This window comes from Brassica napus, chromosome C5 (assembly GCF_020379485.1).
Source record: "Brassica napus cultivar Da-Ae chromosome C5, Da-Ae, whole genome shotgun sequence".
Classification (NCBI taxonomy): Eukaryota; Viridiplantae; Streptophyta; class Magnoliopsida; order Brassicales; family Brassicaceae; genus Brassica; species Brassica napus.
This window is the reverse complement of record NC_063448.1, coordinates 13836301-13908389: the sequence shown is the minus strand read 5'-3', so window position 1 is coordinate 13908389 and position 72089 is coordinate 13836301. Positions and strand designations below refer to the sequence as shown.

General features: G+C 35.9%; 7 protein-coding genes and 1 pseudogene across 10 annotated transcripts; 6 read left to right on the top strand and 2 right to left on the bottom strand.

Annotated features, from left to right (window-relative positions):
* Nucleotides 1-2587: 2587 nt before the first annotated feature.
* LOC106399377 (zinc finger CCCH domain-containing protein 15 homolog) lies at nucleotides 2588-3496 on the top strand. 2 transcript variants are annotated; one of them, XR_002658840.2, is made up of 3 exons: nucleotides 2588-2842; nucleotides 3067-3271; nucleotides 3367-3496. XR_002658840.2 is itself a non-coding variant. In XM_013839862.3 (3 exons), exons 1-2 carry the CDS (start codon nucleotides 2747-2749, stop codon nucleotides 3199-3201), a joined length of 231 nt encoding a protein of 76 aa, XP_013695316.1. In that variant the 5' UTR covers nucleotides 2588-2746; the 3' UTR covers nucleotides 3202-3224; nucleotides 3367-3496. The 2 variants fall into 2 exon arrangements, 1 of the variants encoding a protein (XP_013695316.1); XM_013839862.3 differs by having other exon boundaries at nucleotides 3067-3224.
* Nucleotides 3497-6003: 2507 nt separating this feature from the next.
* LOC106398502 lies at nucleotides 6004-9468 on the top strand (annotated as a pseudogene).
* Nucleotides 9469-15612: 6144 nt separating this feature from the next.
* LOC106398686 lies at nucleotides 15613-19486 on the top strand. 3 transcript variants are annotated; one of them, XM_022702869.2, is made up of 13 exons: nucleotides 15614-16134; nucleotides 16371-16462; nucleotides 16605-16853; nucleotides 16987-17187; nucleotides 17277-17368; nucleotides 17457-17579; nucleotides 17672-17782; nucleotides 17875-17982; nucleotides 18078-18143; nucleotides 18241-18352; nucleotides 18472-18540; nucleotides 18635-18747; nucleotides 18947-19486. In XM_022702869.2, exons 2-13 carry the CDS (start codon nucleotides 16382-16384, stop codon nucleotides 19023-19025), a joined length of 1404 nt encoding a protein of 467 aa, XP_022558590.1. In that variant the 5' UTR covers nucleotides 15614-16134; nucleotides 16371-16381; the 3' UTR covers nucleotides 19026-19486. The 3 variants fall into 3 exon arrangements, with proteins under 3 accessions (XP_048612779.1, XP_022558590.1, XP_022558591.1); XM_022702870.2 differs by having other exon boundaries at nucleotides 15615-16134; nucleotides 17672-17740; XM_048756822.1 differs by having other exon boundaries at nucleotides 15613-16462.
* Nucleotides 19487-19706: 220 nt separating this feature from the next.
* Nucleotides 19707-21600, top strand: LOC106392677. Its single transcript, XM_013833482.2, has one exon. It carries the CDS (start codon nucleotides 20019-20021, stop codon nucleotides 21540-21542), a length of 1524 nt encoding a protein of 507 aa, XP_013688936.2. The 5' UTR covers nucleotides 19707-20018; the 3' UTR covers nucleotides 21543-21600.
* A 14021-nt stretch (nucleotides 21601-35621) lies between these two features.
* On the top strand, nucleotides 35622-39906 carry LOC106400120. The gene is made up of 2 exons (XM_013840525.3): nucleotides 35622-36263; nucleotides 38227-39906. The coding sequence occupies exon 2, from the start codon at nucleotides 38448-38450 to the stop codon at nucleotides 39285-39287; it is 840 nt and encodes a 279-aa protein (XP_013695979.1). The 5' UTR covers nucleotides 35622-36263; nucleotides 38227-38447; the 3' UTR covers nucleotides 39288-39906.
* A 7884-nt stretch (nucleotides 39907-47790) lies between these two features.
* Nucleotides 47791-50510, bottom strand: LOC106401946 (transcription factor TGA3). Its single transcript, XM_013842568.2, has 9 exons — nucleotides 50253-50510; nucleotides 49765-49965; nucleotides 49596-49682; nucleotides 49455-49514; nucleotides 49304-49381; nucleotides 49173-49236; nucleotides 48625-48896; nucleotides 48315-48548; nucleotides 47791-48235 (listed from the first exon to the last, which is right to left on the bottom strand). Exons 1-9 carry the CDS (start codon nucleotides 50256-50258, stop codon nucleotides 48083-48085), a joined length of 1155 nt encoding a protein of 384 aa, XP_013698022.1. The 5' UTR covers nucleotides 50259-50510; the 3' UTR covers nucleotides 47791-48082.
* A 7365-nt stretch (nucleotides 50511-57875) lies between these two features.
* On the bottom strand, nucleotides 57876-58451 carry BNAC05G50500D. The gene is made up of 2 exons (XM_022703733.2): nucleotides 58024-58451; nucleotides 57876-57983 (listed from the first exon to the last, which is right to left on the bottom strand). Exon 1 carries the CDS (start codon nucleotides 58278-58280, stop codon nucleotides 58059-58061), a length of 222 nt encoding a protein of 73 aa, XP_022559454.1. The 5' UTR covers nucleotides 58281-58451; the 3' UTR covers nucleotides 57876-57983; nucleotides 58024-58058.
* Nucleotides 58452-60345: 1894 nt separating this feature from the next.
* LOC125586921 (uncharacterized protein PB18E9.04c-like) lies at nucleotides 60346-65791 on the top strand. Its single transcript, XM_048756821.1, has 2 exons — nucleotides 60346-61082; nucleotides 61207-65791. The coding sequence occupies exon 2, from the start codon at nucleotides 62628-62630 to the stop codon at nucleotides 64377-64379; it is 1752 nt and encodes a 583-aa protein (XP_048612778.1). The 5' UTR covers nucleotides 60346-61082; nucleotides 61207-62627; the 3' UTR covers nucleotides 64380-65791.
* The last annotated feature ends 6298 nt before the right edge of the window (nucleotides 65792-72089 follow it).

Genomic DNA, 72089 nt, shown 5'->3' with positions numbered 1-72089 from the left:
CACCGTCCCAACACATCAGAAGAGGGTTACAAAAGATTTCTATGACACAGCTGGGGGCATAGACAATCGCTTAAAGCAGAAGTATAGACACCCTACTCGACCGTCGATCGACGATGACGTCCCTCCATGGCAGATGAGCCTTTGACCTTTTTGGAACTAGGAAATTATACTGGGAAGAGAAGGATGAGTATGAAGTCTACAGAGATGATAAGGGATGTGCAAGAGATGTGGATGGACACATCATCAATGTGTCCAATGATGATATCAGAAAGCTAATGGAAAGTGCTTCGAGAGATGAGCACATCTACATATGTCTTCCAGAACATGCTAGCTCATTCACACAGACTAAGCTGGTACCAGAGATCTACACCAAGGACGAGATCAATGAGATGTTCTATGGAGTCTGTGGAGCCCAAGAAAAGAATGAAGGTGATTTACAGATGAAGCTTGATGGTGTTTACTATCCACTGAACGATAGCATAAGTTGGTTGACTACATGCATGGAGGAGATGAGGCAAGACATAGCAAAAATTCAGCATGCGGCCGACAAACATCGACCAGCATCGATCGACAGACACTACTCAACATCGATCGACGAGGATCCAAAAAACTCACACCGGATGAAGTCTCTACCATATTTTCACACCAGAGAAGAAATTGATCTGTTAGTAGAAGATATCTACAGAACTCTGGAAACTACAAAAGACAGGCTTGATAGGAGATGTGATGACATCTATTTCCCAATGGACCTTACCATGAGTGCTTTGACTTCCAAGATAGAAGCAATACAAAGGGAATTAGTGGAGATTCAGAGTTACATTGCCCGTCGACCAGAAGCATCAGCATCGATCGACAGACGCAACAACAAATCGACCGACATTCAGAGACATACATCGGTCGACGAAGCTCCAAACCGAGGAAGGCTAGTACCAAAGGTGACATCAGACGTGTCTGATACACACAACCATGGAGAGGAGATCTCAGCTGACACTTACGCCACACTCGGAAGACATCAGTTCAACCTTGAAAGTCTTGGAGATCGATCGCAGAAGATGGAAAACACAACTGCAACAATGAAGGAAAGATGGCGCATAGGAGATGAAGCGATGCGAGACTTCACTGGTACATGGTTCAACAAGCGCAAAGAAGAGATGGACACTTATTTTCCAGCAAGTTCCACCTTTCCACATTACTAGCCAAATCACATCCAAAGTCAAGCTAAATGACTATAACAAATTTTGTGATTCATGGTTTAAAATTTTTGTTATGACATGATACAAATGATTTAAAAATTATATAAGTCGAAAGTCTCATTTAGTAAGTATTAAGATTAAAAGATATATATATATATATATATATATATATATATATATATTATTTTAAATTAAATTATATGCCATATAAAAAATACATAAATATCTTAATTTTGAAATTTAATTTGAACAATTGTTTTTGATAATAAATTTGAAAAAATATTTATAACTTAATTTTTAAAAATATTGTAAATTACTTAAACTATTAATCCTACAGTAAAAAATTTGTTATCAGTAATTTAAATTTTTTGTTGTAACAGATACAAATGATAAAAAAATATATGAGTAGAAAGCATCATTTAATAAATATTAATATTAAAATATACTACATATATGTTACTATCATTTAAATTTAATTATATACTATATTAAATAGAAAAAAATATTTTTTGGATTAATAAAATTTATTTATATGTTTGCACCAATTTAATTATATAAGTAATAGTTATTGAATTTTTAATTATTCAATATATATTTATTATTTTATAATATATTAGAAAAATATAATACATAAAATAATTTATATATATATAATGTTCATCTCGCGCAAGGCGCGGATCTTAGCCTAGTTGTAAAAGAAAAGCATTGGTATGAATTTAACATGGGCAATTTTTTCAAATAGCCATTTTTAAACTTTTATCACAAAAATAGCCCTCAAAAAATAAAATGACCAAAATAGTCCTGTTTTGTTTTGAAAATTTTAATATTTATTTTTTATTTTTTGAAATTTGAAGTCATCCCAAAACCTATTCCTTTACTCTAAACCTCAAATCAACTCAAGATTAATTAACCCAAAAAATATAAATGCATATTTTATCTTTTAATAAAACTTCTTGGTCATTGTCGTTATTTTTGTGAAAATAAATTGAAAAAGATTATCCAAGTGAACTTCCCATTTAACATTTACACAAAAAAAAAAAAAAAAAACTGCCAAGAGTGCATGGTGTTGGTCGGAGTCGAACAAAGTTTTTTTCTCACCAAACTATTAAATTTGGGTCTCTCAGTAAATGAATTACTCTACTGATCCAGTTTCAAAAGAAAACAAGATATGGGTTGGGCCTTAAGATTTATTCTATAGTTTTTAACAAATATGTTTTCGGCCTAGTTATATGAAAACTACCAAACCAAATTGATTTAGACCAATTTATTGAGTTGAACAGAGTTTCAATAGAAAATTTGAAAACGTACATTAATTAACTGAGATAACCCGACTAAATCGAAGAATATTTTCTGGTTAATTGGGATAAGAATTTTCAAGAACTAAACTAATCGGAAAGAAAAACGATCGGTTGGATTGGTTTAACCGAAAATCCCAGCTCCCCAGGACAGTTAATACGTTGTCGTTTGAAAAACAATACTTTGGGAGAGTCCACGAAAGAAAAATAGATCAAGAGAGAGATTGTTTGTGTGTGTTGGGGAAAAGATAAGAAAGAATGGGAGCAGAAGATGGAGAGATTCGTCAAGGCAGCGATCAAACTACACAGGTCGCAATTTCGAGAGACCAATTCCTCGCGTGGAAGCGCCAAAAGGTATCTATCATCGTACTGAATAATTTATAAGTACGAAGAACCCTAGTTTTGTATTTTCAGCAGATGTCTACCTTTTTCTTTGGAATTGAGCATTCGGACATCGCGTTGAAACATGGGTTAATATGTAATTAGGCATCTGTTATTGGAGAATTGATTGTGATTCTCGTGGTGGGGTCATTGTATATTACAAAACATCTCTGACTTTGCGGCGTTTCTCTTGTAAGGACGCTGAATCATCAGCTAAACAAGCTGAAGCAGCTAGGAAACGCGAAGAGGACATAGCAGCAGGCCGTGTCCCTATGAATGGCCGAGAGCTTTTCTTGCACCAGCCTTGGGTTTTCGACGACACTCACCTCTAGATTCTTCTGGTGACTCCGGTTAGGTACACGATTTGTTCCATCATGCAGACACCATTTTTAATTCTCATTGGTACTACTATTGCATCTGATGGTTTCACTAATCTTTCTAAACTAAATATATATGCCTACTATATTGTCTCTGACATTATATATTTTGTGTTGCAGGTGATTCAAACAAGATCAGTGGAAGATCAGTGATCCAACTCTGTTTCTCTTGTGTTTTTGTACTTATTTTTCCATGTTGTTTCAGTTAGTTGGATATTGCGACTGTTTATTATTTTGGAGATTTTGATCATATTTGCATTTATGGTTGCTAACAAAGTCCTAACGATCCTTGACGAGGTTAGATGTATACATTAAATTTGACTCAAATATGAACAATGCTAAACTAAACTTGATATTATTTCATTGTGATAAGATGCCTCCAAAATAATAGATATCACTAATGTAAACCATGTCTTCGTCCAAGTATTTTTTTTTTTTTTTTTTTTGAGGAAACAAGAAGAAAGCTTCATGTGAGAGGCTTAAGAAGGAGTGGGAGAACTTAGTCAAACACTCTATTCTTAGTTCCTCCCAAATAGCCTTATTATACGTATCTTCTTCCACCTTCCGTATATTAACAATATAATCTGTCAGCCCGTTTCTTTTTTTTGGAAGTTTTGGAGATTACTGATCAGACAACTTCGATTTTGATGAAGAGAAACCCCTACTTGTTTCTTCAATATGGGTCGTGTGAAACTGGAGATCAAGAGAATCGAGAACACAACGAAACCGATAAGTTACCTTCTCAAAACGTAGAAATGGTTTCATCAAGAAAGCTTATGAACTGTCGATTCTTTGTGACATCGGCCTTGCTCTTATCATGTTCTCTCCTTCTGTTCGTCTTATACTCTTTTCTGTCAAAACTCGGTATATATTGTCATTTACGCCTTTTGGTCCATGAACATTATCATATTGTTATATTGCTTTCTTGGGTCTGGATACATACATTTTCATTCTATCATCAATTTAACAATATGGTCCATATACTTGGATTATCAAAATGTGATATATATTTTTATTTATGATAAAAGTTATTATGTTACTACTACTGACTACTGACTACTGGACTGGTTAAAGATTATCATAAGGATACAATCTCACCTAGATGTGCAATGAAGATTGACATATTCAAAGTGTTTGATTCTGTCCAATGGCCATTCCTCCTCGATACTTTCTCGGCTCTCAACCTGCCAAAGAAATTCATACACTGTATCCGCCTGTGTGTAACAACTCCATCTTTCTCTCTCCAAGTTAATGGATAAGTAGATATATTTTTTTGTAATCTGCATGAATGTACTTTCAAAGATGCTGGATGTGGCAGCAGAGAAGAGACAAACTGGACATCACCCAAAATGCAAGAATATTTGGCTCACACACTTGTGTTTTGCTGATGACTTAATGGTGTTTGCAGATGGTACAAAGAGGTCCATAAAAGGCATACTCACAGTATTTAAAGAGTTCGCAAAAGGATCTGGCTTGAATATAAGCTTCGAGAAATCAACATTATTCTTGGCAGGAGTAGAAGAAGAGTCTACTGCAGATATCTTAACCCACTTCTTTTTGACTCAGGTGAACCTGACAGTAAAATATCTTGGTCTGCCTCTGTTAACAAAGCGGATGACAATTACTGAGTATATGCCTCTACTGGAGAAGATAAAGGAACGAATAGCCTCGTAGACGAATAGATTCCTCAGCTATACAGGAAGACTGCAATTAATCAATTCAGTGATAATGAGTTGCCAATTTCTGGTTATCTGCCTTCCGTCTACCGAGCAAATGTTTAGAGGAGATTGAAAAGTTATGCTCGAATTTTCTATCGTCCGGACCTGAACTCAAAGAGAAGAAAGCTAAGGTTAGTTGGAAAGAACTCTGCACCTTAAAGTCAGAGGGAGGATTAGGGCTACGACCTTTCAAAGAAACTAACACTGTTGTATGTTGTGTGAAGCTCATCTGGTGAATTCTTTCAGAAAGGAAGTCTTTATGGGTGAACTGGATAAAAGTTTATCTGATAAGGAAATGATCTCTCTGGCCAGTTAAGAATACAGGTTGTGGTTCATGGATGTGGCGAAAAATACTGAAACATAGAGCTCTAGCCAAACGGTTTTATAAAGTAGAAGTAAAGAGTGGTGTCAATACATCTTTCTGGTGGATTTGCTGGGTACCAGAGAGGGTACATTGATCTTGTAATAAGTGAACATGCTACGGTGGAAAAAGTTATCAGAAACATCGTGTTGGAAAGGATAAGCACAAACTCTATAGAGAGATTGTGAAGATAAGCACAAACGAAAGTTCTCTTCCAAACGAACATGGATTCAAGTTCGTGAGACTCAACCCTCTTGCGTTTGGACCAGAGGTGTGTGGTTACACATTCAACACCAAAGTTCTCCTTTATAACATGGTTGGCCATAAAGGAGAGACTAGCGACAGGAGACATAATGCTCAAGTGGAACAGCACCATCAACCCTGAGTGTGTTATGCAAAAATCAGTTTGAAACAAAGGAGCACATATTTTTCACTCGTCCTCATTTCTCCAGGATATGGGAAGCGCTAGCAAAAGGACTTCTTGCTGAACTATATATGTGTGTGATTGGGATGAATTGATTCTCCGCATTGCAGATACCAAGCTTGACAGAATAAAGAGTTTTGTGCTAAGATACATTTTTCAAGTAACACTTTATGATTTGGCGAGAGAGGAATAATAGAAGACATGGTGAGCCATACTCCTGTCATATGAGGCTTATCAAGATCCTTGATAAAACAATGGGGAACAGACTATCTTCCTTTCGAAAGTATGATGAGGGTCTTAAGGTATGGTTCTCTACCAGACAATGAGTATCAAGAAAGCAAGAAAAAAATAAAGCGAGAAAAAAAGAAATTGCTTAGCTAAATGATTTTTTCAACAATTTCTTTCATTCTTTAAAAGCTCTATAGATGTAGCATTAGATGCAAAACAGTTTTTTTTTGTCTTGAATATAATTTAACATTCATTCAAAAAAAAGTTATTATGTGACAGATCTACTAAGGATTTTGCAGCACCTCAGAGCTGAAAATGACATCGCTCTTCAAGTCACCAAGTCCGAATTTTTCTTTCTGTTTTATCTTTGTAATTTATTTTAAAATTTTATATTGGTCACCAACATACAAACATCTCTTCGAACAAATCTAACTGTGCAGTCAACTTTTTTATTTTTCTATATAATTACTTGGAAAAAGCCATGCACACCTATCAACTCTGACGTCGAGGTGATTAATCTTTAAGTTCTTCAACGATAAATTAGAACATATATGGACATATTTCTCTCTACGTAGTTTAACCGCTTAATTTCTTTTCTAATCGGAAAATTACTTTTAGGAACTTGAGCAAGAAGTTTGTAGATTACAACAACAACTCCAAATGGCGGAGGAAGAACTAAGGTTTTTGTTTGAAAAAACATGTTGCGTGTTACTATGTAAGATGTTTATTGGAATAATGCTCACTTTGTGTAATCTAATATGAGCAGGAGATACGAACCGGATCCAGTAAGATTCACTAGCATGGAAGATTATGAAGTTTGTGAGAAGCAACTTCTCGACACTTTAACGCATGTTGTCCAACGAAGTTAGCATCTCTTAAGCAGCCATTTATCTCCATATGAAGCATCTACTATGCAACAAAGCATAGCATGTCATTTTGCGAACGGCGTCGTTGAAGGTTGGTTGCCTGAAAATGAGCACAATCAATCCCATTTGTTTGATGCATCCGCCAATTCTAATCAACTCAGGTATTCATCGCTTTCTAAGCTTCCTCAAGTATTTATTTTCTTTCAATTCAATATATTTACATTTAGTACATTTTCTTCATAAAAGAATGTATTCAATATTTTACAACTGGCAGAGAATTATCATTGCCCATGTATGAACCATTGTTGCAAGCTCAAGTTCTAACCAAAACAACATGAGTGAGTACCACGTGACGAACGACAACGGTGAAATGTTCCCTGAGTGGGAGCAGGCGTTTCAACATCGGCCTTGTTCGCTTCTATGAACCAGGTCTTCTATATATTTTGAATTTTTGTTTATTATTTACACTAAATAGTGGTAATATCGGTAACATTAACGTGTTGGTCAATGCCTGCATGGAGGTATGGGACCCAGCATAAAGGAGAGGATACTATAGAACCTTGAAGAACAAAGTAAAAGATACTGAAATAATACTTGTACTTAACCTTTCTCTATCGTTTTACATTTACATATATAGAGACTAAGAAAAAGATCTAGAGCTAGACACAGCTCACCAGCCATATCTACCCAGCTGGAAAGATTACATCAAAGCTCAGATAAATACAAAAGAGCTTCAAAGTTGTTGCGGAGGAGAGGATACGCATTTACCGTACTTGCCACGTTAGCAGTTCTGTAACTTGACCGTTTGGAGTTATGATCCGAGGATGATGTTGTGAGGTGGGCCTGATTTGATGTAGAGGTCTCTAGGCCCACTTGTGTATTTTATCTCTCATTCTCCCTCAAACTTGAGGTAGGGATTCTCCAACTCCAAGTTTGTGTCACAAGTCAAGGAAGGCTCGGCGAGGTAAGGACTTGGTAAAGATGCCTGCAACCGCAGAGCTGCCGGAATGTGTCTTGTCTCAACGATACCAAGTGCCACTTGTTCCCGTATGTAGTGGTAGTTTGTATCAAAGTGCTTTAAACGCTTGTGTAGCGCTGGATTTTCACTGAGGTAAACCGCTGATAGATTATCATATAGCATGAGAGTTGCTTCAGGTTGCGGAATTCCAATGTCTCGGAGAAGAAAGGAAAGCCATGTTATTTCCTGAGCCTATTCTGCCTCAGTAGAGGACCCGGACACGGTAGGATGGCGTTTTGCCGACCAAGAGATGAGATTCGGTCCAAGGAGAGTGCAGAAACCTGTTGTTGAGCGTCTTATTTCTTTACAGCCAGCCCAATCGCTATCATAGAAGGCAGAGAGTTGAACCGTCTTGTCTTCTCTGATATGAAAACTCCACTGCATTGTTCCCTTGATGTATATCATTATCCTCTTGAGTAGCTTGAAGTCAGCCACAGTTGGTGAATGCATACGCTGACAAACCACATTAACTGCATACTGTATGTATGATCGAGTTATTGTTAAGTATTGTAGCTTCTCTGCAAGACTTCTGTAGTATGTAGGTTCTAAGAATCTTGGAGAGTCTCCTTCATCTAGACGAACAAGCAGAGGGGTTGGCATTGGGTTACATTCTGACATGGAGGCTTGATGGAGAATGTCTTGTGCATAAGCATGTTGATGTAAGAATATTCCTCCTGAGTGTGATTCTATTTCAAGGCCAACGAAGTAGTGTGGTGTTCCAAGATTCTTCATAGCAAACCTCTCTTTCAACGCTGTTAGTAGACTTTTCAAAAGATCTTCATCACTCCCCGTTAGTAATATATCATCGACATAAAGTAAAAGTATCAATGTCTTGTTGTGGTTGTGATATGTGAAGAGAGATGGATCAGACTGACTGCATGAGAACCCAAATTCTATCAGGAAGCCGCTGAAAGTGTCAAACCAAGCCTTTAGAGCTTGTTTAAGACCGTATAAAGTCTTTGTGAGTTTAAAGACATGATCTGGTCTCTCTGGATCAACGAATCCAGCTGGTTGTAACATATATATTGGTTCTATCAGCTCACCATGCAGAAATGCGCTTGTAACATCAAGTTGCCATAGGGATCAATCTTTGGCTTTGATACCATATAGAACTTTGAAGAATAGAGTAAAAGATACAGAAATATTACTTTTGCTTGACCTTTCTCTATCGTTTTACATTTACATATATATAGACTAAAAGAAAGATCTAGAGCTAGACACAACTCACCAGCCTTATCTACCCAGCTAGAAAGGTTACATCACAGCTCAGATAAATACAAAAGAGCTTCAAAGTTGTTGCGGAGGAGAGGATACGCCTTTACCGTACTTGCCACGTTAGCAGTTTGATCTGTAACATGACCGTTTGGAGTTATGATCCGAGGATGATGTTGTGACGTGGGCCTGATTTGATGTAGAGGTCTCTAGGTCCACTTGTGGGTTTTGTCTCTCAGATTCCTGGTCAGCAAAGTGAAATCCCGGCAATGACGAAGATGGAGGCACAACAGGCTAAGCATGAAGTCGTCGAGGACTATGAAACAAGGGTTCCTCAAAGTGCCGTCCTAAAATTTGATGTTTCCTTCCTCAGCTCAGTAGACAATAGCCAATAATGTCAAAAGATGATTCCTGTTATAAAAGTAATGGAAAAATCTATCTTTATTCATAACATAGAGGTTCCTTATATAGGAGAATACACCGTCATAGATAAATGGAAAGATTACAAATCATAATCTCTTGGTTATGAGCCATCCAGAATCTGGTTCATAACACTCCCCCTTGGATGCCATAACCATTTAGAGCTTGTAATGTGCTTTAATGTTGCCTCATTAAAACTTTACCAGGAAAACCCAATTGGAACAAAACCATGATGAAGGAAAAAGAGTACAACACACATTACTCCCCCTTGATTTGGACATTACTGAAGGTTCCTTGGACCTCTCCAATTTTCTGCAATCCGTGGGTGATAAAGATCTTGGGCAGAATATGTTTCGTCCTCGAACATGATAGTTGGTTCTTCTTTACCATCGGCCATGCCACAATCTGATCGAACATATGGAGTCACCGACCTCAAATACACACACACGAAATCTTGGATGATGTTGTTGTGATATGTGTGTACCACCATGTGTAAAACATAACCTGTCTGAAAACAAATCAATAAAACCAAATAACCCCTCTTTGGGCTGGTTAGTATAAAATAAACCAAAATCAAAGGCTTCTTTATCGTCCTTCTTATGGATCAATCAGATAAGTGTCTAAAAAGACTTATGCATCGTCCATCTCAAGACTAAATGGACTTCTTTATCGTCCACCTTTGGGCTGAATGGATCAGTGTCCAAAACAAGTGATCTCACGCTCATGTACTAGATAATGGATGAGACTGGTCCATATTAAATGAGTACCCTTTTCTGTATATACTATTTGATGCACAAGGATTTCATTGTTAATGTACTCAAGCTGTAATCACAAACAAAACTTTGTTTTCCAAGATCTTTCATCTCAAACTCTTTCTTGAGATATTCAACTGTTTGGGAAATTGTATCCAGAGGTTCCTGGGATATTCAGATCATATACTTTGATGATTATCAATATTGTTCTCGAGAACTTACTGTACTTTCAGCTCAATACCCTCTAGTACTTTCATTATCCAGTGGACCATATAAATATACAGTCACTACATCAACTTGCTGCAAGTCTAATTTTCTCTCTTATATAGCCAAACTTATGAGAAATCTAAAAGTAGTTGCATCCACCACATAGGAGTATGTCTCCTCATAATCTATTACTGGTCTTTGTGAGAATCCTTGTGCAACATCAGCTTTATATCTCACGATACCTATTCCTCACAAGACTCATTTATATCCACTGGTTTTAACATTATAAGGCGTCTTAATCATATGGCCAAATACGTCTTTCTTCCTTAAACTATTTAACCCCACGTTTCCATTCAATCCAATCTGTTATACGAGTGCGCACTCTTATATTGACGTGGATTCATGATCCTCGCTTATATTCATAAATTCAAGTGCTACCTTGTATGCAAATAAATCATCTTATGTCGACATTCCTTATTGGTTCCATAATGTTCCAGACATGATATAATCGATTGAGATTCATTATTATCAGGACCTTTAATAATTTGCAGCTTGGCGTCCCAAGCTACATTGTTTGGTACCTGTACCTTAGAGCCGGCCGGCCTTATTTCCATGTCTGGGATGGTTTCCTTAGTAACCTCAGATTTGGATTTTGATTATCATTCTCTGCACCTTTCTTTTATTTACGATGATTATTATCTTTTGGAACCTATTTGGTCTACCACGTTTCATACGTTGTCTACACTCTGTATCAACTTGACTGTGTCTCTTCTTGGACATCAAATTCATTGGTGCTTTACAAGCTGATTTATATATGACTTAATCATTCTTTTACGGGTCAACAAATGTGTCTGGCATTTGATTAGCTAGCTTTGTAAATGTATAATCTTTGGACGTCTATTTCACATTCTTTAGTCTGAGGATCTTACCAAGACATTGATGGTTGATTACATTCTATTTCTTTTACCATTCTTTTACCAGTTTTATTATTTTTTTCTCCTCCTGGTCTTAAAATAATCTGTGTACCTGACCTCAAATATAATCACTCATAGTTGGCTCAAAGTACTTTATTATTGTGGGAGAATCATATCCAACATATATCCTCATCCTCCTTATGAGGTCACATCTTAGTTCTCTGTGGTGGAGCAATTAGTACATAGACAGCACATCCAAATGTCTTATGATGGGGTATGTCTGGCTCTTGACCCGTTAATAATTGTGATAGGGGATATCTATGCTCACTAAATGGCCTGATGCGTATTAACTTAGGTGCATGTAAATTTCGTGTGGCCCAAGCTGTGAATGAGAGTTTTGACCTCATAAGTTATGGTCTATCAATCAGCTATTTGCGTTTTAAAAGATTTCGGCCAAGCCGTTCTTGGTATGGACATGTATCATAGAATTGTCCACACTTACCCTCATGGATATACCATAATCATTTAAACGCTTGGGACATGTATTCACCAGTATTATCTAGACATATAGTCTTTATTTATGAAAAAGAGGCTCGTAGCCGTTTTACTGGCGATGGTCTAATGAGTTTCCCTTGTGTACATGCTACACACGTGAGATTCTTTGGGATAACTCTTCTTATCTTTTAATGTGTGCCTTTTGAATATCAATTTTTGCGTCATGTTTGGACCAGGATGGCCAATCCGGTTGTGCCATAAAGTGTATATTTTTGCAGGCTTTTAGCCTCTATCATATTGATCTATGCATAGTCTAGGTCATTAGAGAATGCAGGTATAGTCTTTAGGACTTATTATGGCCTTGGGCGATTTTATACATATATCTGAAGGAACTTATTATGGCCTTGGGCGATTTTATACATATATCTGAAGGAACTTTTATTTTCCTTCGCCCATTGTTTCAATATGGAAACCATTCATTCTTATATCTTTAAAACTCAATAGGCTGCTCTTGCTCATAGAGCTGGGTGAATATAAGGCATCACTGATTTCTAGATGCATACCCTTAGGCAATAATATATAAGTCTAGTCATAGTCTTCTTTCAGACTCGCGATACCTGCTTTAGTACTTATATTGGCGTTTTTCAGTGTACTCATATAGAAAAATCATTCATTCATTTAATTAAAGCAGACAATATAATAAAAATAAATTCAAGGAGATAAAAATCAGAGAAAGCATACAAGCAAAGCAATCACACAAGTTTGATGTCGAAATCAGATTATTAACATGATTCTTTTAGGCAATCATAAGTCTCATATTTCATAAGATCATCTTGATCATGTACGAAATTATTTTCACCATCTTTATAGACCAAGTGGGTTTCAGGATTCTTCCCTTTCAGACTCTATTTGATAGAGGTCACAAAAATGTTTGGGAGTCCTTCATATCTTAGCCAAATGGTTCCCCATTCCACATCTATGGCACACTGATTTGGTCGAACTTTGTGGTTTAAAGGATATACCACGGCCACTGCCTTGACCATGGCTCAAATTGGGTTGATACCCACGGGCTTTGCCATAGTGATTCCCACGGCCAAATGTGTTATAGTGGCCATGTCCACGTCTTTTCCACCCTCCACGGCCATGACCGTGTGATCTATCATTCTGGACGTGGTTACCTTGCCTTATTGGTATCAGGTAATGGGGTTAATCCATGAGGTCTCAATTCACTGTTTCTCATCAGTAATCCATTATTTTGCCCAACTAGCAATAGACTCATCCACAGACTTATAGTTCTGGATTCTGGGATTGCTCCAATCAAATAGGGCCTTTGGTAATAACATCGTTCTTTGGTGATCATATCTCGATTTTTAACTCTATCCAAAGGTCTAGAAGATTCTCTATAGTCAGATACAGATCTTTGAGACTCTTAATAAGATGATGGCTAATAATTACTATTGCCTTGTATCAATCTTTCTCATTGGCATTATTGCCTTCTAAGATACATTCACCAAGTCTTTTTGACTTTAGGATAATCTTTGTATCCAATGCCCACCGTAAATAATTATCTCCAGAGAGATTTAGGACAGCAAAATCCAGGTTGATTTTCGACATCTCAAATCATATATCACTCAGTATTTAGGTATAATTTTCATGCGGCCTTACTCTTAAAAACAATCAATACGAATTTCAATCTTGTGAGGACAATGAGACTATCAATCTTAAATGCATTTAATCAATCAGTCAATTTCTAGCAAGTCTCAGCAATACTATTTCTATGTGCTCATAATATTATGGTTTATCAAGACTAGCAAAAACGGATTCAATTAATCATGCAATTAGGGTTTAACAATCAATGGATTTTACCAAGACTAGTAAAAAAATTTATTAATCACTCAATCAGTTTCAAGGCTGATTTTAGCAATACTAGAATATAGATTTCAAGCATAAATTTCAATGAATCAGTTTCAAGGTTGATTTTAGCAATACTAGAATATAGATTTCAAGCATGAATTTCAATGAATCAGTTTCAAGGCTGATTGGTATTTAGCATAAACCATGTGTAAATAATTTATCTAGTATCTGAATTTATCAAATCTCAAAAACATATAATCAGATCAATCAATTTAATCGAACTTAGCATACAATCTTAAACCTCAAGACATTAGATTTTATCATGAATCTATCAACCTAGCATACGGATTCTCAATTCTCAAAGACATCCAAAGCAGATCAATATAACCTATCATACGGATTATTTAGGGTTTCAATTTAAAACAAATCAAATTACAAAACTATCAATCCTAGCAGATGATATTAAACCTCAAGAATCATGCAATCACATCATTCGGATTTTAAACAAGTAAACCTCAATCAATCTATCAAACCTATCGGATTCAATCAATGTTTTAACAGGCTGGTCGGTTTAAACAATTTTAAATCAGATGAACAATTAACCAAACATGATGAGAAAATAAATCTATCAATTTAACGGTCAAACAATTCTAGCAACATAGCATCATATTCAATCAGATTTAAAACCTCAATGATCAAAACTGAAAACAGTTTTGATTTCAAAATATTTGATTAGGGTTTTAATATGTGATTTGATAATTATAGTATAATTAATTCTGATACTTATATTATTTAGGGTTTATAGATATAGGGTTAGGTTTATCGGATTTTAACTTGTAAAAACTGATTTGGGGTTTTAATCATGTAGGAACATGATTTAGGGTTTGGGGTATCGAACTTTTAGAGCTTCGATTTACTCAATTAGGATTTTTGATCTATTACCCTATGGTTTTGATTCATAAAGATTAGGGTTTTAGGGTTTCATTCTTTATCAATCAATCCATGTTTGATCATGGGTTCTTAGGTTTTGAATTACCTTTTAACCTTAGATGATTGTTGAATCGGACCACCAAAAGAGTTGAGCCGCGAGCTGGACACGAACGGGACGCGAGCTGGACACGAACGGGACGCGAGCTGGAATGGATCGAGTCGCTTCTATCGGGTCGCGGACGTCCTTTGTTGCTTGATCGGGAACGCCTTGATCGTCGGACGCGAGCTGTCTGATGCTGTCGCGAACGAGGAAGAGGTCGCGTGCTGGAGGTGCTCTCGGGTCGCGTGCTGGAGCTGCTCTCGGGTCGCGAACGTCTGAGTTAGGATCAGGAACGCCTTGGGCTGAAGCTGATCGGGGACGCGAGCTGGAACAGATGCGGGAACAAGAGACGCGATCGGGGTTTAGGGTTCGTCGGATCGCCGGCTAGGGTTAGGGTTTTAGGGTTTTTCGATTTGGATATTAGCTTAGGGATTTAGATTTTCGTGCTGATAACGTGTTATAAAAGTAATGGAAAAATCTATTTTTATTCATAACATAGAGGTTCCTGAGATTACACCGTCATAGATAAATGAAAAGATTACAATCATAATCTCTTGGTTATGAGCCATCCACAATCTGGTTCATAACAATTTCATGTATTAATTTGTTTTATGTTGTACCTTTTTATTTTTAATTGTTTGATATGAGACGATGATGAAAATCACAAATGGTGTTATTTGTATACCATTTTCCAATAAAATCACCCTATTTTAAAAACTTCTTAAACGTAAGTTTAGTTAGAAGTTCCCCCCCCCCCCCCCCCCCCCCCTAAATATAACATATTTTCAAAACTTAATCATTTTCATATGTTTATCCTAAAAAGAACTTCCAGATTGGGTATTAACTAATCATCCACAGAAAAGATAATACAACGTTCTATTGGAAGGCTTACTGTAAAAGGTTTTAGAAAACCAGATTTTTCTTACTTTAGAAAGAAAAATATTCTTCTTTTTGTTGTGTTGTAAAAAATAAAACGTACTGAGTTGAAGTTTATAAAAGTTAAAAGTATTAATTTGAATTTCTTCGAAGCACTTTTTAGAATTAAAATCTGTCAGTATTTCTCTAATTAAAATTACATATCCAGATGTTGCTTTGTGAACGAACCAATATCTCAACTATGAAAACAAAAAGAAAAGTATCATAAGATAATTTAGTAGTTAAAATATGAGAAATATAGTATTCAATTTTGCCGGATTTCATATAAAAGTTAGATTATGTACCAATATATGTAAAATAAAAAATTATCAATGTTGAGCTATTTTACTTTCTTATTATGACTGTTTCAGATCATGACAATCAACACTCAGATTATTATATATATATAGACATGCTGATCACTGTCCACACCCTCTCAATTTCTGACATATTCACATTTGTTTCTGAAGAAAGGTAAATTTCATTTGTCACACAGTTTTACAGAGGATATAACTTCTCACAGATTCATTTACATCTAGTTTAATATTTATCATCATTCTTATATATAGAAAAAAAAGAAGCTTCACTAAGTCCGATGCCCAAAAGCTGTTCTCGTAAAATATTCATGCAAATTTTTTATTATCTCATAGTACATAATCCATCTTCGATATAACTTCTTTAGGCTTAAGGTGTGATTGTGAAAATTGCAGTGTTGTTAAGAATGGCTTCAAACGACGATCTTGAATTTTCTTTTGAAGTTAATTCCTTCTTGGATTCGCTAGAAACTTTTAATGCTGTCACGGTATGCTTCTTCATTTCAAATGAGACGACGTCAAGTTCTCATTCTACTAAATTTCATTTTCAACCAAATATACAATATATTGCCATTTCATCATATATGGCTTCTGCTTGGGACTAATTAAATGTTGTGTACATACATATAGGAGCGTCAAGAAAATCCTTCGTTGTTGGCTTCTCAACATGAGCACCGTGAGATGGTTCCATATGTCCCTGTCTCTGCTGCCACAAATGATGTATATCCACCATCATTGATAGAAAATCCGAACACTGATCAAGAGACATTAACAAGAAATCCAAGCTTTGATCAAGAGAGAGTAACACAAAATCAAAGCTTCCGTCATGTGGACGATTATTCTAGATCTATCAACGCATTACAGTTATCTCCCAACGTGGTATGAACATAACTTGACTATGACACCTCTTTCACTAATTAAAACATATGATTTATTTATATTTTCTAAAGAACTTATAGAGTGACCATCTTCTCTACCAAAATTAATGTATACTAATCTCGTAAATATGCAGCCATCATGTACATTCCCGAATGGCCAAAGAGAAAGTATCTACAGTAAAAACTGTTTGCTAACCTCAGCCAATAACGCGATGATGAGCACTGGACTACAATCAGTTGGTTCACAACATGGATATGTAAACCAAAGCTATCAACAACCTTTGATGTCGCAAACAAATCACCACCTCTTTAACGATCCATATGTTTCACTAATGGTATGAATCTTTATAACATTTTATCATTATTAAGCACAAATCATTTAAATATGTATATATTCAAGTTATTTAATATTATGCTGACTCAGATGGAAAGTAATGCACAACAAGTGGAGAAAGCTAATGGACTTACAAATTTCAATCCTATGTATGGCCTTCGAGATCATCGCCTTCCTCCTTTGTATATACTTCAACTTACAACATGTTACTGTCTCTTTAGATATTTGCAAGGGTTTATAACTAACAATATTAATGCATTTATATATCAGTGGATGCAGCTTTCAGGGAGAACGACATAATCTCGACTTAATAGTTGACCAACTCAAGCATATCAGTGGAAATGATCAGATGCAACAAGCTGAAACGTCCAACAGGCATATTCCACCATATGAGTAAGAAAACAACGTATTTTGGGTTTTTATACTACTCATCCACATTTTTATTAAACGTAATTATGTTTAACTAATCTGTTAAAATATTTTAGGGAGGCTTTGCAAAGCAATCAACACCAGATTCCTTATGCGTCGTCTGCAAATACTATACCAAATCCAGGGTATCGTACTCCCATGATTTCAAACACCCAAGTCCTACAAACGTAGCTATAATGATTTTCTTTACTATTTGATTTCATATATGCACGTAAAATCATATTATCTTACGATTGAATAATTTTATGAATGTTCACAGGCCGGAAAACTATCCACCCTTTGCGCAGACGCCATATCAATCTGATCCATTTGCTTTTAATTTCCAAAATTCAAGCTCAGTTAAAACTACTCGTCGAGCCCGGGGAAGGTAACATCATTATCTTACAAAACAAATGTTTGCTTAAGTTTTTCTTCTATGATCTAATGTTTTAAGAGATGATTTTTATTCTCAAATTTTATTAGGCCGAGAAAAAATCAAATTCCGTTGCCTTTGGTACCTACAACTCAAACGCTTTTAACCTCTCCCAGGTACTAAATTTCTCTACTAGCACAACATCTTTAATGGTTAGCTTCATGCATTTACGTACGTGCTAATACTGCATATATCATACTCTTGTTAATTTAGACATTATGGCACACAAGATAAGGGAAAACAACCTATTACAGCAAGGCCGCCTTTTAACCCAAGTCTCTACGATCAATGTCAAAATTCATACACAAACACAATGATCCAACAAGTGAGATTTTTTTTTGGGTTGTAATTTTTGTAAAATAAGAAATACAACCACTAGAAAAGAAGGTCCTTTTTTCTAGTACACGCTTTGATATTCTCAACTTCTGGTGTCTAATACTGCAGAGTGGAGTTATGAGGCAACGTAGTATTTATGATCAACTCGAAAATGAATGCTCATCGTTTAAAACAAGGGTACGTATACACAGATGCACTCTCACATACGTAATTTATTTTCTCAAAGCATAAAAAGTTATGAGAGCGTGGGTTAATTACATAAATATTGCAGAGGATCATGGTCCCGTGTCAAGAGAAATCTATAGCAGATTCATCAACGGCTTCCTTTTGGCAAGATGGAAATTTGCGTTCATCAAGTGCTGCAGGCAGTAACCATGAAGAGAGGTTTGTTTATTCAAACTATAAATATATTAACTAATTAATATTTTGCAATTGCTTAAGGACACATACGTAATAAGATTTCGATTTTTTTAATAAAAAAGGTAGTAATAAGATTCGGTTAGTTTCTCTGTAAAATCTTAAATTCAAAGCTTACGCAAACAGTTCGAATATTAATTACTTATACATTTACTTCTTCTTTCAGGCCCATAAAAAATACAATGTATGATCCATTGTACGCAGGTGTTGGATTACCCATCGATCCTCATTTGAGGCTCTTTTAGTTAACTTTATTGAAATGGTAATTATCTCGTATATTTTACCAAGTCATTTAGGATCTGTATATATTTAAACAATATATAATCAAATATTACATTGTAATCTTTTGTGATTTTTCTCCTTTTCAGAACAACATATTTTTTTTTTTTGAATTATACACAGTTTCCCCAAAGGCTTCCCAGGCCCAAGGGACTAATCTGTGTCGCTGCGGCCCGAATGTTAAATTTCAGAACAACATATTTTGCATGTTTCAAGAATTCATTATGATGGAAAAGTATTTCGAGACCATCCCTCCAGATCATATAACCAGCTAGAATATATACAACAGTATGTAATGTAGTCGTTTATAATAGTATTGTCAACATATCACTATCAAAATTCAAATTCGGTAGTGCGTGATTTGTGGAAAAAAGCATGCATGTACTAAAGAGAACTATAATATACAAAACTGAAGTAATTTACTAGCGTTGTCGTGTGTGCATGGTCTTAAGATGTGATACTCTAGTTTATGGATATACGAGTAAACAAAAAGAAGAAATTATAGTCTTCAAGGGAAGAAATCGCCGGAGCAACAATGATGGGTCGATAAAGATCCAACTAAACGATAGAATGGACCACCCTAGCTAAAGTATGTTGGTCCAAGGTAAAACCATCTCTCTCATGCGGTGGTCCTTCGTTATCCAATAAAATATGAAAGACTAGGTTTAATGTGATCAATAATCTGACAGGAAACTGCAACGTAACTCACCCATCCCCCCCGCCCCAATAAATCCAGTGGTTGATTTTAGGCATGATGTTAATAAACTCACATACTCTCTATTGAAAGTAAACGTGCAGAACAGAATATGCATTGTGCACTACAAGTAAAATCGGCGGGAAAGCTCGAAATGCAATGAAAATCTTTTTTTTTTTTTTGAAGATTTTCTTATGCAATGAAAATCTTGAATCCAACATTCTTTAATGTAAATAACAAAATTAACTTTTAAATCTAAAAGGTAATGGAGACAATTACAATGCGACACAAAAGGCGATTCCAACAACGGTTACTTTTCCTGCAATTTCTCGCCATTGTAGAGGTGGTTGATGATGATTTTTCGGACTTGTGGTTGATGTCTAAACGATTTCTACCCACGACGTCAGTTATCTCCACGACGGAATCAACTTACCATCGTGATGAAGTGTTACGAAGACAGTTACCAGAACAGAGGATATATAATATTGGTTACGGAATAATCAAAACTCCACATTTGTTTATTTCCTTTCTGGCAAATCTGCTTTCCTTCTGTTGGAGATTCTTTCTCTTCCACTCAATGGCAGACAACATACGTCGAGCCTTTCAAGACATTGATTTAGGCATCAATGATGCCCCTTTTGTTCTTCCACCGGAGATCGTCCGCCAAGCCGAAGAAGAAAACCGTTTCATCCTTATCGGTCGACCAGTCATGCCCCGCCGCCAAAATCTTCGTGCGATCATTGCCACCATGCCCAGAAATTGGGGACTTGAAGGACTGGCCAGAGGGCGAATTATCGAACAGCGTCGCTTCCAATTTGTCTTCCCCTCGGAAGAGGCGATGGAGACTGTCATCAGAAGAGGACCGTGGGCCTTCGCAGATCGAATGTTGGTGCTACAACGCTGGACCCCGTTAATGGATCTAGCCTTGCTCGATTTTATTCCTTTCTGGATCCAAATCCGAGGGATCCCGTTTCAATACATGAACCGTGAAGTCATCGTTTCAATTGCGCGTACAATGGGCCAGTACATCCAAATGGATTACAATGAAGAGAATGGGAGTCGTTTGGATTTCGTCAGAGTCAGAATTAACTGGAACATCATCAATCCACTACGTTTCCAAAGGAACTATCAATTTGTTCTGGGCATCAACACTACCCTCCGATTCCAATATGAACGGCTCCGTGGATTCTGCGAACTCTGCGGAATGCTCACTCACGATTCTGGAGCATGTGTCATCAACAATGGCGGCCCGGGTCAAGCAGATGAAGATGATGATGATGATGATGATGATGATAGTGGAGAGGATAATGAGGCTCCTGAGCTTGTGCCAAACCAAGGGGTAATAATTGAAGAAGTTAATGATGAGGAAGAACATCACGATGATGCTGAAGATGGAGGCAATGAGCAAGAAGCAAATGAAGAGACAGTACAAGACGATATGGAGGAAGAAGAGAAAGAGGATGAGCTGTGGAATGGTTCAGGCATGCGTACGATGTTTACAGATGAAGCCATCACTGAGGAGATGTACAACCCAATTGATCCTTTTGGAATCAAAACTGACAGAGAAGTTGGGATAAAGAGGAAGGCGTGGATGTCAGAGGCTAATGGGAACACAGCCAGGCTCACTAATGCAGAACGTGGAGAGACAAGCGGCACAAGGAACACCAAACGCTCGAAGGTGTTATATCCTATTAATGGCACTCAAAGTGAGAATGAAGAAGATTCAGAGCCAGAGAACTCTTCTGGTTTGGGAGGCGCGGTGGGCCCAGAACCACCTCTTCCACCATGAGGACAGCCTGCTGGAACTGTCGAGGTCTAGGCAATGACTCGACGGTTCGACGCCTAAAGGAGATCAATCGGAAGTATCTCCTGGACATAATATGCCTATCCGAAACTAAGCAGCAGGATGATGTTATTCGGGATGTGGGTGCTCAGTTAGATTGTCTTAATTATGTTTCAGTTCCTCCTATAGGTCTAAGTGGTGGTTTAGTTCTTTATTGGAAAGCTCATGTACAGTTGCAAATTCTGTTTCAGTCTGCTAATTTGATCGATTGTAAAGTTCATTGTAATGGAAGCTGGTTTTATTATTCATTTGTGTATGGTCATCCAAATCAGTCTATGCGCCATTACACATGGGAAAAATTAGAACGGTTAGCCATCACTAGAAGGAATGAAGCATGGATGGTTCTAGGAGACTTCAATGAAATATTGGGGAATCATGAAAAGGATGGAGGCAGAGCACGTTCTGAGGCTTCTTTTAGTAATTTCAGAGCCATGGTGAGACATTGTGATTTTACAGATCTTCCTACCGTTGGTAATAGATTCTCATGGGCAGGGAAAAGAGGAAATGATCTAGTACAATGTTGTCTAGACAGAGTCATGTCTAATACTAAATGGTTTTCAGAATATCCGGCATCTGAGACAGTGTTTCTAGAGCTTGGAGAGTCAGATCATCGACCTTTAATCACATATATTTCAGCAGACAGAGATCAGCCAAGAAGAACATTTTGTTACGATAGTCGCATGATAGATAAAGATGGATTCAAAGAATCAGTCATGCGTGGGTGGAGAGGTACAGGACAAACAAGCCTGTTACAGATACCGTTGACTAATAGGATCAGCAGATGCCGCCAACAGATTGCTGTATGGAAGCGGAGCAACAGAAATAATGCAGAAGAACAAATCAAAGTACTAAGAGGAAGATTGGATAAAGCACTTTGTTCAGCAACATCTACTCAGACGGAAACTACTATGCTTAAAGAAGAGTTGGATAAAGCTTACATGGAGGAAGAAATATTTTGGAAGCAGAAAAGCCGAGTCATGTGGCTACGAGCGGGTGACAGAAACACAAAATACTTTCATGCTGTATCTCGAACAAGAAGGATTAAAAATACTATCACATCTATCCAAGATGAGGCGGGAGTAGTACACAGAGGACACAAAAATATTGCCAGAGTTGCAGAGAATTACTTCAACTCTTTATTTTCCTCTCAAGGCGACGTAAGCATCTACTTTGATCAAGTTTTTCACGGGTTTCAACAGAAAGTTAGTGCGTCTGTGAATGAAGATCTTACTCGCGATATCACTGAAGATGAAGTCCAACAGGCTGTTTTCGACATTGGACCACACAGAGCTCCAGGTCCAGATGGTTTTTCAGCAATTTTCTATCACCAACACTGGGAGGAGATAAAATCAGATATCATGAAAGAAATAAAAATGTTCTTCACTACAGAGGAGTTTGATGAGCAGCTGAACCACACCAACATTTGTCTCATCCCCAAAATCTACCCTCCAACTGATATGTCTGAGTTTAGACCAATAGCGCTGTGTAATGTCACTTATAAAATAGTGTCAAAGATCCTGATCAACCGACTTAAGAAACACCTGAGTAGTATCATCTCAGAAAATCAAGCAGCTTTCATCCCTGGGAGAATGATCACAGATAACATCGTTGTAGCTCATGAAGTGTTTCATAGTCTGAAAGTAAGAACTCGTCAAGCCTCTTCTTATATGGCAGTTAAAACAGACATCACAAAGGCTTATGATCGTTTGGAATGGAGATTTTTAGAAGAAACGATGAGAAGAATGAGTTTTGACAGTAGATGGATCAGATGGATAATGTTATGTGTATCATCAGTCCGGTTCTCAGTATTGATAAATGGAGTTCCAGAAGGTCATATAATTCCTAAGAGAGGGATCCGACAGGGTGATCCTCTTTCTCCATACCTCTTTATACTCTGTGCGGAAGTATTATCTCACTTAATGCATCAAGCAATGAGTGATCGATCTTTAACTGGGGTGAAAGTGGCTTTACAATCTCCAGCAGTTAACCATTTGCTTTTTGCCGATGACTCTCTCTTCTTCTCCTTGGCCAACCCAAAAGCTGGACGTCAGCTGAAACAAATTCTGAATCTCTATGAGCAAGTGTCGGGTCAAGCAGTGAATTTGAGAAAGTCATCTATAACATTTGGAAGTAAAGTTGCAGCAAGTGTTAAAACAAGAATGCGGAATCTTCTTGGAATACACAATGAAGGAGGCAATGAGAAATATTTAGGATTACCAGAACAGTTTAACAAGAAGAAAGGCGAAATGTTTAAATACATAATCGAAAAGGTGAAAGCTGTTACACAGGGATGGAAGAAAAATTTCCTTTCTCATGGCGGTAAAGAGATACTTTTGAAAGCAGTGGCTTTGGCTATGCCCATATTCACGATGAATATATTTAGATTACCGAAAGAGATTTGCAATGAGATAAATGCTATCTTAGCCAACTTCTGGTGGGGATCAGGAGACAAGAAAGGAATGCATTGGTATAGTTGGAAGAGAGTAAGTGTTCCAAAGAAAGAAGGAGGATTAGGATTTCGGGATCTTGAAGGTTTCAATCAAGCCTTGCTTGGAAAACAAGTTTGGCGTATTCTACAACATCCTAATAGCCTTATGGCACGCATATTGAAGTCACGCTACTTTCCGGATGAAAGCATACTCACGGCGACTTTGAAGAAAAAGGCTTCTTATGCATGGAAATCTTTATTACATGGACGAGATTTACTGCGCAAAGGGATGAAATATGTTATTGGTAATGGAACAACTGTCGGCATGTGGGACGATCCGTGGCTGTCAGATCATACACCAAGACCACCGAGAGCAAGAGAACAAGCAATCATTGGGGAAACTGTGAGCGTTTACATCCGAGAAGATGGACAAGGATGGAATGTTGAAAAGCTTCGAAACAAAGTGATAGAGGAAGACGTGGAAAAAATCCTTGCACTCAAGATAAGCTCGAAAGCTGAAGTTGATTTACTAGGTTGGCATTACACAGATGATGGGATCTACACTGTTAAGTCTGGTTATTGGTTAAGTACGCACTTACCGAATAGAGAACAAGCTCAACCGATATGGGGTGATCCGGTTATAAAGCAGAAGGTTTGGAAATGCAACACACCCCCAAAGCTGAATCATTTCCTATGGAGATTACTATCAAGATCACTCGCTGTGGGTAGCAACTTAAAAAGACGTCATATTACTTCAGATGATCAGTGCAAACGATGTTGTAACGCAACAGAAACAGAGACTCACCTCTTCTTCGACTGCCCTTATGCACAAAGAATCTGGAGAGCCTCCGGAATTTCAAATCTTACGATACTAAGTACACAAACAACACTGGAAGACAAAGTTGATGTATGCCTTTCTTGCAACATCTCCACCCGACTGCCACACTTAAAGGATCTTCCGATAAGTATCCTCTGGAGAATTTGGAAAAGCAGAAACATTTTACTCTATCAACAGAAGACAATAAATTGGTGGAATGTACTTGAACAAGCAAAAAGAGATGCAAAAGAATGGTCTATAAACAGGACGGCTATACAACTATCACGAAATTCAAATACCAGTGAGGTCAATGGCACTATGGAGAATATATGGAAAAGACCTGCACAAGGTTGGGTAAAATGTAACTTTGATAGTTCCTTTGTTTCACAATTAGTTCCGTCAAAGGCAGGATGGGTAATAAGAAATGAGCGAAGCACTTATCAAGGGGCTGGACAGGGAAGAGGATTTACTACAACACCGTTAGAAGCAGAATTCCAAGCTCTCATCATGGCAATGCAGCAATGTTGGTGTCGGGGCTTCACAAAAGTTATATTTGAAGGAGACAACAAGAAAATGTTCGATATTCTTAATGGCAATGCTTTACATTTTGGAGTGTATAACTGGACTCGAGAAGTACGATGGTGGAGCACAAAGTTTGAGGAGATCACATTTAGATGGACCAAGCGTACCGGAAATGAAGTGGCTGATAAATTGGCAAAAGCTAATATACCCAACGATGCAACGTATACTTACTATTTTTACATTCCTCATTTTATAACAACTGCTTTACATAAAGACTTTGGAAACTCGATTCATTAATATAAATTGAAGATAAAAAAAAAAGAATCCAACATTCTTTTGTTTTTGATAATTATCTTGAAGCCAACATTTTTATTTGGGTATGTGATTTACTGATAAACATTCTTCAAAGCCCCGGTAATATTCTCAGCATTCATTCTACTACGTACAATTTTTTTTAAGTATTACTCCCTCCGTTTTTTTAATATAAGTTGTTTTAGAACTGTGCACATAGATTAAGAAATCATTAATTTTTTATATTTTCTAAACAAAAACATCATTAATTATTTACTTAATTACTAATAAACCAATAATAAAATAGAAAGTATATTATCATTGGTCATATAACATTAAGTGTTAATAAATTTTAAAACTGAAATCGTCATATAATTTGAAACATAAATTTTTTTCTAAAACGAGTTATATTAAAAAGCGGAGGAAGTATAAGTTCATGAATTTCTATTATAGGCTTTCTTTCATGAATCTAGTGCATCTAGGGAGAAACCCAAATGGAGAGCTCGATCCTTTTTTATGTTTACGATTTTCGATTGATCTCACTCGTCCATACCATATTCCCAAATGGCATATTTGATGGTTTTATATATTATCTCTTTTGCTTTTGTGTTCTGAATTTCTTGGGGTTTTGACTGAAAATAAGGTGCTTTGGGAATCATCAAAACAAAAATTCTTATTCTATTCACAAAAAGCTTCTACTTTTATCTATCACAAAAATATCCCGAGAGCTCATCTCATTACATTTGACTTCATCCTCAAAAATTATTAAAATGTTTCGCTTTCAGATAAAGATGGTCTCGGTACAACTTGTGGCAGCACTTCAGCGTGTACCAGGTAAGTAAAATATTGAACACATTATGAAATGATTATTGTATAAATTTATTTTATCTTAAAAATATCTTTTATATCTGATCCTTAAAAATAATAAAATCTTATATATAATGGGGTACTTTTGCCTCTCCTAAGGCTGTCCACGTTTCCATTTTATAAAGACTGTGGGGCCTACTTAATATCCGGTTTATTTCCGTCGAGTAGGTGTGTATTTTGGTCCAGTTTAGTTTATCCGAATCAGATTGAATTTTGGTCGGTCTGATATGTGTCTTCGTAAATGAGTAAAACTATGTGTTCCACTTAGGGCTTCATTGTTGTCGTCCTCACAAAACTCGACTTCGCCGTTTTCTGATTTTCATAAACCAGAAAACTCATGTTTGTCTTCTCAATCTCCTTACCTTCCCTATCGTTATCTCTTCCCCTTCTATGTCCTTCAATGTTTTCTTTCAATTTCTTTCTTTTAATCCGGGAATAATTATTAATCACAAAAAACTCACTAACGATGTCGCCTTCACTTGAAATCTATATATATCAGCGGGTTGAGACCACGATTGATCCTCTCAGCCACTTGCAGTTTATCATTTTATAAAGCTAAGAAAGATTTTTAAAGACGGCTTCAACCGGTGTTGTTCTCGCGTACTCAGCCTTTGATGGTCTTCACCTCGGTAGATCTGCCCAGTTCGTAGTTGGTCGTCTGCTCCGTTTTTGGGACTCCAAAAACATCAAGAAGCAAGGTGAATTCATGGGACTCACCCTCCTCCTCCTTGATAAGAAGGTGTTATAACGATAAGCGGTTTTTTCTTAGTCCTTTTATTTCGTAAAAATTCAATGATTTAGATCTTTATTCTCTAATTGCAGAATTTTGTGATACATGGATTCATGCTGGGCGCGTCCCTCATTACTGTCCGTTTTTTCGATCGGGTTCACTTGTCAGATTTTCACGTTTTGAAGTTGCAAGATGCACAAATATGTACAAGATTACAAACTACCCTTTTGTGATCCGGTTCATCCCCCAAACAGCCAGCTTCCTAAGCCAGGCAAACCTTATTATTTGGGATGAGGTGCCCATGGCACATCGCCATGCTATTGAAGCCGTAGTTCGCACACTCCGAGAAATTTAATCTCTGTCTAATAGAACAGCCTTAAACAGACCTTTTGGTGGAAAGACAGTCCTGTTGGGCGGTGATTTTCTACAGATTCTCCCTGTCATTCCACAAGGAACACGTCAGGAAACAGTTAATGCAGCTGTTAATCACTCACACCTCTGGAACCACTGCGAAATTCATGTTCTCTCAAAAAACATGCGCATAAAATCCGACGAAAAAGATTTTGCTAAATGGATTTTACAAGTTGGTGATGGGATGGCAACATTGGTGCCTCAGAAAGAAACATACACAAAAGCTGCTGAAGACCAAATTCTGATAGACGATTATCTCCTCCTCCCCGTGACTTCCAACCCACTTGATGTCCTTTGTCAATCTGTTTTCTCAGATTTCACAAATGACTACAAGGACATGGAAAAAAACAGAGATTCAGCTATATTAACTCCAAAGAATGATACGGTTGATGAAATCAACACTTACTTGCTTTCCAAAATACCAGGTGCTGAGCAAGAATACTTAAGATATGACAGTTTCGCTGAGGACGAAAAACATTATGGAGAGTTTGATTTAACCTATCCATTGGAATATCTCAACTCTTTAGAATTTTCAGGGTTGCATGCGCATACGATTTGCTTCAAAGTTGGGGTCCCAATAATGCTCCTTCGCAACATAAACCAGGCTGAAGGGTTATGCAATGGTACAAGACCTATAGTTACACACCTGGGGGAAAGAGTTATTAAGGCAGAAGTACTAACAGCTTCACCAACAAAACAGATTGTCTTGATACCTAGAATCGTCCTATCACCCACAATGTCCAATCATCCCTTCACTCTCAGAAGACGCCAGTTTCCATTTAAAGTATCCTACGCAATGACAATAAACAAAAGTCAAGGCCAAACACTGACTAAGGTTGCTCTTTACTTACCAAAACCTGTTTTCACCCATGGTCAATTATATGTGACACTATCAAGAGTTACCACACCAAAAGGACTAAAAGTTTTGAATATTACCAGACCCAGTGGCTTGATGAACACCATCTCCAATATCGTCTACAGAGAAGCCTTCAATGCCTTGCCCCAAACAACAGGTACGACCCAACGCTACATTGACCATCATCCGTCTCTTATTTGTAAAACAAACTATATACAAAAAATTGTGTCAAACGTTGGTTATAAATTCAACATTGTATGATCCATTACGCGACTCAATTTTCATTCCATATTGCAGGTTTAGAAGAAGATGATGACTGATTCCCATACCTTTCTTAATCTACTTCGATACCATCCAGCAAGGTCAACAAATCATTCTGATAGTTCAACCAATTCATAAATTGATAAATTCCTCAGCAGATAAATATTTTTTGTAACACGAACCGTACCTTCCTCAAAAATTTACAGGAGGATATCTAAAACTGGAAAGAAGACGAAGTTTTTTTTCCCAAAAAACATATCATAGATTGTCTGAATGAGTTAACAGGCTTTTCAATTTAACTAATTAGCGAACAAAGGGCACGACCCAATTAAATTTTACTGGAGTATTCAATTTTATCATTTAAAACATAAAGTCCATTACGGCCCAGACAATTTTAAAAACCGAATTAGCAAGACGAACATTTCTAAACTTTGGTACGTGGCCCACTAAACCACATCGTCGGATGTTTTATGAATTACATCGTCTCCGCCGTTTCATATTTTTACGAAAAAGGTTTTAATGGTTCTACTTCTTTGCCTTTAATCCTCGCCATCTCCCTGCTCGCAAAAAATCTCCAAACAAAAACCCAGTGTCTCTCAACTCTTTACATATCAACACTTTCGTATCCATCTCTTCGTTTACCCACGTTCATATTCCACATAAATTCAACAATTAGACTTTATTCATTCCAAGAATAACTATGTTTACCTATCTCTCTCCCTTCCCAGAAAATGAAACCGTCAATTGAACTCAAATTCTATAAATATGAGAAGTCTGAGAGAGCTGATTCTTCAAACCCCTTTCTATTTTTCTCCTATCTTCAACCTATTAACCTGCTCTTGAAATGTCTTCTTCTCATGCTCTCGGTTCTGAACAACCTCTCCATCACTAAACTTTTGCCGATCTTCAGCTTGGAATATCTTCCCAGTCAATCGTTGCTCGCCTCCTCTGGTATTGGGACTCACCAAACATCGACAACCCCAGTGATTCCATGGGAATCACTTTGCTTTTCCTTGATGAGAAGGTATACTCATCTTCCGCGAAAAGGCTTTGTATATATATATATATATCGGTTTTAATAAACTTAAAAAAAAATGATTAACCTCATCAAATATTTGCCGTAGGGTTCAATGATCAACGGATTCATTCCTGCAAACCAAGCCGGTGACTACCGTTCATCTTTACAAGAGGGTGATATTTTTGAAGTTGCAAACTTTGAGGTTGAAAGATGTCCACATATGTACAAGGTTATGGAGCATACTTTTGTAATCCGGTTCATCGCCCAAACAACTTTTTTTAAATTCATCAGCAAGGGTCTTGTTATCAGCTTACAAAAATTCATGCTTCCCAAGCATGACCATCTCCAAATCCTTGCCAACACAAACTTAGAACTCCCATATGTGTTTCCATTATTTTACCAAATTAACTGTGAAATTATTCTTACAGATTAAATCATAAACTCCTAAGATGTTCATCAAATGGCAGATGTTGTTGGTCAAATTCAATCTGTCAAAGGTTATGGCCTTACAAACCCTCAAGTGATTTCTCCACTTCTCATCAGTTTCCTCATTGAACCGTAAGTAGAAAAAAACTATTTTCGACAACTTACCCCTGAGAACTCCTAACTGTAATGAATGTATAATATATTTAATTACAGCACCATCGAACTGTACTTGTCTTTATGAGACGATGCAGCAGCAATTTTTAAGGGTATCCTTAATTCAGAGGTTAGAGTCCACTCCGTCATGTGGTCAACCCAACAAAAATTGGAGGTAAGTTACTTATAAAACTTTTAAAACAAAATAAATAAATAGCTAACCAAGTACTCTTCATTCTACGGATAACCTTTACCTCAACTCCACACCAGCAACTAAATTTTTTTTCTGCCCCAATCTCCCACTCATCACAGAGTTCACTTCAAGGTGCAATTCATTTTGTTATTGCCTTAAACAATTTTTAATGTGTGGTCAATTAAGTTGGCGAGGAATTCCCCAGTTCCCACGACAAAACATGGATCAATGATAAGCAAGTAAGCTCAATTGGAGATCTCAACATGTTCTTCTCCAACACTACCGACCAGGTTCCTAAAAACATTCCAACACAATTTTCAATCTTTTCCCTCCTTAAAAGTATAATAGAAAATAAAAAAATTATTTCCTCTCGGTTACACATAGAAAGCTATTTTATATGCAAAGCCCGGATTGTTGAGGTGTTGACCCAAAATGGCTGGTATTATGTCTCATGCTCTCGCTGCAACAAAAAGCTAGAAAATTCTGTTGCATCTCTCCGCTCCAGGCAATGTGTTATCTCCAACGTCACGGGTGTTGTTAGGTGAGAACTATTCCCACTCATTTAAAAAAAAAACAACTCGCTATTTCATGAATTCCGATCAGTAATGTTATCGTCCATTACATGTATTGTGTTGAATTATTGGTTGATGATGGAAATAATTATGCAACTTTTGTGGTGTTTGACAAGGAGATGCTTAAGCTCACAAACCAAGATGCAGCTACTATGTTTCTCGATCAGTTTTCTATTTCTTACTGCCCCCCCACATTCCAGACATTTGTAACAATCAGTCGAACCTCTAATATACTGCAGGTCAATAGTAGAGATGGCAATCATGGATCTGGACCGCGGGTCTGGCCCGTAAAGGACTGTCGCGGGACGGTATTGGAACAAGGTTTTCTAAGCACGTAAATTTGCGGGCCTCGCGGGACGGGTCTTTTTGGGACTCAGCCTTTTGCGGGATGGGCCAAAACGGGTCATGCAGGATTACATGGACCCGCATTTTTTTCTCATTTCTTATTTTACCTGAAAAAATGAGAAAGAGAGTGAGAAGAAAGCGATTCTTGTGACTTTTCCCCAAGAAAACACAAGGAGTTCCGACGATGAGGATTCGAGGTCCGGTGATGATGATTCGAGCTCCGACGATGACGACTCTAGCTCCAGTGATGACGATTCGAGCTTTCGTGGTGTTTTGATTTGGTTTTCTCTTTTTATTACACACAACTATGAATTGTTTTATTGCAATGTGATATTTCTTGTTTAAGTTGATTGGTTTTGTTTTCAGTACCTGTGAAGTTGTGTTTTTCTTAAATTAAATTTGGTTACAATGGTGCTGTTTAGGAGAAAAGTTAGTTGTATATCACGTCACTTATATGATTTGGCAATGTGATTCACGATTTTTTTTTGCAATCCAAATAATTAAAAAGAGAGATGGTTTGTTAAAGACATACAACACTTGAGCCAAATTATTACAAAGACAACAACTCAATCAGATTAAAAATTAACAAAAGCTTACGCTGATAAGAAAAGAAGGCTTTTAACTAAGAACACCAGCACAAACGGAGCTTTGTGGCATTGATTTTGATAAGGCTTTAGTGAAGTTTAATGAGCTCTCTTCAACTCTCTTACAAAACTCTTCTACTAGAACATTCATGAAAGAGTTGTAGCAGGCGATTTGATAAGAAGGCATCCCGCGGGACAGGCCGTCAAGGCCTATATATTCTGCTGTACGGGTTTGGATTGGAATTTTGAAGACCACAACCTGCGCGGGACATGCCCGCTGTGACCCGCTCGACCACTAACCCACCGCGGTACGGGACAGAATGGAATGGGTAAACCTGTTTGACATCTCTAGTCAATGGTGGTGTTAGCGAGAAACTTCCACAATGCATTGCAGAACTTGGAAGGAAAGAATTTATTTTCCATATACGTGTCACACCATTCAATTTCACCCCAATCCACCGAACATTCACCGTCTCTGCAATCAGTCACACTATCAACACCGAGGTGTTATAGTATATACTCATGTCAACGTTTTGATCTGACTCAATGTTTTAAAAACCACATCTTTACCTATCTCCAGAACTGCAAGATCAATGAAAACCCATGTGTTGACGTGAAATGTGAGGAAGCATCCGCTTCAGCTTCTGCCATCAAGATGTCAACAGCTGAGGTCAAACAAGGTGGACGCAAACTCCCACGTCAGTGAGTGTTTGAAAGGAATCAAAACGTCTTCCCCAACCTTGCTTCCTTTACTTTCACAATTTTAAATTTACTATGCATTTTCTATTTCAGACTTTGCAATATTTTCCAGCTTTTTAAGAAATCCATTTCAACAATGTACCTCACACGAGGATGACTTTTTTTTTACATTTTAATAGTTCCAAAAGGGTTGACGTAATATTAAACATCGTCATTTTTAATAGAGAACATGTTATTTGCATGAAACCATACGCAGATAAACATCCAGTATATACGCATACCACCACTTTTACTCTCCAAATCAACAATTACATTTCCATTTAAAAGAATTTTACACATTACAAGTCTCAACTAATATGAATTTTCAAACCTCTTCACTCTTCTTCTTCTTATAAATCTCTTCACTCTTCCTCTTTTGTACTCCACCACCATCAACATTTTACACTACAACACCACAAGTATATCTAACATCCCCGCGCTTGTGCGGGGCTCCCCCCTAGTCTACATTATAATGAGGCACTTTGCTCACATCAGCGTGCCACGTCAGCGTTTTGTGGGTTCCACTTTTAAAAACTGTGAAAAAGTGTCAAGCCATGATTCGAACTCGGGTTATTGAGATATAAACACCAACATTTATACCACTAAACAAAATGATACTTTGTACATTGATGGCAGAAACTAATATATATTTATGAAGGTCGGAAACCCTTGCTTCTTGGGCTTCCTCTGAGGACCGGGCTTACAAGTGTATTATGGGTTTCATTTTAAAATGGGATTCATCACGTTATATGAAAAAAAACTCAAGTTTGCAACAATTATAGTTTTCTCATATTGTAAACTGTCGTCGTTTAACATGAGTTAGGGTTATTGTCTCGGACAAGTCTGAGTTACAAAGTTGCGCCGTGTGTCTGTTCGTAATTTATTTTTTCACTGGTGAACTCTTCATCTCCCTATTTTAAATCGCTTGAACATAAATGTTCCTGATTTGTAGCCCCTCTGTAAACCTTATATATATATATATGATTCTCATTTTTGATGAATCCAATCTGCATCTCCACAAAACTCATTGATTCCTCTTAGCTTTAACCATCTTCTAGAAAATGTTTTTCTCTGCCTCTCCAGTTCCTCAAACCAGCATCCCCGGCGTTTGTCACTCAACCTTTGAGTCTCTCCGTCTTGGTCGTAGTAGTCTGAGCATAGCCTATGGCCTCCTCCGCTTCTGGGATTCCCTGAACTTCAAGAAAGACACTGAGTTTATGGGAATCACGGTTCTCTTACTTGATGAAGAGGTAAGTTAATCTTCGATCTATCACACTTATTTAAAATAACTGTTTCTAATTTATTTCTTGATTCTTTGTTGAATAATATTATTTGCAGATTCCTTGATTCATGGGTTTATTCCGCCAGGCGTGCTAATTATTACATGCCATCTTTGAAAACCGGTTCCATTGTGAAAGACGATCGTTGTGAGGTTGCTAGGTGCTCAAGCATGTACAAGATAACTGATCATTCATTCCTCATTTGTTTCATCTCACCAACCATTATTGATGAAGTCATCACGGTTGCTCCTGAGATCAATCTCCAGTCATGATTAGACTGTTCGACAATCTCCAAGTGATTGCGAACACATACCTAGAACTCTCAGATATATTATCATATTGCATTTGGGTTTATATTATGTTTTGATATCATAACTGATATTTAAACTCACGGATGTAGTTGGACAAATCCATTCTGTCCAGGGCTATGACCTCACCAAAAAAACAACTCGAGTCGTTCTTCGTCTCCTCAATGATCTGTAAGAAACAATCAACACACAATTCTCTTTATATTACTGTCTATAGTGTGCTAACATCAATAAATATTTCCTACCTAAGATCTATGGTCATCTATTTAGCTCCCTTACTTATCAAACTAATTTTACACAAACTTTTATTTTACAGTTTAAAAGAAACCACAATAACCAAAACAATCAAAACACCAAAAACTAGAATCCCAAAAAGATGAATCATTAATGATCACCTCTCTTTTTTTGTCTAATCTTACAAATAAACTTCAAAACAAATATACCAAACCAATCACCTCAACTAAAACTTAACGACACATACAACGAGTCAGCTAAACAAATACAAACTACACGGCCAGCTATTTAACAATTTACAAACTTACTTTCGTAGATGCTTACAAAGAAGATGAAGACGACAACCAAAATCAGTGAAATTACCTAACAAAAAAGCAGAGTAAGTTACGAACTCTGATAAATACAACTAACAATGAGTTTTGTTTACATATTACCCATCAAATAAAAGAGAAACGAACACAGCCACACCAAAAGATACAAGAGACAACCCGACATACACAAAGGCGGCAACAATATCTCCACATGCTCGCTCCTCTTGTCTTATGAAAATAGCTTACATGTTTAATGTCAAATGAGAAATACATAAATTCATTTAAAATCCATAGAGGTCCAAATACTCAGAATTGTCACTCATTTTATAGTTATTTCTACAAGGATTCATGTATTTGTTTTAAAGGTCCGGTAAAAGCAACAAGTTTAAAAATAATAAAAAACAGAACATAATAAAAATAATAAAAATTATTATTTAATACACACAACTTACACAACTAAACTGAAGAAAAAATATCTAGAAATAAAAGGTACTCTCAACAACTTTAATATAATTTATGTACTTTCACATTACTAACACAATTTTGTCATTCATAAGTGGAGAACAATGCATACACAGTTCATCATCACAACTCTAACACTATAACAATAAAAAAAACTTGAAAAATAATGATCAACCCAAAACGCAAAATTCACAACTACAATAACCCTAACAAATATTGAAATATAACAAGAAATTTATCTACGACTCCGCGCTTGCGCGGAGGCAATGCCTCTAGTTTATATAGATAGACAAATAATTAAGTTTAAATCATCCTTCAAATAAGCTTTTACATAATTGCAATTTTAATTGGATTCCTCTCCAAAAATTATAATCTTAACCCATTTTGTAATTTATTTTTGAATTTCTGTCATTGCGGCTATATCCTTTGGATGAGAAACTATGAAAGATAAAATTATAAAATTTTGTTACCACGGACATGCTGTAAAAATTAAAATAGTTAAAGGTCTTATATATATATCCATAACCCCGAAAATAAGGAAATAAGGATTTACAGCAGGCGAGAGAGGCACGGCCGACTTGGTTATACATCCTAATCTTAATTCCTCCGACTTCTCCTAACGTTAAGCATTAATTTCTTTCCTTTATTTTTTAATTCCAATTATTATTTCTTGATTATCTTTCCTTAATCCCAAAAGATTAAAATTAAAATTGATAGTATATATCTTATCGAGATTCCGTTTCGACGAATTAAATTCTCGTCTGTTTCGTTTTGGGTCCGTGTATAAGAGAACAAAAGTTCGCGTACGTTCATCCTTCAACCTCAGATAAGAAAACTCCTTTGCTTATGCATGGATAGAGGTAATTAATTACTCGATTTATTTCTTTAAAATTATTGTATCTCCTTAGTCATGTTTTTTTTTCATTTTAATCTTCACTTTCAGTCTGTTTCATGTTTGATCATTATTTCATTTGATTGATGATATACGACGATTCGTTTGAAAACTGTTAGGGTTCGTTTGGTAAGATTTTTTATATCAATCTCTTTTTTTTAATGTCAATCTCAATGATTCGTTTGTATTTTAGAAACGTTAATTCCTATAAACAACATAGGAACCTTCGTGAGTTTTTTTCTTCATTTCTTGAACATGGGTTTAGATTGTTGTTTGAAACTTTGAATCTTGGGAAAGATAGTTTTTTTTTTTGCAAAAATTGGGAAAGATAGTCGCAAAAACCTTTTTAAAAAATTATGGGAAAAGTTTGTTCGATTTGACCAATGTGGTTATGATTTTTTATTTAACTCAAAATTATAAACGTGTAGCTTTTCTGTTTTTATTATTACGTTTATAAAACTTTGGCAACAGATTTTGGCTGTTTTAGCTTCTCGTTCATTTTTACCGTTTATTGGTATTTTAAAACAATTTTTTTGTCAATTGACGTCTTGAAGATCATAACTATTAGTTCTTACTATTGATCATATATTTCCACTTGTTTAAATTACTTCATTTTCTTAAAAAAAGTTTGTGTTTGTTATAAACTTATTCTGATATTTCAATTTGATTTGCCAAAATAACTTGGTAAACACATTCTATCATCAATACTATTAAAGCAGGATCCTATTGTCATAATTACCTTAGGGGCATGTTTCCTTCACTAACATTGCATGTTTCATTAAGGGCAATTAAGTAATATTAATAACAAATCTATATTGGGTCATTATTTTTGGATCCAACCCAAATCATTTGGGCCTATTAAAAAATCAGATTCAATTCTCACCTTTTTTTTTCCTTTGGACCATTGAGTCCAAGTTCAAATAATTTTTTTTCAACTATTCTTAATTATTATTTTTTCCTTTTCTTAATATAATTTAAGCATTCATAAAAATAATTGAATTTTTTTATTGAAAAGTATAAATCTTTATTAAAAGTATATAATTTTTTAATTAAAATATTAACCCCATAATAAAATTAATTTATCAGAGTTATACCAACTTAATTCATTAAAAAAATAAAGTTTAATTTTTTTAACATAAATAGTCATTTAAAATGAAATACGATAAATAAAGATAAAATTTTTAAGTCTTTTATAAAATAAAATACAAATGTATGAAAATGTGACATTTACTAAATATTTGTCAATTGAAAAAAAAAACAAAAATAAACCCGCGCTTTGAAAGCGCGGGTCAAAATCTAGTTAATAGTTATAGCTTAACTTTATGTAGTTATACTTGTTATTTTTTGGTAAAAAAATATCTTAATTGCTGCATCATTTTTGTGATCTTATAAAATATTGGATAAAGGATTTTTTTTTAATTTCAATAGAAAATTTGTTGGAATTTTAGTCCTTTAGCAAGCTACAAATGTATGATTATAGATTTGAAGAATGTAGAAAATTCTTAAAACTTCAATTTAGAAAAAAATATTATAAGTACAAAGAGAACTTTGGCAAGCTAAATTGTTTCTAAAACATAGTTTACATTTAAATAAATAAAGTATAGATGAATTCTATTCTTTGAGTGATATATAGTGGCATATATTAATTATGCTATTTTGAAGAAATTATCAGTTTTTCTTATAAATTGTTTATAAAAAAAGTTTCAAAATAGACTATATAATCAATATGTCGTATATTTGGACATTTACTCATTTGTTAACCGAAGAAGTTGATTCATTGGATAGAAAAAAGGTGTGGATGGATATATAGAATTTCTAAGAAACCTCCAGAAGCTTTATGGTTTATAATTTGGTGATGATGACATATTCGCTGGAGAACAGTTTTATTTGGGTCTAATATATATACATTTCATTATTTTTTCCATTGACAGGAAAAAAAACATTGAATGTCACAGATTCTCAATAATATCTCAGAGACCATCCCTTCGATGATGTCACAACCTTCACATAGCTGTCTTCCTATTTAAAACCTCTCCATGCAACTCTAGCATCCCATTAAATAAAATAAAAACAAAACCCACCAAAAAATCATTTTGTTTAGGTTTTGTATTTTATTTATTTTATTTCTTCCTCCTCCAACTCATCCTCATACATGGCTTCCACTTCTTCATCTGATCAGTCTCTTTCCATCAATTCCCATCTAACCTCACCTTTATTTACGTCATACATGCTTTCACGCACGTCATCTTCTTCATCCGCCGTCGGAGACTACATCGGGACAGAGAGCTGCTTCGACGTCCTTTCCGCCGATGAAGAAAACGACGTTGTCTCCCCACAGAAGCCTTTGAACCGGTTTCGTTATGGAGGAAGGAGGAGGGAGGAAAGAGAAGCTAGAGCTGCGGCGGCGCGTGAGATTCCTCCGCCGATACCGCTGCTTGCTCAGACGGAGAATCTTCTCCCGCACATGCCGTGGGTTCTGAAGCGTGTGGTGACGAGCGACGGGAGGCTTATCCTTAGAGAAGAGAAGGTTCGTCATCACGAGTATTTCCGTGCGCATAGATCCAATGGTCGTCTCACTCTCCACCTTGTTCCTCTTGACGACGACGTTTTCGAACTTCCCCAAGAGCCATCTCATTACCCACCTGATGATGTTGATGAGCATGATCACGAGTGTGATGGTGATGATGCTGATTATCATCACGAGGTGAGAGATGATTTGGATGATCTGGCGGATAATGTTGATAAGAATGTTATTATTACTATCCGTGATGGTGAGGATGGTGTTGTCCGTAATTATGATGATGTTAAGGACAATGTGCATGGTGGTAGTGAAGAAGAATATAGGAAAGCTACATTATCGGCGGTGGTGGACGAGACGGCGGTGGAGAGCGGAGGGATGGTTGGAGGAGGAGGAGGATCGCCAAGAGGAAAGTGTTTGAAGTCATGTTTTGTTGGTATAAGAGCTCAAGAGATCCGACCAGTCCTTAGTTGATTAATTATTGTTAATTAGTTTTTTTTTTGCGGAAAACAAATATTACTGTCGCAGAGAGTTTAAAGAAACAACCGGCTTAGATTAGAGTAACCGGCTTAGATTAGAGTATGAATGTGAGAGGGTTTTCTCATAAGATAATTAATCTGTTTCAGAGTGTAATCTATCTTCTTTGAGGATTTTGTAGGTTATTTAAACATCTTTTTAGTGGGTTAATAGTTTTGTCGGCACGTGAGTGATGTTTGTTTTGTAAGTTTGAGTTTATCTGGCCGGGTGAATACTACGAGAAAGAGATACACTTGTAAGAGAAAATATTTCAAATTCGAATCGTAATCTCCTTTTAGAGGATATTAAGGATAATATTCGAAAGATAGAAATGCAAAAAAAGGGAAGAGAAACATTACAGCAAATATTCGATATACCATATGGTGCAAACAGCTAATATTGTTTTCATTTTTTTTGGAGAAAATTGATTTTGACTTTGCTTATATATTGCTTCAAATGTAGCGATCTCCAGAATCTATCTATCACTTCAAAAAAAAATCTGCGTTCGTACACACGATGCCATTTTGAGAAAAAAAAAACCATTGCTGGCTACATTAAGTATTGTCTATCACGTGACTAACCATGCAAACTAAACTAACGTATACTTAATTATATGAAATATATGTTATGAATGACAACATCCATCAACTTAATGATGTTATGTGGTTAACATCACGAGTTTAGTTTCATTCATCCAAAAATTGATGTTTATGTCAGAGACCGTTTAAAACTCATTTCATCAATTAAAACATGACGGACCTTACCATAATTTAACTAAAATTAGATTTTAACCAACGTTTTAAAAGCGTAATAATATTTTTAACAAAAATCTAATTTACAAAATCAATATATTTTAACATTTTTGATTAGTGTTTTATATTTTAGTGTATTTGAAAACATATAATTAAATTAATTTTATTTATATTAAATATGAAAGTTATATAAAAATATTATGCAATTTTATTTTTTAATTATTTTAATCTCTTTTTTTATGAATTTTTAATAAAATTTATGTAATTGGTTTGATTGATGGGCTTTTTGCAAATATGACTCAAAACTTGAAGTCAAACACAAAACTAACCCATATTTTTTTTAGAACTTTGACTTGCCCATTTCACCCCCAAAGTTCAGATTATTCACGAAAATACCATCACTTTTTTTTTTGAAAATGTATATTTTACTCTATCACCCTTATCTTCTTCAAGTATTCACAATATTGTCATTGCCATCAATACACCAACCACAATGAACAACCAATTTGAAGCTATTAATGCACCTAAAAATCGATTTACACTATTTCTTTCTCAATTCTTATGCACCAAAAACAACATCTCTTTACTTTCTCTCCATATTCATCCAAAAAAAAACCCAAGATTTTGATTCTAAAAATTTTATGGTTCATAGAACCATTGAAGCTTACGATTCTTGGTGGGTAACTTTTGTTTGAGATTTTGGGTGCTTGGAAAATATTTTTGTGTGCTAAACAACTTATCTCATGGTTGAAACTATGAAATTAGTTTTTTTTTCAGATATGTTCGTCCAGACAACTTACATATAAGTTTGGCTGTAGACGACTTACATAGAAGTCTTCTGGTCAATGCAGAGGTTAATTTTGCAATTGACTTTCAAATGTGTTTTTCTAGACGACTTACATGGAAGTCGTCTATTTTTGTTTGTTAAAAAAAAATCGAGACGACTTCCATGTAAGTCGTCTAAGGTAAACGGGTTAGTTTTGCATTTGACCGGATTGTGTGAGAAATTTGACTTTTCCTAGACGACTTACATGTAAGTCGTCCAGTAGAAAATTAAAAAATCAATATTTTGTTATACCTAGACGACTTCCATGTAAATCGTCTCAGGTTAGTTTTGCAATTGAAAAATAAAACAAAAAAATATGTTTGTCTAAACGACTTACACGGAAGTCGTCCATTAGACGACTTCCACGAAAGTCGTCCATGATTTTATTCCGAGATTCTGGTCAAACTTTGCTTATCTAGGACGACTTCCATGTAAGTCTTCGGACGGACGACTTCGGTCTAAGTCGTCTAGAAAAAAATAATTTTTTTTTGCTTTATTTTTCAATTGCAAAACTAACCTGAGACGACTTACATGGAAGTCGTCTAGGTATAATAAAATATTGATTTTTTAATTTTCTACTGGACGACTTCCATGTAAGTCGTCTAGGAAAAGTCAAATTTCTGACACAATCCGGTCAAATGCAAAACTAACTCATTTTCCCTAGACGACTTACATGGAAGTCGTCTCGATTTTTTTTTAACAAACAAAGATGGACGACTTCCATGTAAGTCGTCTATGTTAAAAATCAATTGCAAAACTAACCTAAATGGACGACTTCCTAGAAGTCTACCAGACGACCTCTGTGGAAGTCGTCTGCGTCAATGTTTAATAAACTTTTATTTTATCTAAAACTATAAAGACTTTTTAATTTTTTTTTGTTAATTCATGTATATTAGTCAATATTAGGGTTACTGAATGAAATTTATAATTTAATTGGTGATATTTATAAGGTTACCAACATTTAAGCTTAGTAAAGTTTCTAGCTAATTGAGAAGACTTCCGTGAAAGTCTTCTACATTAGTTTTTGTAAATTTGTTAAGTAACTTTAAGATATATTTATTTAATTTTCAAAAGTGTTAAGTAACTTCAAGAATATCAAGTAACATGGTTTAATGTGTCTTCTCAGATCATAAGATATATATTTTTACTTATGTATCTAATGAAAGTGTTCTAGCTTTGAACTTATGTAATGGTTTATCTTTTGTGAATTTGACTAAGTTTTCTTGAGAATTCTTGTCCCTTAGTTGTAATAAATTTGATTAATTTTTTGTGTTATTGTGTTTTGCTATTGAAGTTGTATCAATGACTTCAATTATGTCAAGTACTTTTGGCAAGATAATGTCGTGGAAAATGAACATATTTACCAAACTTTTTCATTAATATCTCTTCAAATTTACAAAAAAAAAGTCACAACTAAAGGAGTACACATGCAAATCACAAAACAGACCACAAACAGAACTATTATAGATCATTCCTCTACAAAGACAAGCTTAGACACCACTTGATATAGAAGAAGACCCCGTCAGAAGACTTCCTGGAAGTCGTCTGGAAGACTTCCCATAAGTCTTCCAAAGTCTGATCCAGATCTGAAAAACATGTATATCAAATCCAGATCTGTAAAATCTGTATATCATATCAAAAAACGTTTAAATGACTTAAAACAGATAAAATGAGTGGAAAATTAGATATAAATACTTTTATAGAACACACAAAATACACATCCAAGTGGAAGATGAGAACCATCTGATTAAAACATGCAACAAAAAGATAGATTAGTGAGAAAGACATGAGACAAAAATAAAAATTCATATAAAGTTTAGTATTTCAAGTCAAAAAGATTTGAGTGGGTTTGAAAAGTTTCAGTTTGGGAAAAAAATATAAATTTTATGCAACAGGAGGTTACCAAATGAAGAAAAATCAACATAAGAATTTACCAAAACGCTCAGATCTATTATGAAAGGGAGACATGGAAGAAGACTCCCTCAGAAGACTTCCTGGAAGTCGTCTGGAAGACTTCCTGGAAGTCCACGACTTCCAGGAAGTCGTCTGGAAGACTTCCTGGAAGTCGCCAGGAAGACTTCCTAGAAGTCGTTTGGAAGTCTTCTAGCCCAGAAGTCTTCCAGATCTGAAAAACCTCCATATCCAAATCCAGATCTGAAAAACCTGCATCTCCAAAAACGTTCAAATGGCTTAAAAACAAAGAAAATGAGTGGAATATTAGATAGATCTACCTTTATAGAACACACAAAAATACATATCTAAAATTATTAAATCTACCTTTAAATGAGTGGAAGATGATAACCATGTGATGAAAAACCTGCAAAACAAGATAAACTAGTGAGAAAGACATGAGACAAAAACAATAAATTGATATAAATTTTGGTGTTTATAAGTTCAAAAGGATTAGAGAGAGGTTGGAAAGTTTTAGAATGATGAACATACAATTTTTGTTGCAGCCATTTGAGAGGAGGAGAGAGAATGTGTAAATGTTTTTTTTTATATATAGAGATAAAAATTTCAATAAGGTTAAATATTTTCGATAAGAAGACTTACTAGACGACTTACTTGTAAGTCGCCCAGAAGACTTCAATATTTTTAGCGGAAAACTAAAATATTTTTAGCGGGAGTTAGAAGACTTCCCAGACGACTTACATGTTAGTCGTCTAGACCCCAAACATAACCCCTAAACTACATTAACTAACTAAACACTTCATAAAATCAAATTACACTTAAAAAGTGTTTTTTTTTGATGAAATGTTAAATTTATTGATCATCATGGAAAAGAATAGTTATGTACAAAATGAATCTAGAAATCCAAAATCTTTGCTCTTTGCTTCTATCCTTACCCAATATGGGCCTCAAACTTAAAAGTGTTTACTATACACAAAAATAATCACATGTAGATAAAAATTTAATTTTTCAAAAAAAATTTAAGCTTTCCAAAATCTAACCGTAAGAATACATACAATACTACAACATATGTTGTCAAACCCTAGACCAAAGAATATCATGATTCACTACTTTCACTCATCTATGTTGAAAATGATTCAATTTTATTATATCTTAATTTATATCACTTAAAATTGTTTATAATTACATGATTTTAATTTTTCGCTTATCAAAATATTTTTTACAAAATTTATAAATTATTTTTAAGATCAACTATACCAGACGACTTCCGTGGACGTCGTCCAGAAGACTTAACATAATCTCAGAAGACTCAGAAGACTTAGCGGGGATATATCCGTAAAAATGAGTTCTGTTTTTTTGTTTGGTCACAAGGGGCTGGCTGTAATTTCACAAGGCTTTTGGGTTACTTTTGCATTTGATTCAAGTTTGGGTATACTTTTGCAATCAAAATCAAGTTTTGAGTCATATTTGGTAAATCCCCCTTGATTAATTGTGTGATATATACTTATTTGATAAATTTTTAATTATAAAACTGACGTTAATTTATTAACTTTCACATTTTATTTGTTTAAAAACATATTTGATGCCAACTTAAACCAAACATAATCTCGCATATATAATTATTAGTTATATACTTTTAAGAATAAAAATAATCTAAGAATAAGAATCTAATATGAAAGTTTTACTAAATTTAAATGAATGAAATTTTTTTTTATAAAATATAAATAATATAATTCATTAATTTAATTAATTTATGTTAAACAACAAAAAATGTTAGAATCAGTGAATTGACATCAAATAAGTTTTATAATAAAAAAATTGATCAAATAAGTATATATCACACAATTAATCAAATGAATTATAGAAATTATATTAAAAGTTAATAACAAAACAAAACAAATAATTAAAAAACAAAACAAATAATTAAAAAAACAAAATTAAATAATATCATATATAACTTTCATATTTAATATAAATAAAATAATATAATTATATAGTTTTCAAATACACTAAATAAAAATGTTAAAACACTACTTACCAAAATTTTATAAAACATATTATTTTGTAAACTATATTTTGTTAAAAAATTAATTACGCTTTTAAAACACGGGTCAAAATCTAATTTTAATTAAATTACTGTCAGGTACATCATATCTTAATTGATAAAACGAGAAATTTAAGTGGTCTCTGACATCCACATCATTTTTTGGATGAATGAAATTAAACTTGTAATGTTAACTACTTAACATCATTAAGTTGAACGATGTTGTCATGCATAACATATACTTCGTATAGATAGGTATACATTAGTTTAGTTTGCATGGTTATCCATGTGATGGCCAATACTTTATGTAGTCATCAATCATTTTTTTTTTTTTAGAAAGAAACAAGAGTACATATTTTTTTTATTTTCTTTACGAATAACTGAAATAAGAGTACATATCTATATAGTAAATAAATGTACTGTAATTTTTTAAATTATCGAAAAGAGAAGCCAATGAGGGAGAATAAAAGGTACGGAGAAAAATGCAAGTACAGCTAAGTTAGAAAGATAAAGAGTTTCCCGATGAAGAAGAAAACTGATGTTTAAGACACAGTCTTCTGTTCTGTCTTTTATTCAGTTCCTCATCATTGGTCTTTCCCACCAACTGGTCTCTTGTCTTCTTTTCATCCCCGGTTTTCTCTCTTTAACCGGTCTTCTTCACTCCATAATCCTCTCATCAAATAACAATAAAATTCAACTTTCCTGGAAATTCGATTAATTAACTCCTTCACATTGTTAAATTTTCACATACCTAAAACCCCTAATTGATTGTCATAACAAAATCACATTCAAATTGTTACAAACTTAAATTAGAACTTAAAAGTACATAAGTACATGTTGGAGCAAAGAAAGAAATCCGTAGAATTATAAACAAATTCTAATTACTGTTGGTGTTATACTCAACACTAATCGAGATCATTCGTGATTACTCCCTCATATAGATTATTCTTAGAGCATCTCCAAAAAGACTCTCTATTATAGAATTTTGCAAACTCTATATTTGAAGTTTCAAGGTGTTCTTTTCCAAAAACAAAACTTCAAATTTAACTTCAAAATTATTTATAATTTACACTATACTCCTTATATTTGTCATAATTAATATAAATCCATAAAACTTTTGTAGATAAATAGCACATATATAAAATATTATAGTAATATTAATTAATAAAATATTACACTAAAATATAAAATTATAAATAAAAATACATAATTAAATATTAAACAACAAGAAAAATACCACATTATTACATAAAATTATTTTAAAATGCTCTATTTTCGGTTATACAAAATTTGTTTGGAAAATATTTTAAGAGTTCTGAAGAAAATTTACTAGACTATTAATGTTGATGTAATATTTAAATTTGTGTAATAATTATGTCCTCATGTATATATCTTCTAAAAAAATTTATTAAGTTTCTTTTGTAATATTCTTGTTGTCTAATTCTACTTTTAAAATATTATAAATCTTATTTTTATTTTTTTTAAAACTTCTATATGTAAAATTTAATTTATAGAAATAAATTTGAAATATTTAAAGTATACAAAAGTTTTAAAGATTAAAATTATTGATGAGAAAATACTTAAGAACCATAAATGTGATGTATAATTAATTATAAGGACCAAGATGCAAATACAAAGATGAAACTTCAAATTTAGAGTTTTATTTGAAGTTTCACTTCTTAAAACTCTAAATTTGAAGTTTTGAAGTTTTTTTTTTAGAGCAAAAAACTCTATATTTGAAGTTATAGAATTTCTTTTATGCTTTTATTGAAAATTTGCGTCTTTGTTCTCATAATTAAAGGTATGTAGTTTGTTTTTATTTGAATTTGCATGCGCCAATTATTTGAATTTACGTAAAACAGTATTGTAATTTGTAAAGAAGAGTTTTGTTTTCCTGTGTTGTCTTTTGATTCAGATACGGAGATTGGTTTGGAACCAATGCATGCAGTTGGTCGTATAGAAGCGAAGGAGCTGTTAATTTGGTTCTTACTTGCACTGGTTCCTATGCCTCTTTTGTTAGTATTTTTTCTTTTTTTTTCCCAATCATTATCTTGAATCTTTTCTTAATCTGATCATCTTTTTGTGAACTTGTTAAGAATGACTCTACGTATTAAACATTCGATTCAAAGTATTAAATTATCAAAAAAATTGTTAAAATTGATCTAAAATATTTATGGTCATCTAAATCTCAAAATCTGACCAGTTGGAAAAGACTATGAGAATACACAAAATGCCGAATGATGAGAAAAGAAAATGGAGAACACAAGTAATAACCCTCTTACAATTTACTCCCTCCGTTTCTTAAAAATAGATGTTTTGGTGTTTTCACACATATTAAAAAAACACATTAATCATGCATTGTTTTTAAAAATGATCAAATTCCAATGTTTTTTAACCAATAATTTTTCAATAAATTCAATTAATTTTATTGAAATTTGTAATTTTTGTATAGGAAATATAAAAAAACTATCTTTATGAAACAAATTTGTTTTCTAAAACTTTTATTTTAATGAAACAGAGGGAATATAGCTTCTTCTGGGGAGAGGTTAATGAACTTGTTTCTTGCCCAAAAAAAGGAGATTTTCGGAGTTTGTGTTTGTCAAACATGTCATGAGACCTTAATTGGGTCATAAACTGTCAAAATCATGGAGTATGTTTCCCTCTTCATTTCCTTTCTCTTGTCATCATGATATGGAACAATATGCATTTTGGTATGTTTTAAAGTGGTCTTGGACTCAACAACTGTTATATATCAGTTGCTAACCTTTCATCCAACACCTTATATTTTATCTATCCCTTTGAGAGAGAGATATCATACTCTGCATGCTGAGACCATTGTTGTAGGTTTCCCATCACAACATTATGACAAACTTTTAAAGCTTTTTTTGAGATGTGTTCTGAAGAGTGAACTGAAGACTGTGACATATAAAAGGTAAAAATTCGTAGCAGACTTGAGGTTTACATTAAATACAAATATTAACATCTTGAAATGTTTTCCACCCAAATTTACACCTTTATTCATTTCACTAACGAATTCATTTAAGCAAAACCAAAAACATCAATGAGTAAGATGATGCTCTAATGGAGAATCAATCACTCTACTACATCTCCAGACACTTTCACTCACAGATAGATAAACAAGTCCCTAGCTAACATCATTGGAGGTTTGACTCGTCTTCCTTGTGCTTCTCTTCTCTTTGTTTTGACTCCTAAAACTTGTTTAAGTGCGTTCCCGTGGACGAGCTGCCCAAAGAGAGCTCAGCGCACGGAGCCTGTGGAAGTACTCTCCTAAAGCGAGCAACCCTCGAGCAGCCTGCCTTGTCGTCAAGATCTTACTCATTTGCTGCAGTGTCTGCTTTCTCAGATGATCCGCCTGTTACAATACAGAGGTTTCGGTTGAGCCAATATCAAAACACTGAGCAGACATGAAGAAACATGGGTACGTGTGTTACCTGGTTCACAAAACCCTCCAATGCCTGAAGATTCTCCATAGCTGAAGCCATTTGAGCTCCGTGACTCACAGACTCAACAACTCTTATGTCAACTGCAATGTTTTCAACCAACCCCTGCTGAAGTTTATCCAAGCCTTGAGAAAGAGCTTCCTCTGCCTGCTGAGACGACTGTTGTAAGTTTCTCACCTCCAAGAGCTGCTGATCGGTTAAAGGCTCAATGTACGGCATCACAACCTGAAACAAACAATAGTGAACACTTAGAACTGTGTTCTAACGAGTGAAGAAACTGTAACGTGTAAAAGAGGTTTACATTTAAGAGCTCGGAAGGGCGGAAACCTCCAATCCACTGGAAGAAACGTTCGGTTGAAGTTCGCCACATCCCGGATATCAAGAAGAAGACATCAGCCTTTGCAGCATCAGCTTTCATGCGGAAGAGATTCGCGTAGTGGTTTAAGCAAATGTCGACGAGCATTTTGAGCTCAATGTCGCTGATATGCGCTTGGAGCGCTGTTCTAATCTCACTCACTCTCTTGTTCTGTTCTTCTAGCCAGTGTGTGTATTCCATCTCAAATGCAGCAATTCCTTTTAAAATAGTTTCATTAGAGTCATGAAGCAAATGCTAATATAGTTTTTTTTCCCATATATTAAGAAAATCATTTAAATTTCTACTGTACCCCCTCTTTAATACATTGTTTTGATTATTTTATTAGTTAATGAGCTAAAAAATGAAGGATAAAAATAGAAAAAAGCTATAAAACATATTCTTTGAAAATATAAAACCATACATGAAACAAATTTTAAAGTCTACAACACGACATTTAAAATGAAACTGAGGGAGTAGTGATATCAAACACCAACCTGTGTTCATGGTCCCAGCTGGTCCAAGATAACTAGAATCTGATGAATTGCGTACACATAATCCCTGTAACAAAGTCGCTTAGTCGTTGATATGAAACACAAAACCTTATAAAAAGGAAGTTTGAGCTCACCTGCTGCCTAGCTCTTGCAAGTTCCTGCTCGAGCTGTGATAACTTTAACCTGCTTTCTTCTAACTGCTGGACATGTGCCTAAAGGCAATATACATAACTCTTTTATAAGCCTTTTTATCTCTCTTTATTACCAAAAAGGACATGTTCTTACCTTCTTTCTCAAACGGCTTTTGCGAGCAGCCTCTCGGTTCTGAGCCAATCTCCGTTTCATCTGTGCATGAAGAGTGAGCAAACAACCCTCTAGTTCTTTATCATTCCCTTATCGAAATGCTAAAACTCTTGTTGTGTGTACCTTATCATTGATTTGGTCATCGTCCTGATCATTGTTACTAGAAGGTTCTGCTTCAACAGAGTTATTATACAAAGAAGTATAGTTCGCCTGCGTGTAATTTAAGTAACCACTAGTTTTAACAATCAAGTAAACATGAATTTGGGAGTAAAAAAAGGAATATAATCTGAACCTTATTGTTATCATCTGCGTCTGCTCTAGCATCCACCTCAGGAACTGTGGAAGAACTCGGATTGTTGTTGTTGTTCTGATTACTACTACCTATAGTGTTGAAAGCATTTTCCCAACCAGACAACTGTTGGAACGGTTCATACATCCCCATCTCTCTCAATGATATAGCTTGTGTAGTAGAAGAAGAAGATGAGCTCATCATCTGTAAAAAAAAAAAAAAAACAATAAATTACAAACTCAACCTTAAAGAAACTTCTCTCAAAGGCACAAACAGATGATTGACTAACACAACCATAAACAGTACAAGTTCTGCATCAAATATTAGTTTTTAGCTATTAAAGGTTGAAACTTTTATAACAATAATAAAAGACCAAACTCCTCAAGATTGAGCCTTTGAGCAAAGATAGCCACAAAGTCAGAAAGTTACAAACTTTGACCAAAAAAAAAGAAAGAAGGAAACTGTAAGCAATAATTGTAAACAAACCAAACCTCCATCGACAATTCATCACGAAGACGAGATACGAAGAGTGAATCTCTAGTTGAAACGCATTGTGGGTATATTCCAAAGAGACGAAGCTTAGAGGTGAAGCGTACACATCAATGAAAGGAGAAGAAGATATTTTTATTTATTTCCCTTTTTTTTATTTATATTTATCTCTTTGGTTTGATTAGTCCTACGAGCGTAAAATAATAAGCAAGTTGAAGTAAACGAGCGATGTACGACAAAAGCTCTCCACCGTGTGAAAAAACAAATCGAGTGACAGAAGAAAAGTCGAAATTTAACGTGCGCTTGTGTGTCTAAAATGCGCGTGAGATGACGTCCCTCGACACGTCACTTCTCCAGAGAATATTCCACATTTTTTTTGTTAAAATTATTCGTCTTTAAAATAATATATAACATATAGAATCTGAATCCAATTAGACATTATTATGTTCGTTTCCTGCTTGCATTTGAAGAGAGAAAACAAAACTGCTCAATAATGACATGTGATTTACACTGAAAAAAATCATATTTAATAAATTTATATTTTTAATAGTATTGATTAGATTTGTCGGAAAGTCCTTTAGTCCAAATTTTATTGTTATTTTAATTCCAAAATTGAATAACTTTTCTTATAAATTAGGTCGCGTTTTATGGAACACAACACAAATTGTGCAAGATTAATGCTTTTGATAATTTTAATTATTTATTCGCTTTATTAGTAAGGGTCTCCATTAGTTACCACTCCCTTGGCTTTGTGAAAAATAATTGGACCTTTAATGACCTACCCAGCTCCAAAAGATTAACACTTTTATTTTTAAAAATTCTTTTTTTAGCCTAATCATAAATTCATTCTTTAATCAGTTTGGCACCACTTGTCCAATAATATCTATGTTTCTACAGAGAAGCATGCTGGTAAAGATTCATATTTACAGTATAGCTTTCAATCCTTTGAATAAGATCCCTTATTCATATTGGTCGATAGCGAAACTACATGAACATATTTGTTTCTTCTAGAACTTTAACATTAGGGTTTCTGACTTGACGTACTTTATCTTCCAAATCCTGAATTAGGTTAATCCCCATTTCACAGTTTTGATGAGTGTTACAAAAAAAAAAAGGAGAACGAAATAGACGTTTTTCATAGATACCCCAACCAAATATGGAGATGTTCAAGAGCAACGCAAAAGGTCGAGTGAAGTTGGGCTTAGCTCATAAAGCCCGAGTAAAGTTAGGCTTAGCTCATAAAGCCCTATAAGATTTGCTGATGTTCTCGTGTACCAAGTGCACATGAGAAGGGCAAGTTGAGCGGCGGCTCACTGCCACTGGCGTACCAAAAGCAAAACAAATGCCAAGATCAATAATTTCTTTTAATATGGTGTTAATTAGAAGCTAGAACGTCAACTTCATTCAAAAAAAAAATTTAAAACGTCATCAAATCGTCTCTGATGATTGAAATTACAGAATAAATTTCATAACCATTGAACTACTGAAACGGTTCGTCACGGTTACGTATGCACCAAGTTTTTAAACGAGGTCATTATTAGCTATAGAAATTTTAGTACTCTAAATAGTAGTCATAATTTTGATGCATTTTGATCTCACCCATTAACACGTTAATAACTCGTGTAACCAGAGCTCACATCGAAAAAATCTTCATAAATTAGAAGTATCAAATCTTGATCATCCTCATACTAGCTCCTTTATATACCTCAATGGCGTTTAAACTGAATTTTGACGTCATCTGAACTTCATATTATTGTTATAATGTAGTAACTAGCTTTTGGCCCGCGCGGGTGTTTGTTCTTCAAAATCATATATTTTAAACTTCTGAATATTCGATAAATTAAGTTGTTTATACTTATCAAGTTATTAGATTCATATGTTTTTCAGGTTTGACATTGGTGTGTTTTGTTCAATGAGATATGTCTTCATTTACAAGTTATGAGATTATGTTTTTCTTTTATTGTATTTTTATTTAGTTTATTTGGTAAATTAAACAATAAAGTATGATGTAAAAAAAAACAGTAAAGTATTAGAGGTTTAAGTATACTTGTGGGGTTTATTAAACTATATTATAAATATTTTGTTTATAATTTGAATATAAAGTTCAAAATTTTTATTGAGTTTTTTAAACAAATACATTGTTTAGACAAACCAAAAAAATAATGAAACCAAGTTACAAAAACATTAAAAAATAAGACGAATGTAAAACAAAAATAAGAACAGATTTTTTTTTAAAAGAAATTTAGCAAACCTAATTAATGTTATTAAACTGGAACATTTTTTACTTAAAAAGTCAGTACATCGTAAGGGATATATTCCAATAATTCAAGTCATATGTGTATATTTAATAAATCTATTTTATTAAAATAGGAGTTAATTTATTTGACATAAAATATTTTATTTGACGTAAAATATTTTATTTTGAAAAGATTGATTTATTAATATAAAAACATACTATTTTTTTAGTTTATAAATAAACACATCAAAAACAGTTAATTTACACATCAAAAACAGTTAATGTAATTAAAATTACTAATTGTGAATATGTTATATAACATATTATTTTGATTAATTTAGTATCTAACCACAATATGAGCAACCAACAGATTATAAACAATTAAATTTTTTGATTCATCATAAATGTTATATACTACAAATCGAAAACAAACACCAATATGGATGTATGTATGTGGTATATACTGTTTTTAATGGCCTTTAACATATAATTTTACCTCATTTTAATCATTTAGATTGCATATTAGGTGTGTATATTGCATTTCACATGCATAATTTCATAGAAAGGGATTAAAGTGCACCCTTGAAAAGTTTGGGGCAAAATTGTGAGGTTATTCTTGTGAATTTAGTAGTATTGGTGGTAAATGTGAAAACAGCAGAAAATTTAGGTACCAAGGTAACAAAATTAGAATATTCACTGGGTCTGTATGGCACAATTGAAAGATACGGGGTTGATTTGAAGGATGTTTTCTTAAATTCCCAAAGCATTTTGTCCATTTGAAAATAATCAGAATGCGAGGGACCTAAAGTGAAAATTCGGAGAAGCTAACCATTGGAATGGAATCGAGCTTTATCTTCGCCGGCGGCAGCCATGACGACAGAGCAGAGACACGGAATGGGGCTGTAGACTTCAGACGCATTGTGCAGCAAAGGGCAGAGATGGGATTGTGGAGACCATAGAGGAACATCTCTCACGCAGGCTGGACAAAATTAATAAACCTTTACAGACAAAATCAGTCTACGTGAATCATATTTTAGAATTCCAATATTTTCAGAATTGTTGGAAGGTTCTATAGCAAAAAGAGAAGAAGAAAACGTATCTACCCGTTATGTTCACATCTGGTGTATTCAAAAAAGAATTGTGATTTAATAATTAAACAAAACGACTGTGTTTTAAGGGCAGTGGCATAAATATGTAATTTTTGTGGAAAACTCACGACTAAGTACTATTTGTACTTCCCTTTTAATAGATTAGATGTTAATATCTCCTAAGGATTTATTTACCGGCTAGTTCCGAGTCTCTTGAGATCAGGGAGAAGCCTAAACATCATATAGGTCTTTGGCCCGGGGTCATAATTTTTTTGTATTCTCTATTGGAGTGATCCATGAGCTTTTAACCAAGATATGCATAGAAGTCATGTTTAAGCGTTCGAAGATGAGTGTAAGCATTTCAATCTAAGGAACTAGGTTAGGTTTTTTCTTTGTTTCGTCAAAGAGATGTTGGATTAGGTTATACATGAAAGTGTTATGTATTAAGCTATAAAACAGCCAATATATAAGATGTAAATTCCATCACAAAATTGATGCTTGTAACATGTTCTAACCTTCAATTATATTCGTGTACCAATAATTTGAATATCTGGAGAATCAAACCCTAGATAGGGTGGAAAGAAGTACACCGACACGATTCCATAAAACAATTAGCTGTTTATAATATACACACCATATTTAATCCAGCTAATCGTCTGCTGTTCAGTTATTCTAACAAATATCTGATATTTGTAAAATCCACAAAAATGAAAATACTATTTGTCTGCCACATTTAGTTATTACATCAAATCCAGATGGTATCAATGGATTGAGTAGATACTAAGCTTATCTAAAATTAAAACAAATAATTACGTAAACATCCGGATTTGCTACGGGAAGGAGAGATGGTGGGTCTGAGAATAAATTTCAATACATTACTAACTAGTAACTACCCAACATCCCTAGATCTTGTAACATGGACCAAAAAAAGAGAGAAAAACTTCCCGATTCAGGTTTTTTTCTCTTTCTAAAATCTTTTTTCGCTAACCTCTCTCTACCTCCTAAAAGTCGCTGCTTTTCTTCTCCGGCGGTGGTGTTGGCCTCTGTGCCGTCGTCGTCGCCGGCGGTCGCTTCTTATCCGTTCTTCCTATGTTTTTTTGCCATTGTTTCCTTCCTCTGTCCACTCTCCGCCTTACAGTTGCCCTCGAGTCTTCGGTTGAGTTAGGGTTTCGGATCTGGGACGCCGGCGACGTACCTTGGCGAGGCTGTTCTTCTCTGGTGTAAAGGCGTGGACGGTGTGACTTTTAAGGAACGGTGGTCGGTTTTTACGGTGGGGCTAGATGAGTTGAAAATTTTCAGATCTATTTCTTTTGATTTATCTAGTCCCGGATCTGGTGGAGCGTTTGAGAGCTTTGGCCTCTCTCATCTCGGATCTGCTCGTCAAGTCTAGGTGATGTGGTGTGGTGGATGTTGTTTTCTCTCCGTCTGCCTTGGCGTCTTGGTGTCGGAGTTGCTTCTATCTTCCCTCAAGGCGGACTTTGGTTTTTACTAAGGACGTGCGACGGCTGCAAAGCTTCTGGCGGTGTCAGAAGGTGGGTTCCGGCGGCGCGTGAAACTTGAAGTTGGTTTGCCGGCGCGTGGAGATGTCTGGTGCTCAGGCGTCGGCCCTTCTGATGGTTTCTTCATTCTTTCGTCTTTGCCTCAAATGGTTCAAGCTGGTGGTGCCCTTTCAACTGGTTTCGAGCTCTCTGGTTGTAAGGTTTGGTACAGTTCGTCATTGTAATAGTCTCCGATTGGCACCAGAAGTCTTGTGGGTTCTCGAAGAGAATATGTCCCTAGTTCTTAGGGATAGAACGTGTGTGGAGTTCTTGAAGCTTAGGGAGTCATCAACGCTTCGGTTCTATGTTGTGGCAGCGCGTCTGGTCCCTCTCATCCCAATGTCGAGATGCTTTCTTCGACAGATTGGGACCTCTTCTTTTCCTTGCAGGTACCTTCCACTCTCGGCGAAAACATCTGTCAGATTAAGCCGGCTCTTTGTGTATATTTGAACAATCAGGGATAGCTCTTTTTGGGGATACGACAAGTCTGGTCCAAAAGATCCCATGCGGGCTCCGTTGTGGGTGCGCGTGAGGAGGTTAAAAGTTGGTCTTGTCAACCACGACTCTCCTTCTTAGTGGCGGCACGTATGGAGCAGGTCCGCTTCAGAGGTTTGATCTGGGCTGCCTCATGTACACCTTCCATGGTGGTGCTGATCTCTTTATCTTTTGGTACTATTTTTGCCGAGTGGCGATCCTCGTAGGTTGTTTCCTGTCAATAACACTCAGTCTGGTCGATGTGGGTGTGCTTGACCTCTGGTGAGTCTATCTGTTTGTGTTGGTGGATACTCATGACGTCTGCAGCGAGCTGTTCTTCGACGAGTCAGATCATAAAGAGCAGATCATCGGGGAGGCCAAAATTACCGGGTTCTGTCTCTCGTAATAACCGTGGCTCTTCCATTTACGGCAAGTTGTAAGTGCGGATTGGTTGAGACCTCTGAATTGCGGTTTTGCTTGTTGTGTCGGTCCCTTCTAGATTAGATCGAGTTGTTGTTTAGAATTTTTTTTTCTTTACTCTGTTTCTTGTTGCCATTGTAGTTCTGTCAAAAATCTTAAAATTGGTAATAATATCTTTACATTTTTACTCCAAAAAAAAAAAACTAGTAACTACCTTATATTGTGTGTGTATTGTGGGTCTTAAAACTTATCATATGTAAAATCAACTCCACGTTATCTAATCGTTAAATATTTATTTTTTATTTGTTGTCTAACGTGAAATATATACTTCAACCACATAAGAGCGATCTAGTGGAATGCGGAATTTGGAAAACTAAGTAATCTAGGTTTTAAACAATCGAACACACTAAATCTATGTGATCATCATGATATAAAATCATACTTTAAATTTTATTTGAATATTCAAATAAAATATCCACATGTGGGTTTTTAAAAAAAAAAAAATCCACATGTGGGTTACACCTCTTCTTATAGATTAATCTGGACTATTTTATAAGTTTGGGAAAACCCAGATTAATATAATATATTTTTCAGGATTAATTAAATTTATTTTTCTTTTGGGGAGATAGTGAGTAATCTACTCACCATATTTTTCTTCTGAAGTTTTTGTCAAAGTTTCCTTTAAAGTTGTATTTGAGAAATAAAAAGCTGTATTAGAGAATATGAGTGCATGTTCTTTTATTTCATCATAAAAACAACACTTAGCAACGGGAATATAGTGCATGTTTTTTGTTTTTGTATTTTCATCATAAAAACTACCATAGCAACAAGCTACAGAAGTTAAAGAAAATGTAATAGCTTTACAAAAACCTCTATACTCTAAATATTTATAAAAAGAAAACTACATCCAGAATATTTATCAAAAAACCTCCACTCTAAATATTTTGGGATAATTTGTAAACTACCCTATTTAAAATTGTAAATTTGAAAAATACATTGTTATAATAATATTTTGCAAACTACACTTATTTATGCACTATAAGACTCTTTTGCCCTTATTTAATTTTAAATTCAAAACGTTTTAATAATAAAACTCAAAATTATTTGTATTATAAATTTTTTGAGATAATTATATTAAATACTAATATCTAAAATTATATATGGATAACAATTGAATATTTATAACGGTATCTCCGAAACATATCTGATATAAAGATTGTTCGAAAAACCCTTCTATCATATTTTCTTATTAAAGCTTTGTGAATATAAAATATGTTGTTTACTCATGAAGTTTAAAAGAGTTGAGTATATAAAACCTAGCCTAGAATATAATAAATGATATGTTAATTGAGTTTTGAGAGACTAAAAAGTCAAAGAGTTCGTGATATATAGCACATCCGTTACATATATAGGTCAAAAGATTGCGAATGTTTTCAAGAAAACTGTGGTGATTATAAGTATATTTAAGAGTCTAAATTATAACAAAAAATCATCAAACTCCAAAGTTCATGTTGACAATGACACGATTGTGTATTCCTCCTAAGATACAAAAAAAGAACTACAACTTTAAAAAAAAGTACGAAAACCAAGTTTAAAAAATTACTAAAACCCAGAAGTTTAAAAAAAAAATTAAATTCCAGAACTTTTTGTTGTATAACTTAGAACAAAACACAGAAATCATTATGTTTATTTGTTCTATTTCTATTAACTTCTTATTTAAGTATTGAAATTATTATACTCTTAGTTAGGTTAATTAAGTAATTTCACTTATAAATAAGTGTAGTTTTCAAAAATTTAAAAATATAGTGTACTTTTCAAAATATATTCTCATTTGATGGCATTTTTCCAAATTTTCCCAAATATTTTTCGTAAAACCACAATATCCATAAATAAATTCATATGATAATCTTATACCAAACATAAAGCAGAAAATAACGTAAAACAAGACCGGCATAAAAAAGACCTAAATTTTTATTTCTTAGATTAATATTTTTTTTTTTTTTTTTTTTGAAAAGATCTTAGATTAATATTGGATGTGACCATCTTAGCTTATTATTCTATAGTTATAATATCATAAACTTTGGGCGAGTTTTTCTTGGTGCTCAGCTTTCCCCAGAACCACCGACTATATCCTCCACCGTTGTCTCCTATTCCTCCACCGACGGTTGTGGCTGTGCTTGCCGTTAAAATCTTCATGTTCTCTCTGTGAAACTTCCTTGCCGTGTAAGCCTCCGCCATAGCCATCCCTCCTAATCCTGATCCGTCTAGCGACATGTTCGATTAATCTAGAAAATCACAGGAAACAAAATATTCTTTTGGAAGAATATAATTTTATAACGAAAACAGACGAAAGTAGAAACAAAGAAGATTTATAAATGTAAAAGACTTTAGTAGTTTAGTGAAAGATGTGTCTTGTATGGAGGTTAGGGAGAGGTTGGGATGAATATATAGATGAATTTGTGGGTCCATTTTTGTTGAATGTATTTTCTCTGTTTCCCACTTATTATACGTATATCCCTATAAAATATAGTGGCGAATCGGAAATATTAGTGTTGTTGTTCACTTCATATGTAGTGGTGTCTCCACTCTCTAGTATAATTCTTCTATCCCGAGCGGAGAGTCTGACATACATTAATTCTATTAACTGAAGCGAAATATGTTACATCATCTTTTTGATCGGTTAGCCAATGAATTATTTAACTACTCTAGTGGCTCAGCATAATATGTAACAAATTATGCTAATACTAATAATGCGATCCAAACCAAACAATGGTGTTATTAGTTACATAAAAAATTGACTCGAAAGATGAAACCGGATTAAACCAATTACAAACCGAAAACCCTAGAAAGAGCAGTTTCAATCGTCCTAAAATGTGAAACTGTCCTAAAATGTCCGCTTAACGGGTATCTCGATTTCTTTCCTAGTCAATTGAAACCACTCCATTAACAATCACACAAAAACGTTGGAGAGCCATCCATATCCATAGAAACTTCATATACACCTTGTCGAAGCTGTAAAAGTTGCCGGGACAAACAAACTTTACGGTATAGTGCAAACAAGCTTCAGGTGCCAATCTGAAAGAACATATTTGATCCCTATAGATTTGAATCTTTAGAATGCGACTTTCTTTGTTATGTACTTACCCTAAGTTAATAGGCTTGAAACTCAATAACTTTATAATAGGGTTAAAACTCAACACTACAAGAATTCATTAAATTAGCTACGGGCTGGCGAAGACATTTCCGTAGCCAGATTTTTTAGCTACAAATATAGCAATAGAACACATAATTTTAACTTTGTAGCTAAATCTGTGGCTAACTGTAGCAATCCGTAACTATATAGCTAGAGACGGATTCTGTTGGTCGTCTATAGCTAAATAGCTACGCAATAGCTAGAGATAAGTGGTTGCTATAACTGTTCCATTTAGCAACGACTAGCTACAATCGTTTTTATTGCTAAATATCATCAATGTTTCTATTCTCACCATTTCGTTGCTTTGACACAATACTATATATATATATATATATAAATCATCAAGATAATAGAAATTATAATATTTTTTTGTGTATATATATACGAATATCGATTAATTTTCAATGTAAATACCATTTATATTTTAAAATAATTTTTTAATCCACACATATTGAAAAATAACACTAGTAGTGTAGTAAAACTAACGGTTAGACACATATGTTGGTTTAAGATTATTCACATATACTAATTGTTCAGAATTACAATCATATTGATCTACCGACTCTGTGGTTTTTTCTCGTCAGACTCATTTGGAGAGCGATGTGATAAACCTGACTGGAATTGTTAACTTGATGTTCCAACAACTCACTGCTTTGTGTGAAGCTAGAGGAGCCACAATACTTGAGGCTTGCCAATCAGCTAATCCATCTCCCCAACCCCACACACGTACTTCTCCATTCGCATCTCCTAGCAACAACGAGGAGATTTGCCACGATTTAGCCATGTATTATTTGTGATTATTTAATCTCGTTGTCACGATTTAGTCATGTATTTTTCGTGACTATTTATGAAACAGCCACAAAATTTTGAGGTTATTTAAACCCTAGCCCCTAAATAGATTTAAACCCCTAAATCCTAAATGAAAATCTTGAAACTCTATTTTTAACCCAAATCATAATCACAACACTAAATATAATATTTTAAAACTTAAAAATTAAATCTTAACATAAGCTACCAATTTAATATTTTCAAAAATTAAATCTCAAAATTTACCCCTAACCCCATATATACTCAACTTAACATTCATAAATATAATATTCTGTAACTCAGATCTAAAATCTTAAACAATAACTCTAAATATATATTCTCAAAATTTAATCCAAACTTTAAACTAAACTCCAAACCCAAATCTAAACCTAAAATATTATACTCTAAACTTTAAACATACACATTATATCCCAAGTCATATATATATCTAAACACTAAATCTTATATTCTTAAACTTAAAACACAAATCTTAAATATATATTAGAAATGTATCTTTTCAAAATATATTCTTAAATCTTACTCTCAACCCCAAACCCTTGTACTCAAAACCTCATACCCCATATACTTAACCCCAAATCCTATATTCCAAACTCTAAATATTATATCAAAAACAACAAATATTCAATTTTACACTTTTAATTATAGAACTAAATGATAAACCACAAAAAAATATAACAAACAATTTTGAACATAAATTAAATAATTATTTCTGAAAAATCAAAACCTATTAAAAAGTGAAAATACGACATAGCAAAGAGAAAACAAAACAAAAAGCTCAATCCAAGCCATGAGCTCTCATTGGCTGATCTATTGGGGGTGGGGATAACCCTTTTTTTTAGTTTTGACCATTGATAACTCTAAATCTAAGGGTCACAAATAATCCGTCATTTAGTGAATATTTTCTCTTGTCTTCATGTGTGTTTCTTTCTTTCTTTTGTCACAGATCTTCTGTTTCTCTGTCTTTCTTCTATGTCTGTATTTTTTTTTCTCACAGACATCGTTCTATCTCTTCAGCATCAACATCTCATATTAATCAATTTTTTCCTTTCTCACAGGTTTGCTAATCTTCATCTTCGTCAATACTATTGATACTTCTTTTTCTTGTTCCTCCTCCATTTCTCTTATTCTTCTTTCTTAATCATCATTTTTATGTCTAATGGATTCGTTTTTCGTGTACAGATCTGAAAAAAATGGAAACAGAAGTGATGAAACGGGAAGGAGAAGTGGTGGTGTGATGGCATTACAAATTGGAGGCACGAAACAGAAGCACGACAAATGACTTCTTCAGTTATAGTCATCGCTTCAGCCACTCCGCGAGTAACGAAGCCGGTGGCAAGGCGTGGAAGAGCCAGGGCGGAGCTTGGAAGAGCCGGTGACGAAGCGTGGATGAGCCGGTGACGGAGCGTGGATGAGCCGGTGACGGAGCGTGGATGAGCCGGTGACGGAGCGTGGATGAGCCGGTGACGGAGCATGGATGAGCCGGTGACGCAGCGTGTGACGGAGCGCGTGATATATATGTCTATACATGTAAGATGTATATAAACCATATTTGTATTATAATTTTAATGAATTAATTCAAAAATGTTTTATGATTTTTTTTTAAATTTATTTATTTATATGGCTATGACTTAGCTGAAGAAATATAGTAGCTAAACTCTGTAGCTATTTAGCAATAGAACACTTTGTAGCAATGATGTTGCTATTGCGCGACAGAACACTCTGTAACCATGCCCTCGCTAATAGCTACAACTAGTTTCCTCGCAAAATCCGTCGCTAGCAAGCTACGGAATGGCGACAGATTGGGTTTAGCGTCGACGCTGACGCCACGGTTCCAATCCGTAGCCATCCGTCGCCCTTTGCATTATAGCTACGGATTTTCCTCTCTGGCTACGAAAAAATCGGTAGCTATATGACTGATTTCTTGTAGTGCAATAACTAACTAACTAAGTACTGAACGATAGTCAATATTGTTTTACTTAAAATTGGTTGTCCTACAATAATAGCTAGATGATAACCAATGAGTGATGGATGACCCATTTCAAAACTTTAACGACGATCATGCATCCCTGATCATTCAGCTACAGTATCCTGTTTATATGTATAGTTATACAGAGCAAAATGATTTTGTTTTGTTTAACTGCAAATTATCGATAGATGCCTTTTCTCAAAAAAAAACTGCAAATTATCCATAGTAAACATTTGTTCGACAGCATATGTTAGGAGATGGACTTAGCACATCCCATTAAAAGTTAAACCCAAAATCAAGTCCGGCCCATTGAGCAACAATTGATGATTTTGCTAGAAGACAAAACGTACATCATTATAAATAGAAGACGTCAGACTCATTGAAAAGACAGTGAGAAACGTACAAAAAGTATAGAAAAGGAGAGCATCGCCTCTTCATCACAGACAAAGTCTTGGACGACCTCGACCACTAGGCGAGCTCGGCTCAGACCATAAAATAGAAAGATACTTGTTTAGATGAACTGAGACGAGCATCTTTAGTTCTTGTAATTGACCGAGCTTGTTTATTCTTGACTATTAATACGAAAATCTCCACCCCTTTACATCATTTATAAATATTACATCATCGACCATATATGGAAACGACAATTGGCGCCCACCGTGGGGCAGGGGATTCTTCTTCACCTCAAGACAACTCGACAGTCATAGAACCCACAGCGCAACTAGACGCCCCAATTTCTGCAACCACCGACCATTCTGGAATGACGAGCGCACAACTAGCTGCAATGACAATCTCGGACCATCTAGCTAACACCTCGACGCTAGTGGCAACGACCTCGGGCGAACCATCAATGGTGGCAACCTCGGACCATCTAGCCAACACCTCGACGCTAGTGACGACGACCTCAGGCAAACCATCAATGGTGGCAACCTCAGACCATCTAGCCAACGCCTCGACACTAGTAGCGAAGACCTCGGATAATCCAACAATGGTGGCAACCTCGGACCATCTAGCCAACACCTTGACGCTAGTAGCGACGACCTCGGACAATCCATCAATGGTGGCAACCTCGGACCATCCAGCCAACACCTCGACGTTAGTGGCGACGACCTCGACCCAGCCATCAATGGTGACAACCTCGGCCCTTCCAGCCAACAACACATCATCTATGGTGGCGACCTCGGCCCTACCAGCAGCAGTTACGACCTCGCGTCATCCAGCCGGCACCACATCTCTCATACCGACGACCTCAGTCCAACCAATAAATCTAGAGACTTACGCTCGGATCACAACTCCCGTTCAACCCACAAACAGGACAACACTTGTCGTAACCCCAGCTGCAACAAAACCACCTAACACAAGAACGATGAACTCCACTCAGCCAGACATCTCCCTGATCTTTCAAACCCTTCTCGGAAGGATCGACGAGCTCGCTCGAGGAACGACCTCTCGTTTGGACGACCTCGCGCATTCTCAAATTGCTTGCAACAACTGCATCAACGAACTCCAGTCTGTCGAGATTGGCGCATCAATATCACAACAAGTTGATATCACTCCACGACTCCAACGTGTTCTTTTTAACGATTTACCAACACCAGTGACTGGTTCAGGACAACAGCGATCAATCCAAGCCAACAACCTACGTGCACCAATCACAAGTTCCGGACAACAACATCAGAATCATGTGAACGAATCTTCAGCACCAATCATCGACTCCAGACAGCAGCGCCCAAGTTATCTAAATAATCAACATCTTCAAAACACCAATTTCCCGCAGATCACCAACAGGGAGACCCAACACAGAGACGACGACATTGAAGAAATGAGGGCTCAGCTGCAAAGTATGAACTCCAAAGTCCATCAGGCAACCAACGCAACACCAGAGATCGATCGTGTACTCCGCGAGACCCAGAATACACCTTTTACAACTCGTGTCCTCAGTATCCCAGTCCGACATCAGAAGAACAAAATTAAACTCCCGACTTACAACGGAACATCTGATCCAAGAGAGTATCTCACCGCCTTCATCATCGCAACCAGGAGAGCCAATTTCTCACCAGAAGAACGCGACGCCGGTCTCTGTCAATTGTTTGTGGAAAATTTGAGCGGGCTCGCCCTCGGTTGGTTCTCACGCCTTGAACCCATTCTATCGACAACTACAATCAACTCTCGACGGCCTTCCTCAAATACTACTCGTTGTTTATCCAACAGAGTGCAACTAATGCCGACCTATGGACTCGGGCTCAAGAACGTACGGATACACTACGCTCGTACATCGACAAGTTCAGAGCCATCGTTTCTCGCATCACCGTACTCGACGAAGCAGCAGTCTTCGCACTCCGAAACGGTCTTTGGCACGAATCACCATTCCGAGAAGAGCTCATGAAGTATAAACCACAGATTTTGGAAGATGCACTCCATCGGGCGATAACTTTCATCGAAATCGAAGAAGATAAAGCTGCATTCAGCAAATAACACGCAGCCACCAAAAAATCATCTTTGAAAGATAAAGAGCCTGACGAATACTACGAACTTAGACATCATTATGACAAAGCGTACAGAGATGAAAAGAGCAGAAAAGTACCCAATTATCAAATCAGCGACCAACCATCCAGTCGCTCCACAGGAAAGCAGGCTCGCAACAGTCAAGGATCAGAAGATGCCCAGGCATATTGCAGTTCTATAAAAAATATAAAAAATCTACCTAAGAAGAAGGCGCAAACAAGAAGATCGGCGCACCCCTGATGTACCAAAAATAAGACTCCAGGAGGATCCGCCTTTTTAATCTAAGCATTTACTTTTCTTGTAAAGGTGAACTACGGTCGGCTTGATCCCCGCCTGTGGGGTACGTAGGCAAACCTCTCACGAGGCTCAGAAAAAAAATCTATATTTTTCAAACAAATATCAGGATACGACCATCTCTCACGTAAAAAAAATAAGAGATCCGTTCTCAGTGCTGCAGCTTCGCGCTCACACTTAATCAAATTTGCAAAAAAAAATATACGAGATCCGTTCTCAGTGTTGCAGCTCCGCACTCACACTTAATCAAATTTGCAAAAAAAATATACGAGATCCGTTCTCAGTGCTGCAGCTCCGCACTCACACTTAAAATTTGCAAAAAAAATAAAAAAAATACGAGATCCGTTCTCATTGATGCAGCTTCGCGCTCACACATAATCAGTGGCGTTTCAGAGCCAAGATCAAGCAATCAAAGGCAATTAACCCAGTAAAAATGCATATTTTCAACCTGAGTCAATAAACGGGATGCACTGTCAAACCTCCGATCGCCTCACCTCAGTCCAATCCCGAGCCCTCGTCGCCTTGAAGTATTCCCCACACTCACTATCACCAGGAGCAAGAGGAACACCAAATAAATGAGGGACGAGCTCGAACCAGAAGACGACGAGCTCAACCCCACCTCACCACGACACGGCTCCGTCGACAACAGCAAGCTCGGGATAGCAAGCGACAAGCTCGAACCAAGGGACGAGCTAGGAACGACAGGAAACAAACTTGGAACAAAAACTGACGAGCTTGAAACAGAAGCCGAGCTCGACCCCACCAATGTCAAGCTCGTGCCCTCCGCATCAGACACCACACTTATCGCCATCGCCAAACTCGGATCATCAACAACCGATATCGACAACCCAGATTCAGAGCTTTCCCTAGCTCGGCCCACACTCGAAACCAGGGCATCTCGACCACACTTGTAAGACCCGATCCCGGCTGACTAGGCCGCGGTCGATGCCTCACGTCGCTCAGTCCATACCCGGACCGAACCTCTAAAAATTTTTGCCCTTTATTTAAAATATCGCCCATTGGCGAGGGCTAACTCAGATCCTAGCTCAAGACTACCTTAGTCATTCCCTAGCTAGATCCTTTCAACTTATGCACAGCGGAATAGTATGTACTTAACCATTGGTCTAAAACCAATCTAACACTTGTCTGGTCAGATCACCTCAGCTACTGGTCAGTAAACACAACTGCCAGCTAGCTCCAAGGTCAATCCTGAACCTAGACCAAGTCATACAATCAGAGGTTCTGTTCCCCTAAGCCATTCTATCTAGATCTATGCAACATTGACAGATCATACCTTTGCCACATTCCCGGAGCTTGTTAGCTCATTGTCCCAGCTGACTTAGCTGTCTTAGCTAGCTCACCCAGCTAGTTGAGCTGAACCACTTCACTTGAGGTTTGCTGCTCCGTTCCAGCTGCGAGGTAGCTTTGCCCAGCTCCCCGTCCACTCGTCCAACTCCCTTATACCTGCATAAACTCTTCCCTTGGGTACTTAGTCATTCAGCCAACCATCCCCACAGACATAAGTATCCCTTGAGAAGTCTTCAAACAGCTAAGGACATGCATCTGGCCCTTACCGGCTCATGCACTGTCCCACATCCTTTTTGCCTTATCAACTTATGATACCAAGTCCAGCTCATGGACTAACCAGATCAAGTCCTCACAAGGACTAACAATGCCCATCAGATCCTAAGTCAATCAACCAACCACCCCACATGACTCAGAACTGATGAGTCTTCATACTTCCTAATCAGTCATGGAACCATGTCCCACTGAACCTGATTAGTGTTGCTCTTACGACCGGTGCATCCTTTGATCAATCAGATCAGACACCTTGATCCATCATCCAAGGATCAGGTCGTTCATCCTTGCCCATGATCAGGTCACACACGGCCTGCCTTACCAACACCAAGGTTGATAACCAGGAATTCCTTATGATCAATATCATAAGTGACAATATGTTCCAGCACACAAACATATGATCAGATATCCTAACACAAGGATCTGACCCCAATATGCCCTCAGGTGCAATTTCGACCCCAAGCAAACTTGCTCCAAAAATCAATTAAAATTCATGAAAATTCATGATAAATCATAACTAAGAGAATGGTCCAATCGGATTTCCCAGAACCGGCCTCCAGCCCATAGATCTCGGCCAAGATCAGCCAAACCGGCCCAAGATCAGCCAAACCGGCCCAAGATCAGCCAAACCGGCCCAAGGGACCATCTCTAAATCAATCCCTAAAAACTCATTAGGATTCATGATAATTCATGATAAATCTTAACTAAGAGAATGGTCAAGTCAGAATTCCAAGAACCGATGTCGATCCTATGGATCTTGACCTAGAACAGCCCCACCGGCCACCTTGACCATCTCGAAATCAATCAGATAAAATCCCCAAACCAAGAGGATTCCAAAGTCAGATCGCCATAAATCCATCAGGAAGTAGGAGATCCGGACTTAGCTTCCAAACCAAGGCCATGGAGGGTTCTTCTGAACCGGCCAAACCATGGTTCAGTGTCATCAAGTCTGATCCAACAGACTACACCATAATCATTCATAATATATATATTCCTCAAGGACGTGCCATACTTGGCCATGATCAATTCAACAGTCAACAGAATTGTAATTCAAAAGGTAATCATAAAACCGGTTACCTTATACATGATCTGATTAGATCATGTGTCTTCCCTTATCATGGACGGCCATGCTCCTCCAGGGAACGCCTCCATCATTGTCCTATCACATACCTCCAGTATTGATAAGATCTATTCAAGGGTCGCACCAACTTCCCATCCATGGAACTTCCATGAAACCAGTTTCTACACTGCATCCGCCTTCAAGGCTGTCTTGGCCTGTAAGAGTGGAGTCTGGCCTTCTCCCTTCTCTCCTGGTTATCTGCGTGTGTTCTCAAGACACAGAGGAAGCCCAGGATGTGATCACCCATGATCAAACATCATCACAGGGTCGTCCATCACTTCCCCCTTCAGTGCCCATGAAACTGCCTTTCTACACACATCTGCCCTTAAGGCTGTCTTGGCCTTTGGGAATGAGTTCCGGTCATCTACCTTCTTTCCTCACCATTTGCGTGTGTTCTCAGGACCTGGAGGATGCTTTGGGTGATAACATCACGGATCAAAGCCACCAGAAAGTCGTTCATAACTTCCCCCTTTGATCTCTCCCAAAACTGCCTCTTTATGGCCTTCACACAACCATGGGTCTTGGATTGGGAATCCGACCAACTTTCTATCTTTTCTCTGTGTTTATTTGTGTTTCAGGGTGTAGAAGGAAGCCCTGGTGTGCCTGCAAAGGCACGGACTTGCCTGCCTTTTATAGAAGAAGGGGTGGTTACTTTTTAACCATTGCATCCCTTCGGTTTCAATCCTGGCCATTGATTTAATCAATGGTCCAGATTGCACCCTTTCGCCTATGGCAGTTACCACACGCCCTTGAACTGCCAATCCACTTCTGGACAAGGCCAAACAAGGCCCAGACTGATTGCCCACGCCCCTGGCTCAATCCCAAGAGCCCACCAGCCCATCGGCACACACGGGTCACCCACATGGCTCGGCCACTGTCCAGACCCGGCCCAACTGCCCATGACTTGAACACTCAGTCCAGCTGAGTTGAGCTGATCCCCAGCTGTCCCAGCTGAGTGAGCTAGTCCATCTAGCTCAGGGAGCTGACACACTCTTCAGTGAGCTACATTGAGCTGCACTACACTTCACCTAGCTGGTCGAGCTTGCTTACTGCATCGCCCAACTGTTATACACTGTGTCCAGCTTGTTTCCTTTATATTCTTCAATCCTTCTAAGTCCTTTGGTCAATTTCCAGACCTAGACTTAGTTTTCCCATGATCCATTCTGATCACTCACTTCATCGAGCTTCACCTGGATCTTGTCCAGCTACCAGCTCGCTTGTCCAGCTCCTTTGAGCTTGTCTCCTTCTTGGATTAGCTATGCCTTAGCTTCCTGATGCCCTTAACCTTATTTCCAGGCTATGACACGCTTGTCTTTGGGCCATATGACCATACTGGTGCATTTCCACGCACCGCAGTCCGTCCGGACGATCCTATCCAGAATCAGGGACATGACAACACTCCTTCACCAACGAAGAATCCGAAGCAGCAACGGACGAGCTCGAACTCAAAGCCGCCATTAACAAACTGAGAGCATCAAAAGAGCTTGGAACAGTAGACAAGTTTGGGATCTCTAGCAACGAAATTGGAGCCGCCATTGACGAGCTTGGGACGACAGGAGACGAGCTCGGGATCTTCAACAACTAGTTTGGAGCCACCATTGACGAGCTCGGGACGACAGAAGACGTACTCGGAGCCGCCATTGACGAGCTCGGGACGACAGAAGATGAACTCGGAACCACCATTGAAGAGCTCGGGACGGGTGACGAGCTCAGCTCCTCCTTCAACGAGCTCAGCCTCTTGTTTCTTACACCTCAAACCCATAACCAAAACCCCTCTTTTTAAAAAAAAAAAAAAGTGTCGGCAGGAAGATAAGGAAAGGAGGAGGACCACCCAAAAAAAAAAAAGATAAGGAAGGGAGAGAAGGAACCACACCAAAAAAAAAAGAAAAAAGGCACAAAAGAATTTTTTTTTACCTTGCTTCCAAGTGGAGGACAATAATTAAAAAAAAAACACAAAAGGAATTGTCAGGCCTTATTTCCCGACAATTCCCGAGCCTGACCTGATTTTCTCAGACAGAAGATTCCAAAATAATTCACCAAGACTCGACACTTGGCGAACTGTGGGGGGGGGGGGGAATTGTTGGAAATGGACTTAGCACATACCCATTAAGAGTTAAGCCCAAAATCAGGCCCGGCCCCGTTGAGCAACAATTGATGATTTTGCTAGAAGACAAAACGTAGACACTATAAATAGAAGACGTCAGACTCATTGTAAAGACAGTGAGAAACGTACAGAAAATACAGAAAAGGAGAGCATCACCTTTTCTTCACAGACAAAGTCTTGGACGACCTCGACCACTAGGCGAGCTCGGGCCAGACCATAAAATAGAAAGATACTTGTTTAGATGAACTGTTTAGACGAGCATCTTTAGTTCTTGTAATTGACCGAGCTTGTTTATTCTTGACTATTAATACGAAAATCTCCACCCCTTTACATCATTTATAAATATTACATCATCGACGAGATATGGAAACAACATCATATACGATAAGTCGATAATCCTTCATTAAAATCTATATTATTAAAAGAGAAGTACCCATTTGAAAATGTTCTTACTTCATTAATTAAACTCCCTATTTTTTTGCTTGTCTTTTTCAGTTGCATTTATGAAATATCATAAAACGAATAAAACTGCCTAATTTCTTACTTGTCTTTTCAGTTACATTAATGAAATATGCTTAAATGAATTTAAACTTCATATTTTATTGTTTTTCTTTTTCAGTTATCTTAATGAAATATCCTTAAATAAATTTGGACATAATGTCATTTAATCAACAAAAAAAACTCATGAGTTATCCTTACGTGCATAATTTTAATAATGGAGATTTTAAAAAACGTGCATCATTAAAATGTTACCTAAAACATACAGCACTAATATATAACATGCATCAATAAAACTAGAATTTGACTCACACAATTGTACGGATATTATTTTCAGTTGATTAAATTAAAAAATATTTATTTATTCAAAAAATATTTAAGAATTGCTATGTTTTTAAAAATTATATGGTATTATTTGCTCATAACTCATTTGTCATTTGCTAAATTGTTAGAAATAAAATTTTAGCATAATATAACTCAGTTGTCATTTGCTAAATTTATGGTTTTTATTTATATTTTTGATTATTTAATTATAATATTTTTATTTTATATTTGAAAGAGAAATGAATTTTCTTTCAAACAATATTTTTGTAAATGTATTTTTTTAAAAATAATCAATTTAAATTGTTATTATCATTGAATATAATTATTTTTGACATAATTTGAGTTTTCGTTTATATCAAAATTTGTCATATTTTAGGATAATTTCAATTTAAAATGTAATTTTCATATTTTTCAAACAAATTCTAAAAATATTTTTTAACTATTTTGTTATAAGTTTTAAAAAATATTGAGTTGCATTTCAAATTAAAAGGTAAAGATATTAAAAAAAATTCTAATTAAAATATGTAAAATTTAATATAGTTTTAAGGAAATGGTCAAAATAAAAAAACATTACACATAAAAAAAATCATGATTTTTGTTAACTGGACGGATCATTATTTATATGATATCGCAAACGAAAGAAAAATTTATGTTTTTACAATTATCTAATTAACTATGTATACTCATTTTTCTATATTTTTTTATATGATATCACACATTCGTAAAAAATAGATAGTTTAAGATGCAAAAAAAAAATTTACTTAATGAATATAATATGAATGAATTTTACAAATACATCATTTAATAAAATAATTAATTAAAAACTGAAAATTCATATCCGCGCTGGCGCGGTTCAGGATCTGGTAAAAACTTAAAACAGTAGGCCATACGACAAACAAAAGAAAATATGTATTTGATGCAAATCCACGATATATATATCCGGATATGATTAATTACATCCACTTTGTGTATATAATGCAAAAAGGCAAACGTAATAATTTACCGAAATAAACAGAAAAGTAGACGACATAGTCACATAGTTACGCAATTATTCTTATCTAGATAGACTTATATAATTAATTAACGTCACGAAGACGAAATGTTAAGCATCGCATTATATTTTGTCTTTAGCAATAATATTACAGTTGCGACTGTTGAAGTAAAGAACATAGTCCCTCTCAGAAGCCTCCTCGATAGAGCCATCGCTAATACTGCTTGGTCTGATCTTTTCCCTACTGCTAGCTGTCTATACCTTGCGTATGAAGGTTCCAACCACAAGCCTTTCCTATCAGTTTTTGAAAAAGGAAAAAGGAGACCTCGAGGGCTCTTCCGCTATGACAGAAGACTCAACGACAATGAAGAAGTCAAGAAGCTTATAAAAGAAACGTGGCAAGCTGCTGCCTCCTCATCTATAGTTGATCGCATTACAGCTACGAGAAAGCCATTTCAGAATAGAATATGAGACAACAGAGGAACAGCAAAGAGCTCATAGCACAGAAAAAGATAGAACTGGAGGTTGCTCAATCAAGCTCAGCAAACGATATAGCGCTTATTACCTCCATAACTCAAGAACTAACCCGGGCATATGAAGAAGAATAAGCATTCTAGAAACAAAGAAGCCGTCTCATGTGGCTCCAGTTGGGAGATCGAATCACACGGGCTTCTTTCATGCA

Bases quoted from the DNA above. Each gene is read 5' to 3' on its own strand.
- LOC106399377 (XM_013839862.3), top strand. From the start codon at position 2,747: ATGGGAGCAGAAGATGGAGAGATTCGTCAAGGCAGCGATCAAACTACA. The intron at 2,843-3,066 runs GTATCTATCATC...TTCTCTTGTAAG, and splicing joins TCGCGTGGAAGCGCCAAAAG to GACGCTGAATCATCAGCTAA.
- LOC106398686 (XM_048756822.1), top strand. From the start codon at position 16,382: ATGGCTTCAAACGACGATCTTGAATTTTCTTTTGAAGTTAATTCCTTC. The intron at 17,983-18,077 runs GTAACATCATTA...AAATTTTATTAG, and splicing joins ACTCGTCGAGCCCGGGGAAG to GCCGAGAAAAAATCAAATTC. The intron at 18,541-18,634 runs GTACGTATACAC...TAAATATTGCAG, and splicing joins GCTCATCGTTTAAAACAAGG to AGGATCATGGTCCCGTGTCA.
- LOC106392677 (XM_013833482.2), top strand. From the start codon at position 20,019: ATGGAGACAATTACAATGCGACACAAAAGGCGATTCCAACAACGGTTA.
- LOC106400120 (XM_013840525.3), top strand. From the start codon at position 38,448: ATGGCTTCCACTTCTTCATCTGATCAGTCTCTTTCCATCAATTCCCAT.
- LOC106401946 (XM_013842568.2), bottom strand. The intron at 49,515-49,595 runs GTACACACAACA...CTTCATGCACAG, and splicing joins ATGACCAAATCAATGATAAG to ATGAAACGGAGATTGGCTCA. The intron at 49,382-49,454 runs GTAAGAACATGT...TATTGCCTTTAG, and splicing joins AAAGCCGTTTGAGAAAGAAG to GCACATGTCCAGCAGTTAGA.
- BNAC05G50500D (XM_022703733.2), bottom strand. From the start codon at position 58,280: ATGTCGCTAGACGGATCAGGATTAGGAGGGATGGCTATGGCGGAGGCT.
- LOC125586921 (XM_048756821.1), top strand. From the start codon at position 62,628: ATGGAAACGACAATTGGCGCCCACCGTGGGGCAGGGGATTCTTCTTCA.